A 59,645-nucleotide genomic window follows, 5' to 3' on the forward strand; every position below is an offset into this window, starting at 1 on the left:
TCCAGTTATAATTGAATTGGGTCCTTTTTTGTCCTTTTTGCAGAACCTGTGCCACCCGAAAAGATAAAGATAGATCATGTCAGCAGTGAATCAGTGTCTCTGAGTTGGGACAAACATGTTGGTGTTCCTGAGGCATGTCTCGTGACCTGTTCCTGTGATGGTAAGGAAGTCCAGAAGAAGACAACATTGTTCAACACCCTGACGTTCTCTAGTCTGAGTCCAGGTGTCAAGTACTCCTTCCACGTTTGTACGGTGCTGAAGAACGGGACCAAAAGCAAGTCGGCTGTGACATATGCCCTCACAAGTGAGTACTCAAAACATCTTTCACTTCTTTTAGATTATCTATGCCCAGGGTGCCAAAGGTTTTAACTTACTACTAGCACAACAACAGTAGGGATGATGCAGTATAATAGCATTTATTTATAACCTTTTCATGCCTGAAAAGAGAGTTGTTAAACTCTTCAATATGTATAGTCACTTCACTTGACCAATATTTTCAGGATTGTGAATGGCTGCTATAACTATTTTCCATTGCCCATAGACTCATAACTTTTTGCTTTCTTCCACAGAGCTGTCCTCCCCTGGAGAGATAACAGTTCACTATGTTGGCAGTGACTCTGTTTCTCTGAGCTGGCTTCCTTCTGACCCGGCATGGAGGTACGAGTTGACCTACTACTGCCACACCCAGAGAGAGATCCGGTCCATCCAAGTCTCCAACAGCGCAGATGTGAAAGGCTTGTACCCAGGGACGGAGTACACTTTCAGCGTCACATCAGTCACTGAAGATGGTAATCGGAGTGCGGCAGTCACAATGTCCATGTATACAAGTAAGTGCATTGATTCAAACATGTCCTCTTGCATTACAGGGAGAATGATGTTTCATTTGTGTTTTCATTATTCCAGTTATAATTGAATTGGGTCCTTTTTTGTCCTTTTTGCAGAACCTGTGCCACCCGAAAAGATAAAGATAGATCATGTCAGCAGTGAATCAGTGTCTCTGAGTTGGGACAAACGTGTTGGTGTTCCTGAGGCATGTCTCGTGATCTGTTCCTGTGATGGTAAGGAAGTCCAGAATAAGACAACAGTTTTCAATATGCTGACGTTCTCTAGTCTGAGTCCAGGTGTCAAGTACTCCTTCCACGTTTGTACGGTGCTGAAGAACGGGACCAAAAGCAAGTCGGCTGTGACATATGCCCGCACAAGTGAGTACTCAAAAAAATATCTAACTCTTGTCTATTTAAAAAAAAAAAATTACCAGGCAAGTCAGTTAAGAACAAATTCTTATTTTCATTGACGGCCTAGGAACAGTGGGAACTACCTTGTTCAGGGGTAGAACGACAGATTTGTACCGTGTCAGCTCAGGGATTTGATCTTGCAACCTTTCTGTTACTAGTCCAATGCTCTAACCATTAGGCTAACTGCCGCCCTGTCTATGCCCACAAAGCCTAGGGTTTTAACTCACTACTAACACAACAACAGTAGGGATGATGCAGTATAATAGCATTTATTTATAACCTTTTCATGCCTGAAAAGAGATGGCTGCTTTAACTATTTTCCTTGCACGGAGACTCATAACTTTTTGCTCTCTTCCACAGAGCTGTCCTCCCCTGGATATATAACAGTTCACTATGTTGGCAGTGACTCTGTTTCTCTGAGCTGGCTTCCTTCTGACCCGGCATGGAGGTACGAGTTGACCTACTCCTGCCACACCCAGAGAGAGATCCGGTCCATCCAAGTCTCCAACAGCGCAGATGTGAAAGGCTTGTACCCAGGGACGGAGTACACTTTCAGTGTCACATCAGTCACTGAAGATGGTAATTGGAGCGCGGTGGTCACAATGACCATGTACACAAGTAAGTGCATTGATTCAAACATGTCCACTTGCATTACAGGGAGAATGATGTTTCACTTGTGTTTTAATTTTTCCAGTTATAATTGAATTGGGTCCTTTTTTGTCCTTTTTGCAGAACCTGTGCCACCCGAAAAGATAAAGATAGATCATGTCAGCAGTGAATCAGTGTCTCTGAGTTGGGACAAACATGTTGGTGTTCCTGAGGCATGTCTCGTGATCTGTTCCTGTGATGGTAAGGAAGTCCAGAAGAAGACAACATTGTTCAACACCCTGACGTTCTCTAGTCTGAGTCCAGGTGTCAAGTACTCCTTCCACGTTTGTACGGTGCTGAAGAATGGGACCCAAAGCAAGTCGGCTGTGACATATGCCCTCACAAGTGAGTGTAATAAACATTTTCACTGTCTTAGTGTAACAGGAGGATGTTTTCCAATGGATTGATTGACAACCATGGAGGTCAGATCTTAAACCGTTTTTTTGTTTCGTCTACAGAAACCCACCTGGGGAGTTTGCTGCTGGACCTGGGTTTGGCGCAACACTATATTGAGAAGCTCACCCTGAGCACCGTGCTGCAGATTGATGAAAAGACCGTCACAGATGAACCAGCTCAGACTCACTCAGCCCTACCATGGACTTTCCTAAAGAGGTTAATGATGGTTAATGTAACTGCTAGAAGTGTGAAATGTACCTCACCAGGAGGTGAGGAAAGTTGTGATGCAGACCTAGATGTAGAGAGTCTGTTTAATAACCTGGACTCTAGTAATGTTGTAAACCCCTTAGACGTTGTTACTGCTCTCTTTCTGTGCTCTAATGGTTTTCTGCAGCAAGAGATGGTCTTGAAAATGTCAATGTGTCAGTTTTCTGTGCCCCTGCTTCTCCCCAATTGTGACACAGAAAAGTGCACGCTCATGCTTTGGGCAATGCGAGACATTGTCAAGAAGTTCAGACCTCATTCATTGGAAGACCCAAGAGGATTTGTTGAAGACAGGATTGTTCTGTCTGACCTCCCCATGGTCTCTTTCGTCAGATTGGGCAAATCCTCCTTGTCCAAGTCGCAGATTCTGAACAAGCTTCTGAGTAATCCCCAACAGTATCACGATACATTTGTCCACCACGATATGGAATGTGGTGATAGTCCAAGGAGGATATCCAATGGATTGGTTGAGATAAGCTGGTACCTCCCAAGTGGGAAAAAAAACATTGACATTTTTGGTGAAGCTGTTGCTGTAACCAATCTGAGAGGGGATATCAGTTCCTTTGAGACCCAGTACTCCTTTCTTTGTCAGACCTCTGCAGCAGTCTTTGTATTCTTTGACAACCTGGACAACAAGTACAAGCTACTGAACAGCCAACACACCAAGGCACAGCTGTTTCTGGTGGGTAACCCACAGAGCAAGAGCTTCAGCATTGATGCTTTGAAGAAAACAGCAGCAGAGTTGAACTTGAAGAAAAGCAACATCATCCTGAAAACCAAACAGATGAATGATGCAGACTTTGTGAAGAACCTGCGAGACTCAGTTGGTCAGGTGATCAAGAGTTCAAAGTCCAAGATGCCACTGGAGCAGATGTCTGAAGTGGCTCACGAGCTTGGGATTTTGGTTGATGAGGACTGCCAAGAATGTCAGAGTGCCAAGCAAAAAGCTGATGGAATTACCTCCAACATACATGACACCCCACAGTATAAGGAACGTCAGCTTCCCTTGCAAGGACAGATCTGGAAGGAGCTGGCACGTCTAGAGAAAGAGGAATGCAGACTGCGGAAAGCTGGGAACCAGAACCTAGAGATGTACAAAAGTGAACTGCAAACAGAGAAGAGACAACTTCGGGAACAGCAAAGATTGTATGACATGTCAGAGGCAATGACCTGCTTCATACATGGAATATCAAGCACAGGGCTAGAAAGGTCCTACTTCTTGAAATGGATGAGAATGAACCTGGACAATATGGCTCGTAAAAACCTTTCTGGCCTTAGGGACCTGTACAAAGAAAAGTCTCAGAATTGGTCTGAAAACCAAGATGAAATTGCATACCTTGATAGACAGATTTCAAACAGTTCTTTGGGAACTGAACATTTCATACGTGAAATGGGTCAACTGTACGAATCTGCAGTATTATTGGGAGAAACTGAAGAGTCATGGCACCAACTGCAGCACCTGCCCAGACTATGTGCTGAGTTGCTTCTGGATGGGTTTCCTCTGGAGCTGGTGGACGGAGACGCGTCCAACATACCTCTGAGATGGGTGAGTGATGTGCTGCATCAGCTCAATGTATTGGTGCAGCCGAAGAACAAGATCCTGGTGGTAACCGTTCTAGGTGTTCAGAGCACAGGAAAGTCCACTCTACTGAACACTATGTTTGGAGTGCAGTTCGCAGTCAGTAGCGGCAGATGCACAAGAGGTGCCTTCATGCTTCTCATCAAAGTTAAAGAGGACTTCAAGAAAGAGCTGAACTGCGATTTCCTTGTGATCATCGACACAGAAGGATTGAAGTCTCCAGAGTTGGCACAGCTGGATGACAGCTATGAGCATGATAACGAGCTAGCCACATTCGTTATTGGGCTAAGTGATGTCACAATAATCAATATTGCCATGGAGAACTCGATTGAGATGAAGGACATCCTTCAAATCGTCGTCCATGCTTTTCTCCGGATGAAAGAGGTGGGAAAGAAACCCAAGTGTCAGTTTGTCCACCAGAACGTGGCAGATGTCTCGGCACACGACAAGAACATGAGAGACCGGAAACTACTGTTGGAGCAATTGAATGAGATGACCCAGGCAGCAGCCAGCATGGAAAGCAAAGAAGAGAACAAGATCTTCACTGATGTAATGGAGTACAACCCAGAGACTGGTAACTGGTACATACCTGGACTTTGGCATGGAAACCCTCCAATGGCACCTGTCAATGCCGGGTACAGCGAGTCCGTCTACGAGTTCAAAAAGAACATGATCAAGGTCTTCCAGAACTGTAAAGGCTCTGGGAACAACATCATGGACTTTCTGGAGTGGACAAAAAGCCTTTGGAATGCTGTGAAGTATGAAAACTTCATCTTCAGCTTCAGAAACAGCCTGGTGGCTGATGCCTACATGAAGTTGTGCATTGAGTTCAACAAGTGGGAATGGTCTGTCAGAAAACACATGCACACATGGATGACAAGTGCTGAAACAAGGATTTCCAACTTTGGAACAGTAGCAATGAAATCTCAGACAGGAGATGTGAGGGATTTTCTCTGTCAATTGAAAAGTGCAGCCTCAACGGAACTTGTCAAATGGGAGAAGACCATTCTTGACAACCTGACCAAGTACTACGAACAGACAGAGGGCCATGTCTATCTTGTGGAGAGATACAGAGAGGATTTTGCAAACAGCACCAAAAGTATGAAAAGGGAGATGGAAAACTCTATAATGAGTAAACTGGAAGCTGCTGTTGAGATTCGACAAGGAATGAAAAAGCTTGACACAATCAAGAAAAACCACACAGCCGTGATGGAGGAGAAGGTGCTGAAGTTGCTTGAGGACTGCAGAAAGAGCCATTCTGAGCGGTCAGAGAAGGACCTTGATAGAGAATTTGAAAAGGTGTGGGAGGAAACCGTGCAGGAGCTCTCTTTTACAGGATTAAAGAAACGAGACATTGTGAGCGATGTTTTCAACCAGCTCCGGTCTAACATGAAACAGAAGGGAGGTTCAGTGAATGAAAAGCTGAACACAGAGAAACTTGAAGATCATGGAAAAGAACCCTTCATAGTCACTCCAGAGGGGTTTTTCAAGAGATTAGTAAAGGGGTTTTACATGGATGAGCACACAAGAAAAACCCAGGCCATGGCAGACAACCTTATAGAGATATGCAAACAATTTGTGAATGAGAAGATCCAAAATAAAACAGATTACAATGACACATACATTCAAGAGATCATACATATGATTGAAGAGAAGTTGAACGCCAACAGAAATCTTGGAACAAGCGATACATTTGAAGTCTCCATTAAATTGTACATTTGTGCGTTTGCATCCAGGGCTTTCCAATCAATGCATGAAAAGTTCATATGTGACAATAATCCTCGTTTGTGCCTTGAACAGTTCAAAGGTAAATACTTGGCGAACTTCAAAGACTTGTTCAATGGACAAGATCAGTGTCGGAAGAAATCTGTGGAGTTCACCAACCTGTGTCTTAAACCTGCAGTAGAAGCCTATGTTGCCAGTTCCCTGGGTCTGGAAATTGTTGACGAAATGCTGACAGGACAGAATGCCTTTCAATTCAGCTCTCGGACATTTTTCCAGTACTCTATCCTGAAGCAACTACTGTCAGAATTCAACTTTGCCAACTACGTGAGCTACACTTGTCACTATGAAGCCTTTGTCAAGAATTGGATTTTGGGTGAAATGTTGAAACGATTTTCACAAGGGGAAAAAATGTTTGAGTTGGAAGACTGTCAACTCAAAGGGATCATCAGAGTCATCACTGAGGCAATCACAAAAGTACAGACGAATAAGAATGGCAACATAAAGGAATTAATTCAGGACATATGCAGGGAACTTGGAGAGAAGCTGGTCATCCCCCAAGATGCATTGGAAGCCACCATGATCCTCAACAATTCCAACCAGGAACAGTTTTCCTACTGGCTCAAAACATCTGTGGTGGAGATGGAACAGTGTCTGAGAGAAGAATTCAGAAATGCAACAGATGTAAGTAAGAAATTGGAACAAATGAGGATTAAACCACAGAATATCCTGTTCACAAGAGTGTTTGGCTGCGGGAAGCAGTGTCCATTCTGCAAGTCACCGTGCGAGGCAGGAGGGGAGGCCCACAATGATCACTGTGCTTCAATACACCGACCACAGGGACTTGGTCGATACAGGTTTGATGGTTCAAAGGAACTCGTGACTGATATCTGCTCCTCCTCTGTGTTCAGTGAGAGTTCTTTCAGATGCTACGAGACAAATGGAAAATACCACCCTTTCAAAAAGTACAGAGACATTTTTCCCAATTGGCATATTCCAGCAGATCCCAGCATACAAGCCTCAGACTACTGGAAATATGTGATGGCAAAATTCAACAAGGAATTTTCCAAAGAGTATGATGCATGCCCAGGAGATATCCCCCCTGCCTGGAAATTGATCACAAAGGAACAGGCAGAAAAGAGCCTTAGAGAGTCCTTTAGCATTACTAATGCTTTGAGTCCCACGGTATCGCCAGCACATTTTAGTGCTTCTAACCCATTTTAAACATTGTGTGTTTTGGCTAGAGACGGGTGTTTCTTTTGCTTTAGATTAGTCTATATCTTCTGCATCTGCCAAAACCAACCATTCGCCTGCGCAAATTAACAGGTGCTGAACTAGAGCAGTGTTTGTGAGACAAGGGCAGATCCCGAAAACGGTTGTTCTCACAAAAAAACATCTGTAATGTCTGAACGGTTTGAGCTATAAAACTATTATGACCCCACTATGAAAAGCTGAGACTCTCACGAACACACACAAGTAATGTTTTTCTCTATGATATGCACAAGCCACACAAGAGCCATTAGAAGGTAAGGGTTCTTCTACATAGAAGATCATTGTACATCCCAGGACATAGTGGCTCAGCGGTCTAAGGCACTGCATCTCAGTGCAGAAGTCATTACCACAGTCCCTGGTTCAAATCCAGGTTGTATCACATCTGTCTGTGATTGGGAGGCCCATATGGCGGCGCACAATTGGCCCAGCGTCGTCCAGGTTTGGCATGGGTAGGCCGTCATTGTATATAATAATTTGTTCGTAACTGACTTGCCTAGTAAAATAAAACATTTGGTCTATAATACTGTAATAAGCTCACAAAATTGTTGTCACAAAATCCACATAGTTGTAACTGGAAATAATATGGGATAACACTTGAATGTGAGGCTAAATGAGGGCAGAGTAAGCAGATGAATTAAAGTAGTGAATTTCAGGTATTTTGTCCAGGTATTCCCTGCGTCTGAAAAAGTTTTTAATTGAGAGCCTATTCATCCTCTCGAAGAGGAATAGCATCTTGAAGAGTAGTGATGTGTCGGGCCATAGTAAAAAAAAAAGAAAGAAAGAAGCCGTTGCCGGTAAGAAAAATTGTCAGATTTAACACTAAACAAAGAAGATACATTTATAATAAAGATGCTTAAAGATGCTTAAATCTGATTATGTTTTAGTTTACAGAATCAAGACAAGGCATCTGCTTCATCACTTAGCAGAATAGTCTAATCGAAGAGCCACAAAATGGTGGCTGGAATGATAATCTGTTATACACTGTGCCTCAGCTTCTTTGCTTGAAAGCAATTCGCAAAAGATACATCAGTCCTTGAACTTGATGTATGACTATCAGTCTACTTTGGCAGGCACTGACAACAATCAACAAGGAATCTGTTTTCCGATGCAAACTGCAGAATATTGCCTCTTGAAGTCAACACTTTTTTTGTGAATCTTCTACATTTAAATAAATGGTAGTATTTACAGAGAATAATTTTCTAATTTTGTTTTGTATTTGTGCTAATATTCATTTACAGTTTGGGGTTTTTATGTGGTTTTATCTTTCATTTTTCTGTAATATTGGGTTTGGTAAAATCAAGCATGGTCTGACATTTAACTTAAACTTCTGTGATTCAGGAAAGTGTTGAGAAACCATTGAATTGGAAAATTGGGAGAATATAATACTTTTCTAAACTTTTTGCTTTTCTAAGAGACTTTGAGATGATATTGTTCCTGTGAAATATCAGTGCTTAGCTATTTGTAGTAGCTGAATAGTAAGATTAAATTGGGTACTTACAATACTATACCCTGAAGTACACACACAATCATCCTGATGCCTCCTACTGTCAGGGTTGGGTTCAATTCAATTTCAATTCCGGTCAATTCTAAAAGTGAACCAAACGCCAATTCAAATTCAAATTGTTCCTAATTGAAGTGATCTGGAATTGGAATTTTAGTGTACTGTACATCCTGATCTGACGGGAGCTGAAATGCAATTGACCCCAACCCAGCTTAATGTATTAGTATTTCCCACCAAATATATTCCATAATAAACAAATCACTTTCTTGTATAATATATCAATGGAAAATAATCTTAACAGTGAGTCCTTGAACTGGTCCAGTTGGTCAATGAGGAGGCGCAGTCAACACCAGCTATGATTGTCTTTGAACAAAGTAGGCTACACCAACTGTAGTAAATGTTCCTTTTTAAAAATGTTTTCAATGATTATATATTTAGAGAAAAATTACTTCCATTGAATACAACACAAAAGCAGCACATTGATTTTCAAGTGAGGGTCAATGAATTGATATACTGGACTTCCAGCTGAATGTATCAAATCAAGTAGCTTTTTATTGCAGTGGAGCACAAACAACATGGCACAGTCATGAGAGAATGAAAACATAAAAGTCAAGTTTAATGCAATACATTTCATGTTGTAATTGTACATGGCCTCTATCAAATAAACATACTAAAATTCAAATAAACCATTACCTTCAGAAATACATATACTTTGGATGTTTTTGTTGATGATTTCTTGTTCAGAACAATAGGTTAGAAATGGTATGCATTAAGGTTAGACAGGCCAGGCTAAGGTTTATAGTGTATAGCATAGCGGTTTTGAGAGCAGGGACATGTGATGTGAGATTCATGTGGTTTTTCCGTAAAGGTGACTATTAGCCTTCTGCTTAACCACGAAAGCCAAGGGGTCTCCTATGGGCTGGCCCATCCGGATGTGAGCCAGAAGATCCTGGGTCATGTTGAGGGCATTGCGGGAGGTGTAGAGGTCAGAGAGGTCAGAGTTCATCCCAGAGGGGACATACTCCCCACAGTTGGGGCCACCAAGTCCTGGGGCACAGTCGACCTTGTAGGAAAAGTACAGGGTTCCATGATTCATGGGACACATGCTGTCGTGAGGACCCACTAAGATGGGCCGGACGCTGCACTCCCCCAGGAGGTCGTTCCACCACTTGAACCAGTGTTTGTCTTCATCGTACACAGCAAACTTCAGCTCGCTCGCCAGGGAGAGCTTGACGTTTTCAAAGTATAAGGCTTTGTTCCAGGCAGGGTTGTCGTTGTTGTAGATCACATCAGTCTGCATAGCTTTGTCATCCACGAACACCTTGACGGATCAAACCAAATCAAACTTTATTTAAAGCTACTGTATGTGATTTGAAAAACGACAAAACGGGGCCCCCACCACTTGTTTTAGTACATACACTACGTGGCTAAAAGTATGTGGACACCTGCTCATTGAACATCTCATTCCAAAATCATAGCAATTAATATGGAGTTGGTCCTCCCTTTGCTGCTATAACAGCCTCTACTCTTCTGGCAAGACTTTCCACTAGTTTTTGGAAGATTGTTGCGGGGACTTGCTTCCATTCAATCACAAGAGCATTAGTGATGCCGGGCACGGTGTTCCAAATCATCCCAAAGGTGTTTGATGGGGTTGAGGTCAGGGCTCTGTGTAGGCCAGTCAAGTTCTTCCACACCGATCTCGACAAACAATTTCTGTATGGACCTCACTTTGTGCACGGTGCCATTCTACCTTGTTCATGGTGCCAATGTTTATCTATGGAGATCTCATGGCTCTGTGCTCAATTGTATACACCTGTCAGCAATGTGTGTGGCTGAAATAGCAGAATCCACTAATTTGAAGGTGTATCCACATACTTTTGTAGTGTAGCTGAGCGAAATGTAAATCACATCAAATTCTAGACTTTAGCATTAAAGTGCACTTAAAAACAAACGTCATAGTAAGTTAAAATAATAAAATAAAAGAGATAATACCTTGACAAAGCCGTCGGTCTTGGACGTGGTGTCCCCCCAGAGGCCCCTGGCGCTCTTCACAGTGACGGTAAGGTGGGCCAGGCCCTTCTCCTGCGGGCAGCACTGGCTGGTCATCTCCTTGCTGGCCTGGCACACACACTGGCAGGAGTCGTGGGCACTGGAGCTGGAGCCTCCCTTGCACTTCCCAGAGCAGTGCTTGACCAGAGCGTGTTCCAGGATGTAGTCCTCCACAGCCTTCTTCAGCCCAGCCCGCTTCCTGGCCTGCTTCACCAATAGGTGGAGGGGCTGGAGGGAGTAGTTGATGACGTCAGGGATGGTCTTCAGGCTGCTCGACCAATCAGCGAAGGCCTTGGAGTTTTTACCCGTTTCGGAGAAGAGCAGGTCGGGCGTCCCGTCCGTCTGTCCCCCCACCACCTCGGTAAACCTGTTTGTTTATCATTAGTCATGTTTTGTCTTAAACGAGGACCACAATGGAAATATGTGTTTTATAAGTCTTGTATAATGCCCATTAACACCCCAAAATCTATCAAATCCAAATCAATCGAACCTCTCTTTGAAGGTGCTGCTGAAGCGGTCCTTGGTGTCACGTTTCTGAAGGTCCTTCTTGCAGAACTTGGTCTCTGTGTTGAGTTCAGCTGATCCGGTACTGGTGGCGACGGAGGCCTCAGCCTCAAGACAGTCCTTGACCTGGATTATTATATTGTTTTTTTAACGTAATGTACATTTTCTTTAAATAAATAAATAAATAAAAATACATAGATAAATCCATTTACTGATATATTTTAATTAAAAAGTACTTGACCTCGTTCTCATTGTAGCCACTCAGGGCCGCCTGGCACACTCGCAGGGAGGTCACGCTCTTCACCCGCCCCCCCAGGAGAACCTTCTTGATGAAGTGGGTGCCAAAGTTGTCAAGAAAACGTCTGTAGTCAACCTTGGTCTGGTCAGTGTAGAGGGGGGGCAGGAGGCCCAGGGAGCGAGAGAACTCAGGGTGCAGGGGAGGGTCATCTAGCAGGCGGTAACTGAGAAAGAAACACACAAGATGGAGAGTTTATAGCCTGTAGAGAGCAGTGTTGGTTCTATAAAGTTAAACATCTACAATACAAGTGATGTTATATTTATAAGGTATATCACCTGTAATAAGAGCAGTGTATATCCTGTTTGATGAAGCTGTACTTGTCCTTCTTCGACTGGCTCATCACCGTTTTGGCAGCTCTGGAGTGGGTGCCCCCCACCATGACCGACCCCTTAGCCTGGGGGGTCATAACGTCCAGACCAATCTTCCAACTGACATCTACCTACACATGGTGGTGGATAAGGTGAGTTTACCCACATAAAGCACTTTGAGCATTGGGAAAAGCGCTATACATCAAGTCAAATTTTATTGGTCACATACACATGGTCAGCAGATGTTAACTCGAGTGTAGCGAAATGCTTGTGCTTCTAGTTCCAAGAGTGCAGTGATATCTAACAATTCCCAACAACTACGTAATACACACAAATCGAACAGGTAATCTAACAATTCACCACCAACTACGCACAAATCTAAAGGGGTGAATGACAATATGTACATATAAATATATGAGCAATGGCCGAGCGGCATAGGCAAGGTGCAGTAGATGGTATACATTTTTATTTAACTAGGCAAGTCCGTTAATAGCAAATTCTTATTTTCAATGATGGCCTAGGAACAGTGGGTTAACTGCCTTGTTCAGGGGCAGGACGACAGATTTTTACCTTGTCAGCTCAGGGATTTAAACTTGCAACCTTTCGGTTACAAGGCCAACACTCTAACCACTAGGCTACCTGCCACCCCAAATACACTACATACATGTGATATGAGTAGTGTAAGATATGTAAACATTATTAAAGTGGCATTATTTAAAGTGACTAGTGATCCCTTTATTAAACTGTCAAGTGATTGGGTCTCAATGTTGGCAGCAGCCTCTGAGTTAGTGATGGCTGTTTAACAGTCTGATGGCCTTGAGATAAAAGCTGTTTTTCAGTCTCTCGGTCCCGGCTTTGATGCACCTGTACTGACCTCGCCTTCTGGATGATAGGGGTGTGAACAGGCAGTGGCTCGGGTGGTTGTTGTCCTTGATGATCTTTTTGGCCTTCCTGTGACATCGGGTACTGTAGGTGTCCTGGAGGGCAGGTAGTTTGCCCCCGGTGATGCGTTGTGCAGACCGCACTAACCCTCTGGAGAGCCTTGCGGTTGAGGGTGGTGCAGTTGCCGTACCAGGCTGTGATACAGCCTGACAGGATGCTCTCGATTGTACATCTGTAAAAGTTTGTCAGGGTTTTGGGTGACAGGCCAAATTTCTTCAGCTGCCTTCTTCACCACACTGTCTGTGTGGGTGGACCATTTCAGTTTGTCTGTGATGTGTACACCCAGTAACTTAAAACGTTCCACCTTCTCCACTGCTGTCCCCCTTCGATGTGGATAGGAGGGTGCTCCCTCTGCTGTTTCCTTAAGTCCACGATCATTTCCTTTGTTTTGTTGACATTGAGTGAGAGGGTGTTTTCCTGACACCACACTCTGAGGGCCCTCACCTCCTCCCTGTAGGCTGTCTCGTCGTTGTTGATGATCAAGCCCACTACTGTTATGTCGTCTGCAAACTTGATGATTGAGTTGGAGGCGTGCATGGCCTCGCAGTCGTAGGTGAACAGGGAGTACAGGAGAGGTCTGAGCACACACCCCTTTGTGGGGACCCAGTGTTGAGGGTCAGCGAGGTGGAGATGTTGTTTCCTACCTTCACCACCTGGGGGCGGCCCGCCAGAAAGTCCAGGACCCAGTTGCACAGGGAGGGGTTGAGGCCCTGGGCCTCCAGCTTGATGATGAGCTTGGAGGGTATGGTGTTGAATGCTGAGCTGTAGTCAATGAACAGCATTCTTACATAGGTATTCCTCTTGTCCAAATGGGACAGGGCAGTGTGCAGTGTGATGGCGATTGTGTCGTCTGTGGACCTGTTGGGGTGGTATGCAAACTGAAGTGGGTCTAGGGTGGCCGGTAAGGTGGCGGTGATATGATCCTTGACTAACTTCTCAAAGCACTTCATGGTGACAGAAGTGGGTGCTACGGGGCTGTAGTCATTTCAGTTATCTTTGCCTTGAGTTTCTGCCTAAAAATCGGGACGAGCAAGATGGCGTCGTGGTTGGATTTGCCGAAGGGGGGGCGGAGGAGGGCCTTGTCTGCTTCACTAAAGTTAGAGTAGCAGGGGTCGAGAGTATTAGCCCTACGTGTCGTGCAATTAATATGCTTATCTAATTTAGGTAGCACTGTTCTCAAATGTACTTTGTTAAAATCCCCAGCTACATTAAGTGCAGCCTCCTACATATATATAGTTTCCAGTTTACATAAATCAAATGTTATTTGTCACATGCGCCGAATACAACAGGTACAGGAATGCAACCTTATAGTGAAATGCTTACTTATGAGCCCCTAACCAACAATGCAGTTAAAAAAAGTACGGATAAGAAAAAGAAATAAAAGTAACAAGTAATTAAAGAGCAGCAGTAAAATAACAATAGTGAGACAATATACAGGTGGGGGGTGCCGGTACAGAGTCAATGTGCATGGGCACTGGTTAGTTGAGGTAATATGTACATGTAAGTAGAGTTATTAAAGTGACTATGAATAGATGATAACAACAGAGAGTAGCAGCGGTGTAAAAGAGGGGAGGGGGGGAATGCAAATAGTCTGGGTAGCCATTTGATTAGATGTTCAGGAGTCTTACGGCTTGAGGGTAGAAGCTGTTTAGAAACCTCTTGGACCTAGACTTAGTGCAGTTGTAGAACCTTAATCCACAATCATCTCCTTCGTCTTGATTACTTTGAGGGAGAGGCTGCTGTCCTGGCAACACACGGCCAGGTCTCTGACCTCCTCCCTATAGGCTGTTTCGTCGTTGTCGGTGATAAAGCCTACCACTGTTGTGTCATTGGCAAATTTAATGATGGTGTTGGAGTTGTGCCTTGGCCGTGCAGTCATGAGTGAACAGGGAGTACAGTATATATTGAATCAATTATTATTATTTATATTATTATTTTTATACATGATTATGATGATTATTATAAAGCTCTCTCTCTATATATATTATATACTGAACAAATATATGAATGCAACATGAAACAATTTCAAAGCTGAGTTAGAGTTAATGTGAGGAAAACAGTCAATTTAAATAAAATCATCACTACTAGTTAGTAGTCAGCTAATTGACTGTTTTCCTCACATTAACTCAAACTCAGCTTTGAAAATGATGACATCAGCAAACCGCTCACCCACACGATGCCATACATGTGTTCTATGGTTGTGAGGCCGGTTGGACGTACTGACAAATTCTATAAAACGATGGAGGCGGCTTATGGTAGAGAAATTAACATTACATTCTCCAGCAACAGCTCTGGTGGACATTCCTGCAGTCAGCAAGCCAATTGCACGCTCACTCAAACCTTGAGACATCTGTGGCATTGTGTTTTGTGACAAAACTGCACATTTTAGAGTGGCCTTTTATTGTCCCTAGCACAAGGTGCACCTGTGTAATGATCATGCTGTTTAATCAGCTTCTTGGTATGCCACACCTGTCAAGCGGATGGATTATCTTGGCTAAAGAGAAATTATCACTAACAGGGATGTAAGCAAATTTGTTCACAACATTTCAGAGAAATAAGCTCTGAGTTTAGTAGTAGTAGTAGTAGTAGCAGCAGTAGCAGTGGTAGTAGTAGTATTACCTCTGTCTGGCTGCTGCTCACAAACGCCTCGCTGGAGTCGTAGACCATGCTGGCTAACTTCATGTTGCACTTCTGCGAGGGACGCCAGTCCACCACAGCCGCAGGCAGCCTCTGAGTCTGGCCATCCATGAAAGGGTTAACACAGAGGGTACAGGCCCCGTTATTGGTCTTCCTCCAGGTGTCCACGTCGATGACATAGGCCTGCTTACGTTCCATGGTGACGACGTCGAAACCCTCACCCGCCAGGTTGGTACCGGGAGCTGACAGCGCAGCCTTGCACTCTGCTGGCCGGCCCGTGGTGCACGAGGACAGGACAGGGGACAGCCACGCTCCCCACAGCCACAGCAGGGCAACCAGAGAAGTCTGTGTGCCTGGAGAGGAGGAGGAGAAGATGATATTACATTACACTTCATTCAAGGTCAATTCCAGTGCTAAACTTATTACAAATATCAATGTTTGTCAGATGTTTTCAGACCTCAAAATGTGTCGCTATTTGATTTGTCTAGCGGAAAAACACTTAATTCCAGGATACATATGTTCCCGTGGGAGACCGGGGTTCGATCCCTGAGTCAACTGCTCAACTTTCATCTTTCTCCTTACTCACTTCACCTCTGTAACTATCTCCATTAAACTATACATTGTGTAGGGTGAGCAGACTCCTGTTCCCCAACAAAAAGGGGAGATAAAAAAGAAAAGAGTTGCTCTCATTTTGGAGACATGCATAGAGAGTAAGTGTAGATATATATAGCCTCTTACCTGACATAATATCAATCACAATCTCTTGGTGATGATGATGGGTTTGATGAAGATGATCCTGGAACAATGGAGCATTCTGTGTCTCTGTCTGCTGACTGACTGACTGACTAACTGACTACTGGGAAACAAACAGCAAGATGTCTGTGGGTTCCATCCTGGAGGCGGTGTTTTTAGTTGTGGTCAAGGCTTTGTTTATATAGATGGTTCCTGCAGTTTCCTTTGGTTATGAACCACCACCTGCACCTGCTGTTGTGTGTTTTGGTGTGGGGGTGGGTGTTCACTTGTAAGAAAGCCTTTGCAGACATACAGATAATTAATATCTGTGCATGAGTGAATGTTTCATGGCAGCAGAAAAACAAGACTTGACCCAGCAGTTTCCTAACTCTAATTGCACACACTTTTACCTGTCTGCTACTGCTCTCCATAAATAGTCAACCAGGCACCCAATCAAACCGGTACCTGGCACTGCCACTTTACATACAGAGCCATTTGACTGCTTAGGCAGTCATTCTCCCTCAGATTTGTGGATAGGGCTGGGCGATATGGTCAAATCAAACTGAAGAAGAGATAATCACATTTTACTTGTCACATGAGCTGAATAAAAAAGGTGTAGACCTTACTGTGAAATGCTTACAAGCCCTTAATTAACCAACAATGCAGTTTTGAAGAAAGACAAGAGTTAAGAAAATATATTTACTAAATAAACAAAAGTAAAAATATATAATTTAAATAACAATAACGATGCTATATACAGGGGGACCGGTAACGAGTCAATGTGCGGGGGTAGAGGTTAGTCGTGGTAGTTGAGGTAATATGTACATGTAGGAAGGGGTAAAGTGACTATGCATAGATAATAAACAGCCAGTAGCAGCAGTGTAAAAAAAGGGGGGGTCAATGCAAATAGTCCAGGTAGCCATTTGATGAACTTTTCAGCAGTCTTATGGCTTTGGGGTAGAAGCTGATAAGGAGCCTTTTGGACCTGAATGATGAGTCATTCAAAGAATAGACCGTCTGCTACAGTGGTGAGAAGAGGGCTTTATGATGGCGCTGAGCACAGTTGAAACCCTTCCTCTGGTACTCTGGCTTGGTGGTTAGAAGTCTTGATAAGCACAGCATCACATGACACTTCTCTCACGATGAACAGGTTTCACTGTGAACAAAGTGCTGGTAAATGGTACACATTGTTACATAGTACTATTGATATTCCTGTTTGCAATTTGTATAATAACTCATTTGTATATGCATTCATCTGTTGCACTCTACTCCTCACTCTCTCTCTCTCCTCTCCAGCGGTGCCTATGCTGTGTAGCATCTATGTTCTGTCTGTGTAATCACATATTGCTCTACCCCTCTCCATCTACTCCAGCTGTCCAGTGGCTCTAGGACAGGAAACATGCAGCCGTTCCCCCGGTCTACATCCAGACTTCTAGCCATGGAGCAGAGCCAGGCATGGCCAGCTGAACCCCGACCAGCACCAGGCCCGGGGCCAAGGTCTCCACCTACAGCCTGACCAATGTGATGCCCCAGGCCAAGGAGTTCCTCCAACACAACTGGCTCCCCACCATGCCACAACAACTACTGCCATGGAACCGTCTATGTTATCACCGGCCTCACCACCGCCAGTAACACCATTCGGAGAGGTATCGTTAACCAGGTGGGGGTACAATTTTCATTCCCCATAATTTGTTGCTATGCCCAATACACACGTACAGAAACATAAACTGTTATGGTCTTGACAAGGAAATGGATCAACTGAATCACTCATGTCATTGAGGTACATGACACTTGTTTCCCCTTTAAAGGAAGATAAGGGTTTGCTGGAAGGGCTTTCTTGGATTTCCCATCAAGTCATGCCTGAGTACACATGACACCAACACAACCTTACATGGTCAATGCAGCAAAACCATATACAAGACCATCTACAGTGGCTTGTGAAAAAATTCACCCCCCTTGGCATTTTTCTTTTTTTTGGCCTTACAACTTGGAATTCAAATTGATATTTGGTGGGTTTGTATCATTTGATTTACACAACGTGCCTACCACTTTGAAGATGCACAAAAAAAATGTGTGAAACAAATAAGAAATAAGACCAAAAAAACTGAAATCTTGAGCGTGCATAACTATTCACCCCCCCAAAGTCAATACTTTGTAGAGCCACCTTTTGCAGCAATTACAGCTGCAAGTCTCTTGGGGTATGTCTCTATAAGCTTGGTACATATAGCCATTGGGATTTTTTGCCCATTCTTCAAGGCAAAACTGCTCCCTCTCCTTCAAGTTGGATGGGTTCCGCTGGTGTACAGCAATCTTTAAGTCACACCACGGATTCTCAATTGGATTGAGATCTGTGCTTTGACTATGCCATTTCAAGACATTTAAAACCACTCAAGTGTTGCTTTAGCAGTATGCTTAGGGTCATTGTCCTGCTGGAAGGTGAACCTCCATCCCAGTCTCAAATCTCTGGAAGCCTGAAACAGGTTTCCCTCAAGAATTTCCCTGTATTTAGCTGCATCCATCATTCCTTCAATTCTGACCAGTATCCGAGTCCCTGCCAATGAAAAACATCCCACAGCATGATGCTGCCACCACCATGCTTCACTGTGGGGATGATGTTCTCGGTGTGATGAGAGGTGTTGGGTTTGCACCATACATAGCGTTTTCCTTGATGGCTAAAAAGCTACATTTTTGTGTCATCTGACCAGAGTACCTTCTTCCATATGTTTGGGGAGTCTCCCACATGCCTTTTGCCGAACACCAATTGTGTTTGCTTATTTATTTATTTATTTATTTATCTTAAAGCCCAGCTCTGTGGAGTGTATGGCTTAAAGTGGTCCTATGGACAGATACTCCAATCTCCGCTGTGGAGCTTTGCAGCTTCTTCAGGGTTACCTTTGGTCTCTTTGTTGCCTCTCTGATTAATGCCCTCCTTGCCTGGCCGGAGAGTTTTGCTGGGCGGCCCTCTCATGGCAGGTTTGTTGTGGTGCCATATTCTTTCCATTTTCTAATAATGGAATTAATGGTGTTCCATGGGATGTTCAAAGTTTCTGATATTTTTTTATAACCCAACCCTGATCAGTAGTTCTCCACAACTTTGTTCCTGATCTGTTTGGAGAGCTCCTTGGTCTTCATGGTTCCCCTTGTTTAGTGGTGATGCAGACTCCGGGGCCTTTCAGAACAGGTGTATATATACTGAGATCATGGGATAGATCATGTGACACTTAGATTGCACACAGGTGGACTTTATTTAACTAATTATGTGACTTCTGAAGGTAATTGGTTGCACCATATATTATTTAGGGGCTTCATAGCAAAGGGGGTGAATACATATGCACACACCACGTGTTGCTGTGCGTTTTGTTGCCAACCTTACTTTGCTAGCTGACAACTTTATGTTTTTTTTTCTTTTTACTTTTTAATTACCGTTTATATTTTTTGTTTTTCCATCACAACTTTTTTCCCTCATTCAACTTTTTCACTCCGGACGCTTTATCTGGACATGGTTCGTCAGCACTTTCAACAGCCGAAGCTAAGTAGTAACATTAACATGATGTCTTCTAATTGCAGTCGCTGTACTCATAATATACAGGAGAACGATCGCCTTACGGCGAGGATAGCTGTGCTGCAAGCCCAGCTTCAGACGCAATCGTTAGGCAAGGGTAATTTCAGTGTAGGAAAGGATGAAACAGCGTCTGTGCCACCAGTAAGTACAGATAGTAGTATAAACCCCCCCGCACAGTCCCCACAGCCGGACAACTTTCTCATGGCTTCTGGAGGGAAATGCTGTAGGAATGCTCAACTGGTGTCGCTCATTCAGCCGACAGAAACTTTCAACCGGTTTTCCCCATTAAGTAGCGAGTCGGAGTCTGAGGCCGAGTCTTCTCTTGTCTCTACTCCTCCCGTTACGGGTTCTGAGACGCCGAAGGCTCCCACCATTAGCTCTGACAAATTGAAAACCCTAGTCATTGGCGACTCCATTACCCGCAGTATTAGACTTAAAACGAATCACCCAGCGATTATACACTGTTTACCAGGGGGCAGGGCTACCGACGTTAAGGCTAATCTGAAGATGGTGCTGGCTAAAGCTAAAACTGGCGAGTGTAGAGAGTATAGAGATATTGTTATCCACGTCGGCACCAACGATGTTAGGATGAAACAGTCAGAGGTCACCAAGCACAACATAGCTTCAGCGTGTAAATCAGCTAGAAAGATGTGTTGGCATTGAGTAATTGTCTCTGGCCCCCTCCCAGTTAGGGGGAGTGACGAGCTCTACAGCAGAGTCTCACAACTCAATCGCTGGTTGAAAACTGTTTTCTGCCCCTCCCAAAAGATAGAATTTGTAGATAATTGGCCCTCTTTCTGGGACTCACCCACAAACAGGACCAAGCCTGACCTGCTGAGGAGTGACGGACTCCATCCTAGCTGGAGGGGTGCTCTCATCTTATCTACCAACATAGACAGGGCTCTAACTCCTCTAGCTCCACAATGAAATAGGGTGCAGGCCAGGCAGCAGGCTGTTAGCCAACCTGCCAGCTTAGTGGAGTCTGCCACTAGCATAGTCAGTGTAGTCAGCTCAGCCATCCCCATTGAGACTGTGTCTGTGCCTCGACCTAGGTTGGGCAAAACTAAACATGGCGGTGTTCGCCTTAGCAATCTCATTAGGATAAAGACCTCCTCCATTCCTGCCATTATTGAAAGAGATCGTGATACCTCACATCTCAAAATAGGGTTACTTAATGTTAGATCCCTCACTTCAAAGGCAGTTATAGTCAATGAACTAATCACTGATCATAATCTTGATGTGATTGGCCTGACTGAAACATGGCTTAAGCCTGATGAATTTACTGTGTTAAATGAGGCCTCACCTCCTGGTTACACTAGTGACCATATCCCCCGTGCATCCCGCAAAGGCGGAGGTGTTGCTAACATTTACGATAGCAAATTTCAATTTACACAAAAAAAAATGACGTTTTCGTCTTTTGAGCTTCTAGTCATGAAATCTATGCAGCCTACTCAATCACTTTTTATAGCTACTGTTTACAGGCCTCCTGGGCCATATACAGCGTTCCTCTCTGAGTTCCCTGAATTCCTATCGGACCTTGTAGTCATAGCAGATAATATTCTCATTTTTGGTGATTTTAATATTCATATGGAAAAGTCCACAAACCCACTCCAAAAGTCTTTCGGAGCCATCATCGACTCAGTGGGTTTTGTCCAACATGTCTCTGGACCTACTCACTGCCACAGTCATACTCTGGACCTAGTTTTGTCCCATGGAATAAATGTTGTAGATCTTAATGTTTTTCCTCATAATCCTGGACTATCGGACCACCATTTTATTACGTTTGCAATCGCAACAAATAATCTGCTCAGACCCCAACCAAGGAGCATCAAAAGTCGTGCTATAAATTCTCAGACAACACAAAAAATCCTTGATGCCCTTCCAGACTCCTTCTGCCTACCCAAGGACGTCAGAGGACAAAAATCAGTTAACCACCTAACTGAGGAACTCAATTTAACCTTGCGCAATACCCTAGATGCAGAAACTAGCTCCCTGGTATACAGAAAATACCCGAGCTCTGAAGCAAGCTTCCAGAAAATTGGAACGGAAATGGCGCCACACCAAACTGGAAGTCTTCCGACTAGCTTGGAAAGACAGTACCGTGCAGTATCGAAGAGCCCTCACTGCTGCTCGATCATCCTACTTTTCCAACTTAATTGAGGAAAATAAGAACAATCCAAAATTTCTTTTTGATACTGTTGCAAAGCTAACTAAAAAGCAGCATTCCCCAAGAGAGGATGGCTTTCACTTCTGCAGTAATAAATTCATGAACTTCTTTGAGGAAAAGATCATGATCATTAGAAAGCAAATTACGGACTCCTCTTTTTAAATCTGCGTATTCCTCCAGGGCTTAGCTGTCCTGGATCTGCACAGCTCTGCCAGGGCCTGGGATCGGGAGAGACACTTAAGTGTTTTAGTACTATATCTCTTGACACAATGATGAAAATAATCATGGCCTCTAAACCTTCAAGCTGCATACTGGATCCTATTCCAACTAAACTAATGAAAGAGCTGCTTCATGTGCTTGGCCCTCCTATGTTGAACATAATAAACGGCTCTCTATCCACCAGATGTGTACCAAACTCACTAAAAGTGGCAGTAATAAAGCCTCTCTTGAAAAAGCCAAACCTTGACCCGGAAAATATAAAAAACTATCGGTCTATATCGAATCTTCCATTCCCCTCAAACATTTTAGAAAAAGCTGTTGCGCAACAACTCACTGCCTTCCTGAAGACAAACAATGTATACGAAATGCTTCAGTCTGGTTTTAGACCCCATCATAGCACTGAGACTGCACTTGTGAAGGTGGTAAATGACCTTTTAATGGCGTCACACCGAGGCTCTGCATCTGTCCTCGTGCTACTAGACCTTAGTGCTGCCTTTGACACCATCGATCACCACATTCTTTTGGAGAGACTGGAAACCCAAATTGGTCTACACGGACAAGTTCTGGCCTGGTTTAGATCTTATCTGTCGGAAAGATATCAGTTTGTCTCTGTGAATGGTTTGTCCTCTGACAAATCAACTGTACATTTCGGTGTTCCTCAAGGTTCTGTTTTAGGACCACTATTGTTTTCACTATATATTTTACCTCTTGGGGATGTTATTCGAAAACATAATGTTAACTTTCACTGCTATGCGGATGACAAACAGCTGTACATTTCAATGAAACATGGTGAAGCCCCAAAATTGCCCTCGCTAGAAGCCTGTGTTTCAGATATAAGGAAGTGGATGGCTGAAAACTTTCTACTTTTAAACTCGGACAAAACAGAGATGCTTGTTCTAGGTCCCAAGAAACAAAGAGATCTTCTGTTAAATCTGACAATTAATCTTGATGGTTGTAAAGTCGTCTCAAATAAAACTGTGAAGGACCTCGGCGTTACTCTTGACCCTGATCTCTCTTTTGACGAACATATCAAGACTGTTTCAAGGACAGCTTTTTTCCATCTACGTAACATTGCAAAAATCAGACATTTTCTGTCTAAAAATGATGCAGAAAAATTAATCCATGCATTTGTTACTTCTAGGTTAGACTACTGCAATGCTCTACTTTCCGGCTACCCGGATAAAGCACTAAATAAACTTCAGTTAGTGCTAAATACGGCTGCTAGAATCCTGACTAGAACCAAGAAATTTGATCATATTACTCCAGTGCTAGCTTCCCTACACTGGCTTCTTGTTAAGGCAAGGGCTGATTTCAAGGTTTTACTGTTAACCTATAAAGCGTTACATGGGCTTGCTCCTACCTATCTTTCCGAGTTGGTCCTGCCGTACATACCTACACGTACGCTACGGTCACAAGACGCAGGCCTCCTAATTGTCCCTAGAATTTCTAAGCAAACAGCTGGAGGCAGGGGTTTCTCCTATAGAACTCCATTTTTATGGAATGGTCTGCCTACCCATGGGAGAGACGCAGACTCGGTCTCAACCTTTAAGTCTTTACTGAAGACTTATCTCTTCAGTAGGTCATATGATTGAGTGTAGTCTGGCCCAGGAGTGTGAAGGTGAACGGAAAGGCTCTGGAGCAACGAACCGCCCTTGCTGTCTCTGCCTGGCCGGTTCCCCTCTCTCCACTGGGATTCTCTACCTCTAACCCTATTACCGGGGCTGAGTCACTGGCTTACTGGTGCTCTTTCATGCCGTCCCTAGGAGGGGTGCGTCACTTGAGTGGGTTGAGTTACTGATGTGATCTTCCTGTCTGGGTTGGCGCCCCCCCTTGGTTTGTGCTGTGGTGGAGATCTTTGTGGGCTATACTCGGCCTTGTCTCAGGATTGTAAGTTGGTGGTTGAAGATATCCCTCTAGTGGTGCGGGGGCTGTGCTTTGGCAAAGTGGGTGGGGTTATATCCTTCCTGTTTGGCCCTGTCTGGGGGTATCATCGGATGGGGCCACAGTGTCTCCTGACCCCTCCTGTCTCAGCCTCCAGTATTTATGCTGCAGTAGTTTGTGTCGGGGGGCTAGGGTCAGTTGGTTATATCTGGAGTACTTCTCCTGTCTTATCCAGTGTCCTGTGTGAATTTAAGTATGCTCTCTCTAATTCTCTCCTTCTCTCTTTCTTTCTCTCTCTCGGAGGACCTGAGCCCTAGGACCATACGTCAGGACTACCGGGCATGATGACTCCGTGCTGTCCCCAGTCCACCTGGCCTTGCTGCTTTTCCAGTTTCAACTGTTCTGCCTGCGGTTATGGAACCCCTACCTGTCCCAGACCTGCTGTTTTCAACTCTTAATGATCGGCTATGAAAAGCCAACTGACATTTATTCCTGATTTATTATTTGACCATGTTTGTCATTTTGAACATCTTGGCCATGTTCTGTTATAATCTCCACCCGGCACAGCCAGAAGAGGACTGGCCACCCCTCATAGCCTGGTTCCTCTCTAGGTTTCTTCCTAGGTTTTGGCCTTTCTAGGGAGTTTTTCCTAGCCACTGTGCTTCTACACCTGCATTGCTTGCTGTTTGGGGTTTTAGGCTGGGTTTCTGTACAGCACTTCGAGTGATTAGCTGATGTACGAAGGGCTATTGTAACGATCGTTCTCCTCCTCTTCGTCCGAAGAGGAGGAGTAGGGATTGGACGAAAGCGCAGCGTTGTTATATGACATGATGAATATTTATTAAGGAAAAATTGAATACGGAAAACACAAAACAACAAAACGAATGTAGACAGACCTGAATTAGAGAACTTACATATACACGAAGAACTCATGAACAGGAACAGACTACACGAACGAACAAACAAACGAAACAGTCCCGTGTGGTGCACAGACACAAACACGGAAGACAACCACCCACAACAAACAATGTGAAACAACCTACCTATATATGGTTCTCAATCAGAGGAAAACGTAAAACACCTGCCTCTGATTGAGAGCCATACAAGGTCAATTAAACCTGACACTTAACATAGAACAAACAACACAGACTGCCCACCCAGCTCACGTCCTGACCCGCTAAACACAACTATACAAAAGGAAAACAAGGTCAGGAACGTGACATTAACCCCCCCCCAAGATGCGGACTCCGGCCGCAAAACTCAACCTCAAGGGGAGGGTTTGGGTGGGCATCTGTCCACGGTGGCGGCTCCGGCTCCGGACGCTGTCCCCACACCACCATAGTCACTCCCTGCTTCCGTATCCCCCTCTCAATGACCACCCTCCAAATAAACCCACCTAAATTAAGGGGCATCACCGGGATAAGGGGCAGCACCGGGATAAGGGGCAGCTCCGGACTGAGGGACGGCAGCTCCGGACTGAGGGACGGCAGCTCCGGACTGAGGGACGGCAGCTCCGGACTGAGGGACGGCAGCTCCGGACTGAGGGACGGCAGCTCCGGACTGACTGACAGCTCTGGCAGGTCATGGCTGGCTGACGGCTCTGGTTGGTCACGGCTGGCTGACGGCTCTGGCTGGTCACGGCTGGCTGACGGCTCTGGCTGGTCACGGCTGGCTGACGGCTCTGGCTGGTCACGGCTGGCTGACGGCTCTGGCTGGTCACGGCTGGCTGACGGCTCTGGCTGGTCACGGCTGGCTGACGGCTCTGGCTGGTCACGGCTGGCTGACGGCTCTGGCTGGTCACGGCTGGCTGACGGCTCTGGCTGGTCACGGCTGGCTGACGGCTGTGGCTGGTCACGGCTGGCAGAAGGCTCTGGCTGATCCTGTCTGGCGGAAGGCTTTGGCTGCTCCTGTCTGGCGGAAGGCTCTAGCGGCTCCTGTCTGGCGGAAGGCTCTAGCGGCTCCTGTCTGGCGGACGGCTCTGAAGGCTCATGGCAGACGGGCGGCTTTGCAGGCTCAGTACAGACGGGCGGCTTTGAAGGCTCAGTACAGACGGGCAGTTCATGCGGCGCTTGGCAGACGGACAGTTCAGACGGCGTTGGGCAGACGGGCAGTTCAGGCGCCGTTGGGCAGACGGGCAGTTCAGGCGCCGCTGGGCAGACGGGCAGTTCAGGCGCCGCTGGGCAGACGGGCAGTTCAGGCGCCGCTGGGCAGACGGCAGACTCTGGCCGGCTGAGACGCACAGTAGGCCTGGTGCGTGGTATCGGAACTGGAGGTACCGGGCTAAGGACACGCACCATCAGGCTAGTGCGGGGAACAACAACAGGGCACACTGGACTCTCAAGGCGTACTATAGGCCTGGTGCGTGGTACCGGCACTGGTGGTACCGGGCTGAGGGCACGCACATCAGGGCGAGTACGGGGAGAAGGAACAGTGCATACAGGGCTCTGGAGACGCACAGGAGGCTTGATGCGTGGTGCCGGAACTGGAGGCACTGGGCTGGAGACACGCACCACAGGGAGAGTGCGTGGAGGAGGAACAGGACTCTGGAGACGCACTGGAAGCCTGGTGCGTGGTGTAGGCACTGGTGGTACTGGGCTGGAGCGGGGAGGTGGCGCCGGAAATACCGGACCGTGCAGGCGTACTGGCTCCCTTGAGCACTGAGCCTGCCCAACCTTACCTGGTTGTATGCTCCCCGTCGCCCGACCAGTGCGGGGAGGTGGAATAACCCGCACCGGGCTATGTAGGCGAACCGGGGACACCATGCGTAAGGCTGGTGCCATGTAAGCCGGCCCGAGGAGACACACTGGAGACCAGACGCGTTGAGCCGGCTTCATGGCACCTGGCTCAATACTCAATCTAGCCCGGCCGATACGAGGAGCTGGTATGTACCGCACCGGGCTATGCACACGTACAGGAGACACCATGCGCTCTACTGCGTAACACGGTGTCTGCCCGTACTCTCGCTCTCCACGGTAAGTACAGGGAGTAGGCGCAGGTCTCCTACCACACTCCCTTTTAGCCTCCCCCCCAAGAAATTTTTGGGGTTTCTTTTCGGGTTTCCAGCCACGTCTCCTTGCTGCCTCCTCATACCACCGCTCCTGGGCTTTAGCTGCCTCCCTCTCTTCAAAAGAGCGGCGATATTCCCCTGTCTGAGCCCAGGGTCCTTTTCCAGCCAATATTTCCTCCCAAGTCCACGAGTCCTTGTTTTTTGGCCGCTGCTGCTGGTTCCTCTCACGCTGCTTGATCCTTGTTTGGTGGGTGGTTCTGTAACGATCGTTCTCCTCCTCTTTGTCCGAAGAGGAGGAGTAGGGATTGGACGAAAGCGCAGCGTTGTTATATGACATGATGAATATTTATTAAGGAAAAATTGAATACGGAAAACACTCGGAAAATACAAAACAACAAAACGAACGTAGACAGACCTGAACTAGAGAACTTACATATACACGAAGAACGCATGAACAGGAACAGACTACACAAACGAACGAACAAACAAACGAAACAGTCCCGTGTGGTGCACAGACACAAACACGGAAGACAACCACCCACAACAAACAATATGAAACAACCTACCTATATATGGTTCTCAATCAGAGGAAAACGTAAAACACCTGCCTCTGATTGAGAGCCATACAAGGTCAATTAAACCTGACACTTAACATAGAACAAACAACACAGACTGCCCACCCAGCTCACGTCCTGACCCACTAAACACAACTATACAAAAGGAAAACAAGGTCAGGAACGTGACAGCTATATAAAATAAACTTGATTGATTATTTATTTTTTTTGAAACAAGGGATTTTTTCATTTCACTTCACCAATTTGGACTATTTTGTGTATGTCCATTTCAAGAAATCCAAATAAAAATATATTTCAATTACAGGTTGTAATCCAACAAAATAGAAAAACGCCAAGGGGGATGAATACTTTTGCAAGGCACTGTATGAGTCTAGCCATCACAGCCTTCCAGGAAGAGACTGAAACCTATCACATATGATATGACATATGAACCACCAACACAAAAAAAGTGACAGGAACTGGTCCCTCAGAGCGATCTGAGTTTCGTTTTCCATGCACTATGGTCCAACCTCAAGTACTCAGGGAAAAAAGCTCCTGACAAGTGACAGGAACCGCTTGTTCTAAAGTGACCAAACAGTCACTTGTCAATCAGTCTGTTTTTAGTCTTTAGAGGTTTCAGTCCAGCCGAGTTAATTCACTTCCTCCAACCACCAATGGAACCAATGGAAAAACCCATCAGGGTTTGGGAATAGCCTACCCTGGTTCCAGATCTTGTGCTGTATTGCCAACTTCTATAGTTGTTGTCATGACAAAGTCCATAGCCATTGGCTATATAGCACAAATACATCTGGGACCAGGCTAGCAATGACAATTGGGCTAAAAGGTGCATGGCTTTGCATACTGAGCCCAGATTAGGGAGAGCTAACGCTGAGACACAGGTGTACCTCTCCTTCAGAGCTGCCGACACAAAGAGCTCAGGGACACAGATAGGTACTAAGACGGACGGACAGACAGACAGACAGTGAGTAACAGAGAGAGAGACATGCACAGGAACGCAAAGGACATATCACCTCATTGAAGCTCCTCAGACTCACACACAGACTTCTCCTTTCCTTCCATTGGGACAGCTTAACTCCATTTCTACATCCTGACCTTGTAGCTGAAGTCATCATGGCCCTACTCTGGGCACAGGCCTTACTACTGGTCACCATGGCAATGACGGATGGTGTTCAGGGGACGGTGGAGAAGGAGTTGCTGTACATGGAGACGCCCTCCGTGGGCCTAGAGGACCACTTGCTCCAGAAGATCTGCCAACACTACAACAACAAGCCACACTACGTCACACTGTACAACACGTCCGACAACGTCCCCATTTACTCAGCCTACACCTTCAAGCGCCCTGACTGGGAGAAGAGGATGGACATGCCCTGGATGTACGAGCCACAGATTCCCTGGTGACATTTCAAGTCATTGGTTACATCCCAAATGCACCTTATTCCCTATTTAGTGCACTACTTTTGACCAGGGCCCATCAGTCCAATGTTTTTTTCCATACTGATTGGCTTTCACTGCTAGACTGTTTATTTATTTGTTAATGTATCTTTTTTTCTATAGCTCTTGAAAATTGAAAGTATGTGGTGCTAACTTGACTCTTTAAATCGATAAAATTACATGTCATTTCATGGGCAAATGCACCTAATTTCATGGGCTTATATTTGACTGATCATAAACTGCATGCCATAAAGTCTCCTTTTCACAGCAAACATGTGTTTGAAGAAGTAGCATATTCATTCATCTCCATATCAATATCCATAACAATCACACTTTATATCCAACATTCATTATCTCATATTGCCTCTGTTTGTTTCCCACCCAGCTGTTCACTGTCTCTGACACTGGCGAGATGCAGGCGTTCCCGCATGGCTACATGCACAGGAACTTTGAGGATGACCAGGCCGTGCTGGAAAACTACACCAATGCCAAACTTTACAAACATGACCACCTCAACCCTGACGACCACCAGGCTGACCCAGACGACAAGGCCTCCACCTAAACACTGACCAACGTGGTGCCTCAGGTCTGCCATTTTGTTTTACTTGAAGACAACGTCACATTTGTATTGAACAAAATTCTCAAAAGTGGGATAATGTACTGAGATACTTTACTAATATTTTTTTTTTAAAGCAATAAAATACAACGTCCAGTCATAAAGCATTTTATACCAAATAAATAAAATAGCAACACCAGTGGTTAGAATGACGTCCTAAACCCTAACAACCAATAAACATGCACACGTATGATGTGGCACTGTCTTTCAGGTCTGAGAATTCAACACCGGCACCTGGAGGGAACAGGAACAGTCATCCGCAAGCGCCTCAACAACTACTGCCGTGGCACCGCCTACGATATCACTGGAATTACCACCCCGGGGAACATGATCTGGCGCCATAACATAACAAAAGGGACGATAAACTGGGGGGAAGGTTTGCAGGACTCCACCCGGAGTGGACAGCCATACCCTCTGCCTGAGACGATACCGGGGAGCAGGGGTCCGGTGGCGGTTCGCTTGTCGTCGATACCTGGAGGTGGTCTTGAGAAGAGACGACCGGGCTCTCTTCCAGGTACGACGACAGCGGCGGACAAACATCTGGGCCGAAGGTATGCCGACCTCTTCCTCTTGCTCAGGGAAGAGCGGCGGCTGATAACCCAGAGAACACTCAAAGGCCGAGAGCCCCGTGGCAGAGCAAGGAAGGGTGCTGCAGGCGTATTTGACCAACACTAGTTGCTGGCTCCAGGTGGTGGGGTTGGTGGAGACTGGCCGTTGGACTGGGGGTGGGACTCGGAGGACAGTCTGGCCAACGAACCAATGAGTGTGTAGAACCGGGATGAGAACTGAGGACCCCGGTCGGAGACCATGTCCACTGGGAGTCCATGGATTCGGAAGATGTGTCGCACTATGAGCTGGGCCGTCTCTTTGGCAGAGGGTAGCTTGGGGAGAGGAATGAAGTGGTCGGCTTTGGGAAACCGGTTCGGATCTGCGCACAGATCGTGCATGCGGCGACGAATGCGGAGATGTCAGGAACCATGGTAGACTCCAAAAGCGTTGTCGCACAAAGGCCAGGGTCTGACGGGAGCCCGGGTGGCAGGCAAGCCTGGAGGAGTGGGCCCACTCCAGGACCGAGGAGCGGGCCACGTCAGAAACAAACATCCGTTTTTTTGGGCCCCCCCCCCCCGGGGTTAAGCTGGGAACGCTGCACCTCACAAACCTGCTTCCCTATTCCCCAGCTGAGTGCCGTTGCCAAGCACGAGGTGGGAAGGATGGTCTCGGGATCCGGAGCGACGTGACAGTGCATCCGGCTTGACATTATTGGATCCCGGTCGGTGTGAGAGGGAGAAGTTGAACTGGGTGAAAAGCAGAGCCCATCTAGCTTGCCTGGAATTGAGACGCTTGGCGGTGTGGAGACATTCCAGGTTCGACAGGTGAATGTGAACGTCTTTAAACAAAGTAGGCTACACCATCTGTTGTAAATATTAATATTTAATGTATTTAATGATTATATACTTAGAGAAAAATGGCTTCCATTGAATACAACACAAAAGCAGCACATTGATTTTCAAGTGAGGGTCAATGAATTGATATACTGGACTTCCAGCTGAATGTATCAAATCAAGTAGCTTTTTATTGCAGTGGAGCACAAACAACATGGCACAGTCATGAGAGAATGAAAACATAAAAGTCAAGTTTAATGCAATACATTTCATGTTGTAATTGTACATGGCCTCTATCAAATAAACATACTAAAATTCAAATAAACCATTACCTTCAGAAATACATATACTTTGGATGCTTTTGTTGATGATTTCTTGTTCAGAACAATAGGTTAGAAATGGTATGCATTAAGGTTAAACAGGCCAGGCTAAGGTTTATAGTGCATAGCATAGCGGTTTGAGAGCAGGAACATGTGATGTGACAACAAACAACATGGCACAGTTAATGCATGATATTTAATGTTGTAATTGTACATGGCCCCTGTCAAATAAACATAAAAACATGTATATAAACCATTACCTTCAGAAATACACAGTACTTTGGATGTTTTTGTTGATGATTAACATTTTTTTTACCAAAGTAAAATGATTTATGGTTCAGAACAATAGGTTAGAAATGGTATGGCTTAAAGTTAGATAGGCCAGAATAAGGTTTATAATGCATAGCATAGCGGTTTTGATCACAGCTCACTGAGAGCAAGGATACAAGGGTAACCATTATCCCTCACATGCGATGTGAGATTCATGTGGTTTTTTCGTGACCATTAGCCTTCTGCTTAACCATAAAAGCCAGGGGGTCTCCTAGGGGCCGGCCCGTCCGGATGTGAGCCAGCAGATCCTGGGTCATGTTGAGGGAGTTGCGGGAGGTGTAGAGGTCAGAGAGGTCAGAGTTCATCCCAGAGGGGACATACTCCCCACAGGTGGAGCCCCCAAGTCCTGGGGCACAGTCAACATTGTAGGCGTAGTACAGGTTGCCATGATTCATGGGACACATGCTGTTGTGATGACCCGCTACGATTGGCTGGAAACTGCACTTCCCTAGGAGGTCGTTCCAAGACTTGTACCAGTTTTTGTCTTCATCGTACACTTCAAACTTCAGCTCGCTGGCCAGGGAGAGCTTGATGAATCCGAAGTCGAAAAATGACTTCCAGGCAGGGTTGTTGTTGTTGTGGATCACCTTAGTCTGCATAGCTTTGTCATCCACGAACACCTTGACGGATCAAACCAAATCAAACTTTATTTAAAGCTACTGTATGTTATTAGAAAAAACAACAAAACGGGACCCCCGCCACTTGTTTTGGTATACACACTACATGGTCAAAAGTATGTGGACACCTGCTCATTGAACATCTCATTCCAAAATCATGGACATTAATATGCTGCTATAACAGCCTCCAGTCTTCTGGGGAGGCTTTCCACTATATGTTATAGCATTGCTGTTCCTGGCTCGCAGTTGGCGATCCCATTCATCCCAAAGGTGTTCGATGTGGTTGAGGTCAGGGCTCTGTGTAGGCCAGTCAAGTTCTTCCACACCGATCTCGACAAACCCTTTCTGTGTGGACCTCGCTCTACTGCCAATGTTTGTCTATGGAGATTGCATGGCTCTGCGCTCTATTTTATACACCTGTCAGCAAGGGGTGTGGATGAAATAGCCAGATCCATTCATTTGAAATGGTGTCCACATACTTTTGTGTAGCTGAGGGATGGGGCTACGGAAATGTAAAATCCGAGACTTTAACATTAAAGTCCACTGAAGAACAAACTTCATAGTAAGTTAAAATAGTAAAATAAAATAGGTAATACCTTGACGAAGCCGTCGGTCTCGGACGTGGTGTCCCCCCAGAGGCCCCTGGCATTCTTCACAGTGACGGTAATGTGGGCCAGGCCCTTCTCCTGCGGGCAGCACTGGCTGGTCATCTCCTTGCTGGCCTGGCACACACACTGGCAGGAGTCGTGGGCACTGGAGCTGGAGCCTCCCTTGCACTTCCCAGAGCAGCGCTTGACCAGAGCGTGTTCCAGGATGTAGTCCTCCACAGCCTTCTTCAGCCCAGCCCGCTTCCTGGCCTGCTTCTCCAATAGGTGGAGGGGGTGGAGGGAGTAGTTGATGATGTCAGGGATGGTCTTCAGGCTGCTCGACCAATCAGCGAAGGCCTTGGAGTTTTTACCCGTTTCGGAGAAGAGCAGGTCGGGCGTCCCGTCCGTCTGTCCCCCCACCACCTCGGTAAACCTGTTTGTTTATCATTAGTCATGTTTTGTCTTAAACGAGGACCACAATGGAAATATGTGTTTTATAAGTCTTGTATAATGCCCATTAACACCCCAAAATCTATCAAATCCAAAATCAATCTAACCTCTCTTTGAAGGTGCTGCTGAAGCGGTCCTTGGTGTCACGTTTCTGAAGGTCCTTCTTGCAGAACTTGGTCTCTGTGTTGAGTTCAGCTGATCCTGTACTGGTGGCGACGGAGGCCTCAGCCTCAAGACAGTCCTTGACCTGGAGTATTATATTGTTTTTTTTACGTAATGTACATTTTCTTTAAATAAATAAATAAAAATACATAGATAAATACATTTACTAATATATTTTGATTAAAAAGTACTTGACCTCGTTCTCATTGTAGCCACTCAGGGCTGCCTGGCACACTCGCAGGGAGGTCACGCTCTTCACCCGCCCCCCCAGGAGAACCTTCTTGATGAAGTGGGTGCCAAAGTTGTCAAGAAAACGTCTGTAGTCAACCTTGGTCTGGTCAGTGTAGAGGGGGGGCAGGAGGCCCAGGGAGCGAGAGAACTCAGGGTGCAGGGGAGGGTCATCTAGCAGGCGGTAACTGAAAAAGAAACACACAAGATGGAGAGTTTATAGCCTGTAGAGAGCAGTGTTGGTTCTATCAAGTTAAACGTCTACAATACAAGTGATGTTATATTTATAAGGTATATCACCTGTAATAAGAGCAGTGTATATCCTGTTTGATGAAGCTGTACTTGTCCTTCTTCGACTGGCTCATCACCGTTTTGGCAGCTCTGGAGTGGGTGCCCCCCACCATGACCGACCCCTTAGCCTGGGGGGTCATAACGTCCAGACCAATCTTCCAACTGACATCTACCTACACATGGTGGTGGATAAGGTGAGTTTACCCACATAAAGCACTTTGAGTATTGGGAAAAGCGCTATATTTAAATATATATTGAATCAGTTATTCTTATTTATATTACTATTATACTTATGATTATTATTATTATAAAGCTCTATATATATATATATATATATATATATATATATTATACTGAACAAAAATATGAATGCAACATGTAACACTTTCAAAGATTTTACTCAGTTACAGTTCATGTGAGGAAATCTGTCAATGTAAATAAATTCATTAGGCCCTAATCTATGGATTTCACATGACTGGGAATACAGATATGCATCTCTTGGTCACAGAAACATTTTTTTTAAATGGGCTTCACAATGGGCTTCATTGTGAATTTTTCAGTACATATGTGGTAATAATTTATTTCAGAAGGAGCCAGCAAAACTAGTGCACTTTGTGTCCTCCGGGTCATTAGACACCATTAAACATGCACCTCTCTGGGGTGTGGACATGACTGGCTTTTCCTGTAACTGTGTTATGGCCAACTATGTACTGTTGCTATGGTTAAACCTCGTGGGTCTTTTCCAGAACAGGGATGTCCCTTTCAGAGGAGTTAGCAAGTTAGCAGCATGACATGCATTGTTATTCCTGTAAAGTGCCAAGGATTGTTACTATGGTCCTACATGCATGAACCTGGCTTAAGGCGAGTGCAGGTCTATTTGTGTCTATTTCTGTGGCTCTACGGTTTCCATGCCCTAATTTTAAACCAATAAGATAACGGTGGCTAAATGCCTGAGGGGATGAGCCATTAAGAGGAGTTACTGTGAGTGTGACGAAAGGAGGACAAATATATAAAATGTGTGCGCCAAGACTGGAAGGCAGTTGTATTCATGAACCAGCTTGGCTTTTTTTAAGTGGTAATGAAAGTCTGTTTGAACTCACATGCTCTGGTATTTGTGAAATATGACTGACCAAATTTTTCCACGACAGCTTCAGGATCTCTGCACGGTATTTCTGTGTATTCAAATTTCCATCGATAAAATGCAATTGTGTTCGTTGTCTGTAGTTTATGCCTGCCCATACCATAACCCCACCACCACCATGGGGCACTCTGTTCACAAAGTTGACATTAGCAAACCGCTCGCCCACATATTTGTTCTGTGTTTGGAAGGCTGGTTGGACGTACTGACAAATTCTCTAAAACGACAGAGGCCGCTTATGGTAGAGAAATGAACATTAAATTCTCTGGCAACAGCTCTGGTGGACATTCCTTCAGTCAGCATGCCAATTCCACGCTCTCTCAAATCTTGAGACATCTGCGGCATTGTGTTGTGTGACAAAACTGCACATTTAGAGTGGCCTTTTACTGTCCCCAGCACAATCAGCTCATTGATATGACACACCTGTCAAGTGGATGGATTATTTTGGCAAATGAGAAATGGTCACTAACAGGGATGTAAACAAATTTGTTTGCAAAATGTTTGAGAAATACGCGTTTTATGCGTATGGAACATGTCTGGTATCTTTTATTTCAGCTCATGAAACCAACACCTGACATGTTGAGTTTAGTAGTATTACCTCTGTCTGGCTGTTGCTCACAAACTCCTCGCTAGAGTCGTAGACCATGCTGGCTAACTTCATGTTGCACTTATGCGAGGGACGCCAGTCCACCACAGCTGCAGGCAGCCTCTGAGTCTGGCCATCCATGAAAGGGTTAACACAGAGGGTACAGGTCCCGTTATTGGTCTTCCTCCAGGTGTCCACGTCGATGACATAGGCCTGCTTACGTTCCATGGTGACGACGTCGAAACCCTCACCCGCCAGGTTGGTACCGGGAGCTGACAGCGCAGCCTTGCACTCTGCTGGCCGGCCCGTGGTGCACGAGGACAGGACAGGGGACAGCCACGCTCCCCACAGCCACAGCAGGGCAACCAGAGAAGTCTGTGTGCCTGGAGAGGAGGAGGAGAAGATGATATTACATTACATTTCATTCAAGGTCAATTCAAATGGTAAACTTAACGGGATATTACATTCCAATATCAACGTTTGTCAGATGTTTTCAGAACTCAAAATGTGTCTAATGTTATTAAGATATTGTGGCGTAATTTGATTTGTCTAGCGGAAAAACACTTAATTCCAGGATACATATGCACGCGTGGGAGACAGGGGTTCGATCCCTGAGTCAACTGCACAACTCTCCTCTTTCTCCTTACTCACTTCACCTCTGTAACTATCTCCATTAAACTATACAATGTGTAGGGTGAGCAGACTCCTGTTCCCCAACAAGAAGAAAGGGGAGGAAAAAATAAGTGTTGCTTTCATTTTGGAGACATACATAGAGAGTAAGTGTAGATACATATAGCCTCTTACCTGACATAATATCAATCACAATCTCTTGGTGATGATGATGGGTTTGATGAAGATGATCATGGAACAATGGAGCATTCTGTGTGTGACTGACTAACTGACTACAGGGAAACAAACAGCAAGATGTCTGTGGGTTCCATCCTGGAGGCGGCGTTGTTAGTTGTGGTCAAGGCTTTGTTTATATAGATGGTTCCTGCAGTTTCCTTTGGTTATGAACCACCACATGCTGTTGCTATGTTTGTTTTGGTGTGGGGGTGGGTGTTCACTTGTAAGAAAGCCTTTACAGACATACAGATAATTAATATCTGTGCATGAGTGAATGTTTCATGGCAGCAGAAAAACAAGACTTGACCCAGCAGTTTCCTAACTCTTTTACCTGTCTGCTACTGCTCTCCATAAATAGTCAACCAGGCACCCAATCAAACTGATCCCTGGCACTGCCACTTTACATACAGAGCCATTTGACTGCTTAGGCAGTCATTCTCCCTCAGATTTGTGGATAGGGCTGGGCGATATGGTCAAATCAAACTGAAGAAGAGATAATCAAATCACATTTTAGTTGTCACATGCGCCGAATACAAAAGGTGTAGACCTTACCGTGAAATGCTTACAAGCCCTTAACCTACAACGCAGTTTTAAGAAAGATAAGAGTTAAGAAAATATTTACTAAATAAACTAAAGTAAAAAAATACATAAACAAAATAACAATAACGAGGCTATATACAGGGGTACCAGTACCGAGTCAATGTGCGGGTAGGTTGGGGTAAAGTGACTATGCATAGATAATAAACAGCCAGTAGCAACACCATGAAAAGATGGGGGTCAATGCAAATAGTCCAGGTAGCCATTTGATGAACTGTTCAGCAGTCTTATGGCTTGGGGTAGTAGCTGATAAGGAACCTTTTGGACCTGAATGATGAGTCATTCAAAGAATAGACCGTCTGCTACAGTGGTGAGAAGAGGGCTTTATGGTGGCGCTGAGCACAGTTGAAACCCTTCCTCTGGTACTCTGTCATGGTGGTTAGAAGTCTTGATAAGCACAGCATCACATGACACTTCTCTCACGATGAACAGGTTTCACTGTGAACAAAGTGCTGGTAAATGGTACACATTGTTACATAGTACTATTGATATTCCTGTTTGCAATTTGTATAATAACTCATTTGTATATGCATTCATCTGTTGCACTCTACTCCTCACTCTCTCTCTCTCCTCTCCAGCGGTGCCTATGCTGTGTAGCATCTATGTTCTGTCTGTGTAATCACACATTGCTCTACCCCTCTCCATCTACTCCAGCTGTCCAGTGGCTCTAGGACAGGAAACATGCAGCCGTTCCCCCGGTCTACATCCAGACTTCTAGCCATGGAGCAGAGCCAGGCATGGCCAGCTGAACCCCGACCAGCACCAGGCCCGGGGCCAAGGTCTCCACCTACAGCCTGACCAATGTGATGCCCCAGGCCAAGGAGTTCCTCCAACACAACTGGCTCCCCACCATGCCACAACAACTACTGCCATGGAACCGTCTATGTTATCACCGGCCTCACCACCGCCAGTAACACCATTCGGAGAGGTATCGTTAACCAGGTGGGGGTACAATTTTCATTCCCCATAATTTGTTGCTATGCCCAATACACACGTACAGAAACATAAACTGTTATGGTCTTGACAAGGAAATGGATCAACTGAATCACTCATGTCATTGAGGTACATGACACTTGTTTCCCCTTTAAAGGAAGATAAGGGTTTGCTGGAAGGGCTTTCTTGGATTTCCCATCAAGTCATGCCTGAGTACACATGACACCAACACAACCTTACATGGTCATGCAGCAAAACCATATACAAGACCATCTATGAGTCTAGCCACCACAGCCTTCCAGGAAGAGACTGAAACCTATCACATATGATATGACATATGAACCACCAACACAAAAAAAGTGACAGGAACTGGTCCCTCAGAGCGATCTGAGTTTCGTTTTCCATGCACTATGGTCCAACCTCAAGTACTCAGGGAAAAAAGCTCCTGACAAGTGACAGGAACCGCTTGTTCTAAAGTGACCAAACAGTCACTTGTCAATCAGTCTGTTTTTAGTCTTTAGAGGTTTCAGTCCAGCCGAGTTAATTCACTTCCTCCAACCACCAATGGAACCAATGGAAAAACCCATCAGGGTTTGGGAATAGCCTACCCTGGTTCCAGATCTTGTGCTGTATTGCCAACTTCTATAGTTGTTGTCATGAAAAAGTCCATAGCCATTGCCTGTACAGCACAAATACATCTGGGACCCGGCTAGCAGTGACCTCTTTATTCCTCTTTATAGCCAATGATGGGCAAGTCCATTGGGCTAAAAGGTGCATGGCTTTGCATACTGAGCCCAGATTAGGGAGAGCTAACGCTGAGACACAGGTGTACCTCTCCTTCAGAGCTGCCGACACAAAGAGCTCAGGGACACATATAGGTACTAAGAGGGACGGAAAGACAGACAGACAGTGAGTAACAGAGAGAGAGACATGCACAGGAACGCAAAGGACATATCACCTCATTGAAGCTCCTCAGACTCACACACAGACTTCTCCTTTCCTTCCATTGGGACAGCTTAACTCCATTTCTACATCCTGACCTTGTAGCTGAAGTCATCATGGCCCTACTCTGGGCACAGGCCTTACTACTGGTCACCATGGCAATGACGGATGGTGTTCAGGGGACGGTGGAGAAGGAGTTGTTGTACATGGAGACGCCCTCCGTGGGCCTAGAGGACCACTTGCTCCAGAAGATCTGCCAACACTACAACAACAAGCCACACTACGTCACACTGTACAACACGTCCGACAACGTCCCCATTTACTCAGCCTACACCTTCAAGCGCCCTGACTGGGAGAAGAGGGTGGACATGCCCTGGATGTACGAGCCACAGGTTACCTGGTGACATTTCAAGTCATTGGTTACATCCCAAATGCACCTTATTCCCTATTTAGTGCACTACTTTTGACCAGGGCCCATCAGTCCAATGTTTTTTTCCATACTGATTGGCTTTCACTGCTAGACTGTTTATTTATTTGTTAATGTATCTTTTTTTCTATAGCTCTTGAAAATTGAAAGTATGTGGTGCTAACTTGACTCTTTAAATCGATAAAATTACATGTCATTTCATGGGCAAATGCACCTAATTTCATGGGCTTATATTTGACTGATCATAAACTGCATGCCATAAAGTCTCCTTTTCACAGCAAACATGTGTTTGAAGAAGTAGCATATTCATTCATCTCAATATCCATAACAATCACACTTTATATCCAACATTCATTATCTCATATTGCCACTGTTTGTTTCCCACCCAGCTGTTCACTGTCTCTGACACTGGCGAAATGCAGGCGGTCCCGCATGGCTACATGCACAGGAACTTTGAGGATGACCAGGCCGTGCTGGAAAACTACACCAATGCCAAACTTTACAAACATGACCACCTCAACCCTGATGACCACCAGGCTGACCCAGACGACAAGGCCTCCACCTAAACACTGACCAACGTGGTGCCTCAGGTCCGCCATTTTGTTTTCAAATTATTTACTTAACATTATACTTGAAGACAATGTCACATTTGTATCGAACAAAATAGAATTTCTCAACAGTGGGATAATGTACTGAGATACTTTACTAATTAAACCATTTTTTTTAACAAAAAACAACAACATCCGGTCATAAAACATTTTATATCAAATAAATAAAATAGCAACACCAGTGGTTAGAATGACATCCTAAACCCTAACAACCAATAAACATGCACACGTATGATGTGGCACTGTCTTTCAGGTCTGAGAATTCAACACCGGCACCTGGAGGGAACAGGAACAGTCATCCGCAAGCGCCTCAACAACTACTGCCGTGGCACCGCCTACGTTATCACCGGAATTACCACCTCGGAGAACATGATCCGGCATCACAACATCAACCGTACAGCCATCTAGGCCAGATTGTTCTTCAAGACGTTTACATTTTAGTCATATAGCAGACGCTGTTATCCAGAGGAATTAGGGTTAAGTGCTTTGCTCAATTGCACATCGACAGATTTTTAATCTAGTCGGCTCGGGGATTCAAACCAGCAACCTTTCAGTTACTGGCCCGATGCTCTTAACCGCCAGGCTATCTGCCATCCATGAACTATTGCTTGCTCACTCTAGTTGTTACATTCAACAGCTCAGGGAACCTGGTCACCTGGAAAAGGCTAATACTAACGTCAACACTTGCTGCAGTGGTCCCTAACAGTAAGCCAGGCCTGGAGTGCAACCAGTATGCCCCCTCTCTGGCCAGGCAGAGCCCGGCCGTTGTGTCTGAAGGGCTGCGTGGGTCTGCCTTCGGGTCTGAAGCCACAGTGAGGACGTGGAGGGCCGTTATATCCTTTACCAGACCGTTTAAATGTTAGATGATAGATGATCAACCTGGAACTGAGTGAGTAATGTTTGATCTGATGCTATTTGAAAGCCAAGAAAAAAATTAAACATTTTAAAAATGTAAAGTACATTACAATGATATATTTTACTTTATGGGGACTGAATGCTGAGTTAAGGCTCCCAGGCTTGCTAGGACAGACCAGATAAAACTTAAATTAGCACTGAGGTGTGAAGTGAAAGGTGTCAAGGCCTTTGGGTCCAACAAGTGGCAGGAGTCTTTGAAGCCCCCTTTGAAGTCACCTCCTGCTGTTCAAAGACCATCCACTAGCATTTCTACAAGAAATCTGCCTCCAGAAGTAAAAGCTTCTCCCAAGTGGGTGTGACACCTGCTCCCGTTGCCTGCTGCACTGCTGCTTGGATTCCATCTGGCGATCTGTTCCCCGTCTGCCCTGGCCTGTCTCCCCCCGAGCTTTCGCTCGCCTCCAGCACACACAAACTGTTGGGGCGAGTGACTCTGAGCTTACAATGGCTAGCCCCAAGTCGTTATATATTTTACTTTTTTCTTGCGCATTTTGCTGTTTTGCTATTTGTCTCATGACTCCTGCATGCTTTGTTGATTATTAACTTTCTTTGGTGTTTGTTTAGGGACAGTGTTTGTTCCCACACTCGGGACTCTGACTCTCTATTGGTTACACAGACTTTTGGCCATCCTATTCTAACCACCTCTCGCTGGCCTTGTATTCATGTTACCTGATGAAATTGCTGTACAATATGATCTTGTTGCTAGCTGATATACGTTCAGATGTCATGAATCAGCACTGCAGGCTCTCTGTGTACTATGCCGTGTCTTGATTGTATTTCTGTTGATGATATCTAGAAATGTGCATGTACACCCTGGCCCATCTACAGTTGCTAGCCCCAATTCTGACTTGTGCTCTGATATCTTCTTCACTGATTTCTGCTCTCGTAAAAGCTTGGGTTTTCTGCACGTTAACACTAGAAGCTTATTACCTAAAATGGATCAATTGAAATGATGGGTTCACAGCTCCAATCCAGATGTGTTGGTCATTACTGAGACATGGTTAAGGAAGAGTGTTTTGAATACTGATGTTAACCTTTCTGGTTATAACCTTTTTTAGCAAGACAGATCTTCCAAAGGTGGGGGAGTAGCAATCACCTTCAGTGCTCGGTTGTCTCCACCAAGTCTGTCCCCCAAAAATTTGATTTGCTAGTTTCAAGCATTAAACTTTCAAATTGCTCTTTGTTGACTGTTGCTGGGTGCTATCGTCCTCCATCAGCACCGGCCTGTGCCCTACCTGCCTTAAGCTCTCTCCTGGCCCCTTACACTAAGTCTGAATTTGTCCTGCTAGTTGACATAAACTGGGACATGCTTCAACTACCTGACCAAGTCCTAAAGCAATGGGACTCCCTAAATCTTTTTCAGATTATTACCAATCCCACAACGAATGACTCCAAACACCCAGAAAAGGCTACTCTCCTTGATGTTATCCTCACAAATAATCCTGATATGTATCAGTGTGGTGTTTTCTGTAATGACCTTAGTGGTCGTAATGGCTGCTCAGAGAAACGACCTGTCCTGATTTGTTATAGACGCTTGCTAAAAAAACTTTAAAACTTGTTAGGGATGGGGTTTCCTGAATTTCCGCCTGACTGATGTGCCCAAAGTAAACTGCCTGTTACTCAGGCCCAGAAGCCAGGAAATGCGTATAATTGGTAGCATTGGATAGAAAACACTTTGAAGTATCTAAAACTGTTCATATAAGACTTGAATTGATATGGCAGGCGAAAATCCGAAGAAAAAAGTAACAACCAGGAAAAAAAAATTCAGGTCCCAGGCTCTTACAATGGAAAGCTACGCATCCTATGTAATTCCGTCTCCCAGATTGCAATTCCTATGGCTTCCACTAGATGTCAACAAACGTAAATCAAGGTTTCATGCTTGTTTTTTGAAAAACAAGCAAGAATTTGGAGTTTTGGTGAAGAGAGCACCGGAACAATATCAGTCTTTTGGCACGCGAGGGAGAGGGTGCGCGTAGTAATTCTGCTTTCCTATTGAACATACTACTTTCCGTATTAAATATTATAGTTTATTTACATTTTAGAGTACCTGAGGATTAAATATAAACGTTGTTTGACTTGTTAGGACGAAGTTTAGCGGTAGCTTTTTGGACTCCTTTGTCTGCAAGTTGAAGGAGTGGATTACTGAAATTAATGGCACCAACTAAACAGACTTTTTGGGATATAAAAACAAGGATTTTATCTAACAAAACGACCATTCATGTTGTAGCTGGGACCCTTGGGATTGCAAACAGAGGACGGTTGCTGTCGCCCCGAGGTTGCTGTCGCCCCCAGGTTGCTGCCGCCCCGAGGTTGCTTCCGCCCCGAGGTTGCTGCCGCCCCGAGGTTGCTGCCCCTATCATCACTAAGCCTATCTCCGACCTTTTTAACCTGTCTTTCCTGTCCTGGGGAGGTTCCCATTGCTTGGATGGCAGCCATGGTTCGTCCATTTTTTAAAGGGGAGATTAAGCTCATCTTAACTGTTTATAGGTCTATTTCTTTTTTGCCCTGTTTATCAAAAGTGTTGGAAAAACTTGTCAATAATCAACTAACTGGCTTACTTGATGTCTATAGTATTCTCTCTGGTATGCAATCTGGTTTCCGATCAGGTTATGGATGTGTCACTGCAACCTTAAAGGTCCTCAATGATGTCACCATTGCCCTTGATTCTAAGAAATGTTGTGCTGCTATTTTTATTGACTTGGCTTAAGCTTTTGATACGGTAGACCATTCCATTCTTGTGGGCTGGCTAAGGAGTGTTGGTGTCTGAGGGGTCTTTGGCCTGGTTTGCTAACTACCTCTATCAAAGAGTGCAGTGTAAAAAGTCAGAAAATCTGGGGTTTCAGCAACTGCCTGACACCAAGGGAGTACCCCAAGGCTCAATCCTAGGCCCCACGCTCTTCTCAATTTACATCAACAACATAGCTCATGCAGTAAGAGGCTCTCATCCATATATTTGCAGATGATACAGTCTTATACTCAGCTGGCCCCTCCCTGGATTTTGTGTTAAATGCTCTACAACAAAGCGTTTTTAGTGTCCAGCTTTCTCTACCCTTAACCTTGTTCTAAACACCTCCAAAACAAAGGTCATGTGGTTTGGTAAGAAGAATGCCCCTCTCCCCACAGGTGTGATTACTACCTCTGAGGGTTTAGAGCTTGACGTAGTCACCGCATACAAGTACTTGGGAGTATGGCTACATGGTACACTGTCCTTCTCTCAGCACATATCAAAGCTGCAGGCTAACGTTAAATATAGACTTGGTTTCCTCTAACCTTCCTGCCATGCTAGATTACGGAGACATAATTTATAGATCGGCAGGTAAGGGTGCTCTCGAGCGGCTAGATGTTCTTTACCATTCGGCCATCAGATTTGCCACCAATGCTCCTTATAGGACACATCACTGCCCTCTATACTCCTCTGTAAACTGGTCATCTCTGTATACCCGTCGCAAGACGGCCTCACTCCCCCCTATCTGAGATATCTATTGCAGCCCTCATCCTCTACATACAACACCCGTTCTGCCAGTCACATTCTGATAAATGTCACCAAAGCAAACACATCAGTTCGCTGCAGCTAGCGACTGGGACGAACTTCAACAAACACTCAAACTGGACAGTTTTATTTCAATCTCTTCATTCAAAGACTCAATCATTGACACTCTTACTAACAGATTGTCTGCTTTGTATGATGTATTGTTGTCTCTCCCTTCTTGACCTTTGTGCTGCTGTCTGTGCCCAATAACGTTTGTACCATGCTTTGTGCTGCTACCATGTTGTGTTGCTACCATGCTGTGTTGTCATGTGTTGCTGCCTTGCTATATTGTTGTCTTAGGTCTCTCTTTGTGTAGTGTTGTCTCTTGTCGTGATGTGTGTTTTACATATATATATATACTGTATATATATAAACTCATCAAAACTTGTCCCTTTTTCAGGACCCTGTCTTTCAAAGATGATTCGTAAAAATCCAAATAACTTCACAAATCTTGATTGTAAAGGGTTAAACACTGTTTCCCATGCGTGTTCAATGAACCATAAACAATTAATGACCATGCACCTGTGGAACGGTCGTTAAGACACTAACCGCTTACAGATGGTAGGCAATTAAAGTCACAGTTATGAAAACTGAGGATACTAAAAAGATGCCTTTCTACTGACTCTGAAAAAGACAAAAAAAGAAAGATGCCCAGGGTCCCTGCTCATCTGCGTGAACATGCCTTAGGCATGAGGACTGCAGATGTGGCCAGGGCAATAAATTGCAATGTCCGTACTGTGAAACGCCTAAGACAGCACTACAGGGAGACAGGACGGACAGCTGGTCATCCTCGCAGTGGCAGACCACGTGTAACAACAACTGCACAGGATCGGTACATCCGAACATCTCACCTAAGTGACAGGTACAGGATGGCAACAGCAACTGCCCGAGTTACACCAGGAACGCACAATCCCTCCATTGGTGCTCAGACTGTCCGCAATAGGCTGAGAGAGGCTGGACTGAGGGCTTGTAGGCCTGTTGTAAGGCAGGTCCTCAACAGACATCACCGGCAACAACGTCGCCTATGGGTACAAACCCACCATCGCTGGACCAGCTTGGACTGGCAAAAAGTGCTCTTCACTGACAATTTGCGATTTTGTATCACCAGGGGTGATTGTTCGGATTTACGTTTATTGTCGAAGGAATGAGCGTTACACCGAGGCCTGTACTCTGGAGCGGGATCGATTTGGAGGTGGAGCGTCCATCATGGTCTGGGGCGGTGTGTCACAGCATCATCGGACTGAGCTTGTTGTCATTGCAGGCAATCTCAATGCTGTGCGTTACAGGGAAGACATCCTCCTCCCTCATGTGGTACCCTTCCTGCAGGTTCATCCTGATATGACCCTCCAGCATGACAATGCCACCAGCCATAGTGCTCGTTCTGTGCGTGATTTCCTGCAAGACAGGAATGTCAGTGTTCTGCCATGGCCAGTGAAGAGCCCGGATCTCAATCCCACTGAACAGGTCTGGGACCTGTTGGATTGGAGGGTGAGGGCTAGGGCTATTCCCCCCCAGAAATGTCCAGGAACTTGCAGGTGCCTTGGTGGAAGAGTGGGGTAACATCTCACAGCAATAACTGGCAAATCTGGTGCAGTCCATGAGGAGGAGATGCACTGCAGTACTTAATGCAGCTGGTGGCCACACCAGATACTGACAGTAAATTTTGATTTTGACCCACTCTTTTCCCAGGGACATATTACTCAATTTCTGTTAGTCACATGTCTGTGGAACTTGTTCAGTTTATGTCTCAGTTGTTGAATCTTGTTATGTTCATACACATATTTACACGTTAAGTTTGCTGAAAATAAACGGAGTTGACAGTGCGAGGACATTTATTTTTTGCTGAGTTTATATACAGTTGAAGTCAGAAGTTTACATACACCTTAGCCAAATACATTTAAACTCAGTTTTTCACAATTCCTGAAATTTAATCCTAGTAACAATTCCTTGTCTTAGGTAAGTTAGGATCACCACTTTATTTTAAGAATGTGAAATGTCAGAATAATAGTAGAGAGAATGATGTATTTCTGCTTTTATTTCTTTCATCACATTCCCAGTGGGTCAGAAGTTTACATACACTAAATTAGTATTTGGTAGCATTGCCTTGAAATTGTTTAACTTGGGTCAAATGTTTAGGGTATTCTTCCACAAGCTTCCCACAATAAGTTGGGTGAATTTTGGCCCATTTCTCCTGACAGAGCCGGTGTAACTGAGTCAGGTTTGTAGGCCTCCTTGCTCACACACGCTTTTTCAGTTCTGCCCACAAATTTTCTATAGGATTGAGGTTAGGGCTTTGTGATGGCCACTCCAATACCTTGACTTTGTTGTCCTTAAGCCATTTTGCCACAGCTTTGAAAGTATGTTTGGGGTCATTTTCCATTTGGAAGACCTATTTGCAACCAAGCTTTAACTTCCTGGCTGATGTCTTGAGATGTTGCATCAATTTATCCACATAAATTTCCTTCCTCATGATGGTATCTATTTTGTGAAGTACATCAGTTCTTCCTGCAGCAAAGCACCCCCACAACATCATGCTGCCACCCCTGTGCTTCGCGGTTGGGATGGTGTTCTTCAGCTTGCAAGCATCCCCCTCTTTCCTCCAAACATAACGATGGTCATTATGGCCAAACAGTTCTATTATTGTTTCATCAGACCAGAGGACTTTTCTCCAAAAAGTACATTCTTTGTCCCCATGTGCAGTTGCAAACCGTAGTCTGGCTTTTTATGGTGATTTTGGAGCAGTGGCTTCTTCCTTGCTGAGCGGCCTTTCAGGTTATGTCAATACAGGACTCGTTTTACTGTGGATATAGATACTTTTGTACCTGTTTCCTCCAGCATCTTCACAAGGTCCTTTGCTGCTGTTCTGGGATTGATTTGCACTTTTCACACCAAAGTACGTTCATCTCTAGGAGACAGAACGCATCTCCTTCCTGAGCGGTATGATGACTGCGTGGTCCCATGGTGTTTATACTTGCGTACTATTGTTTGTACAAACGAACGTGGTACCTTCGGGCGTTTGGAAATTGCTCCCAAGAATGAACCAGACTTGTGGATGTCTACATTTTTTTTTCTGAGGTCTTGGCTGATTTCTTTTGATTTTCCCATGATGTCAAGCAAATTGGCACTGAGTTTGAAGGTAGGCCTTGAAATACATCCACAGGTACACCTTCAATTGACTCAAATTACGTCAATTAGCCTATCAGAAGCTTCTAAAGTCATGACATCATTTTCTGGAATGGTCCAAGCTGTTTAAAGGCACAGTGTAACGGCTTTCGTCGGTGGAAGAAGGAGAGGACCAAAGCGCAGCGTGATTAGTGTTCATCTTAATTTAATGATAATCAAAAACTGAACACTACAAATTACAAAACAACCAAAAGTGAAAACCGAAACAGTTCTATCTGGTGCAGACACACAAAGACTGAAAACAACCACCCACAAAACCCAACACAAAACAGGCTACCTAAATATGGTTCCCAATCAGAGACAAAACAAAACACCTGCCTCTGAGAGGCAGCTCATGACTGAGAGGTAGCTCAGTCATGAGCGGCTCCTGACTGGCGGGCGGCTCTGGCGGCTCCTGACTGGCTGGCTGCTCAGGCGGCTCCTGACTGGCGGGCGGCTCTGGCGGCTCCTGACCGGCGGACGGCTCTGGCGGCTCCTGACCGGCGGGCGGCTCTGGCGGCTCCTGACAGGCGGGCGGCTCTGGCGGCTTCTGACAGGCGGGCGGCTCTGGCGGCTCCTGACTGGCGGGCGGCTCTGGCGGCTCCTGACTGGCGGGCGGCTCTGGCGGCTCTTGACTGGCGGGCGGCTCTGGAGGCTCCTGACTGGCGGGCGGCTCTGGCGGCTCCTGACTGGCGGGCGGCTCTGGCGGCTCCTGACTGGCGGGCGGCTCTGGCGGCCCCTGACTGGCGGGCGGCTCTGGCGCCTCAGGACAGACGGGCGGCTCTGGCGGCTCAGGACAGACGGGCGGCTCTAGCGGCTCAGGACAGACGGGCGGCTCTGGCGGCTCAGGACAGACGGGCGGCTCAGATGGCGCTGGGCATACGGGCGGCTCAGGCGGCGCTGGGCAGACGGGCGGCTCAGGCGGCGCTGGGCAGACGGGCAGCTCAGGCGGCGCTGGGCAGACGGGCAGCTCAGGCGGCGCTGGGCAGACAGGCAGCTCAGGCGGCGCTGGGCAGACGGGCAGCTCAGGCGGCGCTGGGCAGACGGAAGACTCTGGCCTGCTGAGGCGCACAGTAGGCCTGGTGCGTGGTGCCGGAACTGGTGGTACCGGGCTGGGAACACGCACCTCTGGGCGAGTGCGGGGAGCAGGAACAGGGCATACTGGACCCTGGAGACGCACAGTAGGCTTGGTGCGTGGTGCCGGCACTGGTGGTACCGGGCTGAAGACACGCACCTCAGGGCGAGTGCGGGGAGCAGGATCAGGGCGTACAGGGCTCTGGAGACGCACAGGAAGCCTGGTGCGTGGTGTTGGCACTGGTGGTAGTGGGCTGAGGACACGCACCTCAAGGCGAGTGCGGGGTGCTGGAACTGGAGGCCTGGTACGTGGCGCCGGCACCGAGGGCTGGTGCGTGGGGCTGCCACAAGAGAGCTAGTACGTGGGGCTGCCACAGGAGAGCTGGTGCGGTGAGCTGGCACAGGACGTGCAGGTCTAGGGAGGCGCACAGGAGGCCTGGTACGTGGGGCTGGCACAGTCTTCACCAGACGGCTAGCACCTCAGGACGAGTATGGAGAGCTGACTCAGGTGACATCAAATCCCCGACATGCTCCGTCGGGCGGATGTCGTGCCTCATGCACCAAACCAGCACCTCCCTCATAACTCTCTCCTCCAATCTCCCCATTAACTCCTTTACTGTCTCTGCTTCGCTCACCTCCAATACCGCCCTGACCGGCTCTGGTTCCATCCTTGGCTCCTTACGGTAAGCAGGGGGAGTTGGCTCAGGTCTGACTCCTGACTCTGCCATACTCCCCGTGTGCCCCCCCCAAGACATTTTTGGGGCTGCCTCTCGGGCTTCCAGCCGCTCTGCCGTGCTAGCTCCTCATAATGCCGCCTCTCTGCTTTTGCTGCCTCCAGCTCTGCTTTGGGGCGGCGATATTCCCCTGGCTCTGCCCAGGGTCCTTTGCCGTCCAACTCGTCCTCCCATGTCCATTCCTCCTTCTCGCGCTGCTCCTGCTGCCGCTGCCTGTTACCACGCTGCTTGGTCCTTTTTTGGTGGGTGGTTCTGTAACGGCTTTCGTCGGTGGAAGAAGGAGAGGACCAAAGCGCAGCGTGATTAGTGTTCATCTTAATTTAATGATAATCAAAAACTGAACACTACAAATTACAAAACAACCAAAAGTGAAAACCGAAACAGTTCTATCTGGTGCAGACACACAAAGACTGAAAACAACCACCCACAAAACCCAACACAAAACAGGCTACCTAAATATGGTTCCCAATCAGAGACAACACAAAACACCTGCCTGATTGAGAACCATATCAGGCCAAACACAGAAATAGGAAAACATAGAAATAAAAACATAGACTGCCCACCCCAATTCACGCTCTGACCATACTAAATAAAGACAAAACAAAGGAAATAAAGGTCAGAACGTGACACACAGTCAACTTAGTGTATGTAAACTTCTGACCCACTGGAATTGGGATACAGTGAATTATAAGTGAAATAATCTGTCTGTAAACAATTGTTGGAAAAATGACTTGTGTCATGCACAAAGTAGATGTCGTAACTGACTTGCCAAAACTATAGTTTGTTAACAAGAAATTTGTGGAGTGGTTGAAAAACAAGTTTTAATGACTCCAACCTAAGTGTATGTAAACTTCTGACTTCAACTGTATATATATATGAAAACATGAAAACACACATTCTCTCCTCTCTCACATATCTAGGCCTACAACTGGAGAGTGCAGTTAAAAAAGGTGATGATTCAAATAAAATTGTATTGGTCACATTCACATGGTTAGCAGATGTTAATGTGAGTGTAGTGAAATGCTTGTGCTTCTAGTTCCAAGAGTCAGCAATATCTAACATGTAATCTAACAATTTCACAACAACCTAATACATACATCTAAGTAAAGGAATGGATGAGCAATTATTTCTACTCATTGTTATTTGTACCAATAACAGTTGTTTTACAAATTTTCTGTTTCCACACCACATGAGGGGAGCAAGATTTTTCATTTCCCCCTGAGGGCTTGTAAACCACAATTATCATATCTTCTGTGTGTGGGTACAGCAACAGTACTAGACTATATCCTCTATTTCTTGTAATGCTTCCTGTAACCTCTATTTCCATTATTACAATCATTAATAACTGACACAATTCTATAATGAATACATATTAGAATTATAATACATAGTAGTGACCAATAGTTACTGTATTGTGATTGTTTAGTGTTTTATTTACTCAACAAGTAGTGCCCCAAGGTGGGGTCGAACCGTGTCTCAAAGCAGCAGATACTTATGCCAAGCCTCCATCCCCGTCCACAACAATAAAACTTGCTTGAAGGTAACAGCGCTCACTGATGCCCGTAGTGGCCGGTTTCCACGTCATTAGACATGGATGGACGTTGAATACTGACTTGTACCGCAGGGGACCTGCCTGGTTATTCAGAGCAACATTCAGCTGGTGTGTGGGAGGGGGTGTCATGCAACTTGTGAACAGCTCACCAGCTAAAACATACAATAGGAAATAGAGGTTATAGTCTAGTCCTGTTGCTATACATACACACAGAAGATATGAGAACGTGGTTTACAAGCCCTCAGGGGGAAATTAAAAACCTTCCTCTCCCCTCATGTGGTTTGGAAACAGAAAATATGTCAAACAACAACAGTTATTGGTACAAATAACAATAATGAGTAGAAATAAAAATTCAAAGTCATTGCTACTGATTTAACTGACGATCCTGGATGGAATGTTGTTTTTCTGTACATCTACAAGCGTATTCACTAGAAGCCCATCATACTAATTCCAGTGACAATCAATGAATCCACAACATGTCTGTGATTTGAAATAATCATAGCACAGCTAGTTCTCCATTTTGTTTCAGAGCCTTCCTCAAGTCTCCCTCCCAATCTACCACTGCACAAAGCCTTGTTCTGCTCACACCACAGTCTTTACATGAAAGAGCTGCGAAGGCTAGCCACAGATCAACACACACACGCACACACACACTTTGCATATCTCCACTTCAGGGAATGAGAGGCAGCGTGGAAGAATGACCGTCAGCTCAAACCACGTTCTGCATCGATGGACCCCAACACACAAAGGACCTTGAGTTCCTCTCTACTGTGCAGAAAGCATGAGATTGATAACAAAAACACAGCCTTTCAGGGCCTAACAGAGGCTGCAGAGCATGAAAGAGAGGATACAATAGTGTCAGCCAGTAAAATACGTCTATCTGATGATGATGCTCTATCTGGGAAATTTAGAAAGGCGGGAGGGAGAGAGACGACTCAAACACAGAATACTGTGTGAAGGCCATAAGGAGAGAGGGGAACACATGCTGAGAGAGTGTTAACTGAAAGAAGCAGACAAGACCACTAAAGAAGATAGGTGCAATGACAATGAGAGAGAGAGAGAGAGAGTAAGAGAGTAAGAGAGAGAGAGCGAAAGAGAGAGAAAAGAGAGAGCGACATGGTCATCATGAGACACCTACAGTGGGGCAAAAAAGTATTTAGTCCGCCACCAATTGTGCAAGTTCTCCCACTTAAAAAGATGAGAGAGGCCTGTAATTTTCATCATAGGTACACTTCAACTATGACAGACAAAATAAAATAAAAAATCCAGAAAATCACATTGTAGGATTTTTAATGAATTTATTTGCAAATTATGGTGGAAAATAAGTATTTGGTCAATAACAAAAGTTTATCTCAATACTTTGTTATATACCCTTTGTTGGCAATGACAGAGGTCAAACGTTTTCTGTAAGTCTTCACAAGGTTTTCACACACTGTTGCTGGTATTTTGGCCCATTCCTCCATGCAGATCTCCTCTAGAGCAGTGATGTTTTGGGGCTGTTGCTGGGCAACACGGACTTTCAACTCCCTCCAAAGATTTTCTATGGGGATGAGATCTGGAGACTGGCTAGGCCACTCCAGGACCTTGAAATGCTTCTTACGAAGCCACTCCTTCGTTGCCCGGGCGGTGTGTTTGGGATCATTGTCATGCTGAAAGACCCAGCCACGTTTCATCTTCAATGCCCTTGCTGATGGAAGGAGGTTTTCACTCAAAATCTCACGATACATGGCCCCATTCATTCTTTCCTTTACACGGATCAGTCGTCCTGGTCCCTTTGCAGATAAACAGCCCCAAAGCATGATGTTTCCACCCCCATGCTTCACAGTAGGTATGGTGTTCTTTGGATGCAACTCAGCATTCTTTGTCCTCCAAACACGACGAGTTGAGTTTTTACCAAAAAGTTCTATTTTGGTTTCATCTGACCATATGACATTCTCCCAATCTTCTTCTGGATCATCCAAATGCTCTCTAGCAAACTTCAGACGGGCCTGGACATGTACTGGCTTAAGCAGGGGGACACGTCTGGCACTGCAGGATTTGAGTCCCTGGCGGCGTAGTGTGTTACTGATGGTAGGCTTTGTTACTTTGGTCCCAGCTCTCTGCAGGTCATTCACTAGGTCCCCCCGTGTGGTTCTGGGATTTTTGCTCACCGTTCTTGTGATCATTTTGACCCCACGGTGTCAGGTTTTGGCCAGGACTGTTCTGGTTTTGTCACTAGATGTCCCCATTGCACCTTTTTTGAACCTTTTGTTTTTTCCTTGCTCTTTTATTGTTTGCACCTGTAGGTCGTTCCCTTGTTTGTATTTAAACCCTGTGTGTTCCTCAGTTCTTTGCTCAGTGTTTGTAAGTTAGCACCCAGCCCCAGCCCAAGCCTTGTTCTGTTTATATATTTCTCTTATTTTCCAGAGGTTCTCTGGTTTAGTTCTTGTGTGTATTTTTTGAGTAGTTTTTGGAGGTTTGTTTTTCTCTGCTGTTTTTACCACTTTGTGGAGTTTCTTTTGCATTTTTGAGGATTTCCATTTTGTGCCTCTTGGCTTTATTTTTGGACATTGTGGATTTAGATTCTTTGCCTGAAGTTTTTGTTCTTTTATTAAACCACCATCTCTAGAACTACTGTGTCTGCCTCATCTTCTGGGTTCTGCTGATTATTAGTGACTGTTTCTCGCACCGGGTCCTGACACACGGGGTCAGATCTTGCGTGGAGCCCCAGATCGAGGGAGATTATCAGTGGTCTTGTATGTCTTCCATTTCCTAATAATTGCTCCCACAGTTGATTTCTTCAAACCAAGCTGCCTACCTATTGCAGATTCAGTCTTCCCAGCCTGGTGCAGGTCTACAATTTTGTTTCTGGTGTCCTTTGACAGCTCTTTGGTCTTGGCCATAGTGGAGTTTGGAGTGTGACTGTTTGAGGTTGTGGACAGGTGTCTTTTATACTGATAACAAGTTCAAACAGGTGCCATTAATACAGGTAACGAGTGGAGGACAGAGGAGCCTCTTAAAGAAGAAGTTACAGGTCTGTGAGAGCCAGAAATCTTGCTTGTTTGTAGGTGACCAAATACTTATTTTCTACCATAATTTGCAAATAAATTCATAAAAAATCCTACAATGTGATTTTCTGGATTTTTTCTCTCATTTTGTCTGTCATAGTTCAAGTGTACCTATGATGAAAATTACAGGCCTCTCTCATCTTTTTAAGTGGGAGAACTTGCACAATTGGTGGCTGACTAAATACTTTTTTGCCCCACTGTATCCATCTACTCTTCTCTGTCCCTGGCTGTGGTGCTGATCATGCTGGGCTGTATGCGGGAGACCCAGGCAGGGGTGGTGGAGGACTTTAAGCACATGGAGCGCTGTAAGGACTCCCTGTACATGAGAACCCCACCGCAGGGCTACCTCCTCAGTAACTCCCTGAAGAAGCTCTGCCAGCGCTACGAGGACAAGCCGCGCTTCGTCACCCTCTGCGACCCCCACAAACACATCCCCATCTACTCGGCCTATACCTTCAAGAAGTCTGACGGTTGGAAGAGGGTGGACTTTCCCTGGATGTTCGAGCCACAGGTGTGTGTGTGTGTGTTTTGTATTTTGAATGAACATAGGCCAAGATGGTTGCATGCTCTAGATAGCGAGTTAGAAACCCTATGTCATTTCAAACATGTTCTCTCATGGATGCAGATGACTAACACCCATACACGAGTTGGAAAGGCTTGCTGAGCTGTGGGGACAATTCTGCTGCTCTACGCAAATGAAACACTGGAGATAAGCAGCTTTATAGGTTGTGTGAATGGGTGTTACAATAGGATATTGTTGTGATAGCCGTTCATGTAGGAAGCAGGTGTTGTGCATATGCAAAATGAATTGATCCTCCCCTCATTTTCCATCTTCAACTCTCCATTAAAATCCCCTCTTTTTCTTCCTCTGTCTCGATCTCTCCCCACCTCTCCACCTCCCTCTTTCTATCTGTATCTGTCTCTACCCCCTCTCTCCCTCCATCCCTCCCTCTCTCGCCCTCCATCCCTTCCACTCGCCCTCCTTCCCTTCCACTCTCTCTCCATCCCTTCCTCTCTCTCCCTCTGTAGTTGGCGTCAGAGAACGGCAGCAGCAACATGGAGCCGTTCCCCCAGTCCTCCCACATGTACATGAACTTCGAGGACAGCCTTGCTGGAAGACTATGCTGACGTGGCCCAGTACGAGAGAGGCCTCCTCAACCCTGATGAGCACCAGTCCGACCCCCTGGACAAGGCCTTCACCTACACAATGATCAACGTGGTGCCCCAGGTACGTTGGTTCAGTCTGCACATTTTAAAGAAGGTTTGGTGTGTCTACCTTAAACCGTTTCAGTGCTGGAGAGGGTGGAAGATGAATAATAATCAGAAGACGTATGGGGAATATAAGTCATGTTCTTGCCTCTTGCCGCAGATCCGCAAGTTCAAGATCGGGGCCTGGGCCGAGCAGGAGGACCTCATCCGCAAACGTCTCAACAAACGTCTTTGCCTACTGCCGTGGCAAAGCCTTCGTGGTCACCGGGGTCACGACCTCCGGGAACATGATCCGCTGGGACCGTGTGGCCGTCCCCAAGTACATGTGGTTGGCATACTGCTGCACCGACTACGACCAGAACGAGCCCTACATCGCACTGTACAAGTTCCCGGTGTTCGGGGCCTACGGGCTGAACGACCGTGTCAACAACCACCTGGTGGAGGTTCCAGTGAAGATCCTGGAGAATTTACTCAGAGGAAGGATAGATGTGGACAAGAACTTTCAGATCATAAGAATTACTGTTGGAGAATTACTGTATTCACATGTGGTATTCACCAGGCTTGTAGACGGTCATCTTTAAAAGGCCCAATGCAGCCATTTTTATATCAATATCTAGAATAGTGTTCCATTAAAATAGTAAAAAAGAAACAAAAATTGCTTTTTTATTACAAAAACCTATTTCTCAAGCAATAATTTAGCTAGGACTGTCTGGGAGTGGTCTGAGTGGGGAGGGGGAAACGGAAAAGTAGCTGTTATTGGCTGAGAGATTTGGAACACACTCTCACTTTGTTATTGGTCTATTATACCTATTACATATATTGATCATGTCACCAGGAAAGCTGAATCAACACCCATGCAAAACCTACTGATTAGAAGGTCCTGTGTAGATTGTATTTTCAACAAGCAACTATCAGGAAATAGCACTGAACATTTTTTTTACCACTTTTAAAGTGTTAGTTTCATCAGGTGTTGTACAATATAATACAAAACACAGGGACTGCAATTGGCCTTTAAAGGTTTAGTTATTGCCTCACACTGTATGAAGAGTCTGCAACTGCAGTCATCCACAAGAGGGCAATAGTGTCCTACTCATGCATTACTCCCTACTGCTGCACAGGACAATACAAGTAGGCTATATTTAACAGATATTTGCGAATATGTTTACAACAGTCATTTAATGAATTGATTATCCAATTAAGACCTTACAAGAATTCTCTCTCTGTCAAAGAGTTCACAACACAATGAGTCTTCATTTCCGGGCTGATCTGTCCTTCTTCCTTTCATTTCCCAGGAGTCTGAGGCAGACAAGTAAAAGAATAAGCTATCATCCAGTGACCCCACTTTTTCCACGACACCCACCCTGCACTGATGCCCTCTCCAGTGGAGGCCTCACCCTAACCTTAACCACACTGATAACCGTACGCCTAACCCTAAACCTTACGCCTAACCCTAAACCTTACGCCTAACCCTAAACTTAAATTAAGTTCATTATTAAGTTCATTATTTTTTCAAGGATTTTTACAAAATAGCCCAAAAATATATAGACAACCGTAAAATTGCAACTCAGTTCATCACTGAAATGGTTCCCCTTATCAGCAAAAGCTGATGATTGTGTTCCTATCTGGGCTTGCTTTAGCGGGAGCAACATGCGTGTGCGCAATTTCATAAAGAGGGCGCTTGGCTTGTCATTGGAAAATGGGAAACCTTTAAAGCATTACAGATTCTCTATATTATTATATTATATATTAAGTTTCCTTCTTCTCTAACACCCTCCCCCTCATTTTGCATCAAGCGCACACCTGTAGCCTAAATTATTGATTGACACCTGGCTGTCAGTGATGATCAGTCTGCATGTATGCATTCTATTAATAACCTATCAGTCTTACTGTTTTAATAGTCGAGTAGATCTGTTTTTCTTACTAAATTGGATATTGTTCTCAGATGATCTCCCTCAGTGCTTGACTTGGACTGAAATAGGTGCTGGTACTCATTTTGGGTGCTGGCACAGTTTATATTGAGGTGCAGGAGCTCCACAATAGTTTTGAGTTCATATTCTATAACAGGAACAGGAGCTCAAGAAGTAGAAGGGTGAGCTCCTGCCCAAGTCAAGCACTGCCCATAGCCGTGGGAAGTATGTTGGGGGGGGGGGGGCTGGAAAACAGCTATATCAGGGCTATTAAAAGGCTCAGCGCAATACTTTTATTTTATTTTTATTATCTATATATTTTATTAACATTTTATTTTTATTCAGATTCTTCAGGGGATGCTGTAGCTCCTTCAGCACCCCTGCTGAAGGAGCACCCCTGCTATGGCACTGCCAACAATCCTATGTTTTACCATTTAAAAAGTGTTTTCTCCCTTTAATTGTAAACATGGTAGCTAGGACCATTTACTTACTCTGGACTCACTCCCATAGTAGTGTAATCCTGAATATAGGACCATTTCAGATGTAGCCTAGAGACACCATGTTCTGAAAAAGGTGTGCAGGAATTTAGTGGCCGTTGGATCGTCACCAAGACGAAAATGTGATGGTGAGAAAAGGATGCCTCTGCTTTCGAATAATTACCTCCATTGCAATTCCCACATTTATTTCTTCACATTTGACCTGTAGTTCGTCTTTATCCCAATGTTGTTCTGATTTTAGGGTACTTGGAGACACAATTGAGACAGGTTTTTGGCTTGAATGAGAACCGGTGGATCAAACCGGCAGAGTTGGAGGCATCTCGAGATGACCGTTGGAATTCAAAAATCTGTAGGGAGAGTTATAGGATAATTACTTTAGGCCTATTGAGGGTTCTTCTCCTCACCCTTGCAGCTGAATGGATAATGGCTGATCTATTCCAACAAGCTGCTGTTATCTCCTGGAATATTCCCCACCCTCAGTGGCAGCCTGATAGTCAGAGGGGTTCTTACCTGTTGAAGAGGCGAAATGACACAACTGTTGTTACCCCTTGGGGCGGCAGGTAGCCTAGTGGTTAGAGTATTGGGCCGTTTCAGTTCCCTGGTTAGCCGTCATTGTAAAAAATAATTTGTTCATAACTGACTTGCCTAGTTAAATAAAATAAACTGGGCCAAAAATGTATTCTCCAGCAGGTGGTGGTGTTTTGCTTCTTTCGCTCACCAAGCGAGGAGTTTTGGTATGGAGGTCAATGAGACGAGTGTACTGATATAAGTAGGACACGGGACATCTCGGACAACTTTGAGAAAAAACACTTTATATCGGAGTTGTCTCGAGATAGCTATGCCTATTCATGATATGAGACTAGTAGCATAGCATATCTGTCCATTGAATACAAGCGGTTGACATCAACGCCCCTCATCCAATATTCAAAAAAGTATTAAAATAATGAGATGTATACACCAATCCAAAGAGAGGAATAGGCGGGAGCTTGTTACTATGCCCCCAGCCTCTGGAATAGCCTGCCAGAGAACCTGAGGGCCGAAACTGTGGACATATTTAAAAGAGATCTTAAAACACACCTTTTTACCTTTGCTTTTCCTTGAGGTGCTTTTTAGTCATTCAGTTTTTATTATTCTTTAGTTTTGTATCTCCTTATGTTTGTTGTGTAGTAAACTTCAGTATTTATTTTCATTGTTTTAAATTAGTTTCTTTCCCCGTGATGCACATTGCATTGCATTCCATGTCTGAAATGTGCTGTATAAATAAAGCTTGATTTTATATGATAGTGGAGGTCATAGGTAGCCATGTTGGGGTCAATGGCTCCTCACTCTTTTTCTCCTACAAATCAAACAAGTTCAGAGATATAGTATCCCTCCAACTGGGATCAAGATGTAACATAGTGGGTTAAATATAGCCTACATCAGGATGGGAATGCATGTGGTTTTTGTGATATGTACCATTTTCTCTAAATAGACCAAATATTATGTACCTACCCCCATCATGGCACTCACGACTGACCTCTTATAGTGGCACCAGAGATTATATAACGACAAGGTACCTATGTCTCCACCCTAACATTGGGATTCATTGTCCACAGAGCAGAATGTCCGGCTTTGGGATAGTTAAAAGGCCAATGCCAGAGCACCTGAGGGACCTACTGGGTATGTAACTTAAAAGCATGTCTGACATGTATTGGGTTGCACAATCATGGGTTGATTTAAAAACCATAGAAGAATCTAGAATAGATTCTTAGAAGAGTCTTAAAATGAATTCTAAAACTCCCAGGCAGCCAGTGCAGAGACCTTAAAACCGGTGTAATGCTCTCCGTCTGGTCTTGGTCAGTACCAGTGCTGCAGCATCCTGTATGTTTTGCAGTTGACCAATGGCTTTCTTGAGTAGACCAGACAGTCAATCACATTAATTTATCAAGCCCTTTTTACATCAGCAGATGTCACAAAAAGCTTATACAGAAACCCAGCCTAAAACCCCAAACAGCAACCAACGCAGAAGCACAGCAGCTAGGACAAACTCCCTA

The 59,645-nt window shown here is 45.3% G+C and overlaps 2 protein-coding genes and 3 pseudogenes across 2 annotated transcripts; 3 read left to right on the forward strand and 2 right to left on the reverse strand.

Moving 5' to 3' along the window:
* Positions 1-9,079: 9,079 nt before the first annotated feature.
* Positions 9,080-16,181, reverse strand: LOC120030625 (perforin-1-like). Its single transcript, XM_038976054.1, has 7 exons — positions 16,094-16,181; positions 15,338-15,708; positions 11,744-11,907; positions 11,412-11,631; positions 11,157-11,296; positions 10,610-11,033; positions 9,080-9,938 (listed from the first exon to the last, which is right to left on the reverse strand). The coding sequence occupies exons 1-7, from the start codon at positions 16,098-16,100 to the stop codon at positions 9,465-9,467; spliced, it is 1,800 nt and encodes a 599-aa protein (XP_038831982.1). The 5' UTR covers positions 16,101-16,181; the 3' UTR covers positions 9,080-9,464.
* Positions 16,182-28,608: 12,427 nt separating this feature from the next.
* Positions 28,609-30,783, forward strand: LOC120030272 (annotated as a pseudogene).
* A 245-nt stretch (positions 30,784-31,028) lies between these two features.
* LOC120030422 (perforin-1-like) lies at positions 31,029-37,016 on the reverse strand. Its single transcript, XM_038975820.1, has 7 exons — positions 36,441-37,016; positions 35,649-36,019; positions 33,922-34,085; positions 33,590-33,809; positions 33,339-33,478; positions 32,791-33,214; positions 31,029-32,197 (listed from the first exon to the last, which is right to left on the reverse strand). Exons 1-7 carry the CDS (start codon positions 36,445-36,447, stop codon positions 31,730-31,732), a joined length of 1,794 nt encoding a protein of 597 aa, XP_038831748.1. The 5' UTR covers positions 36,448-37,016; the 3' UTR covers positions 31,029-31,729.
* A 2,054-nt stretch (positions 37,017-39,070) lies between these two features.
* On the forward strand, positions 39,071-40,397 carry LOC120030273 (annotated as a pseudogene).
* A 13,843-nt stretch (positions 40,398-54,240) lies between these two features.
* LOC120030274 lies at positions 54,241-55,789 on the forward strand (annotated as a pseudogene).
* The last annotated feature ends 3,856 nt before the right edge of the window (positions 55,790-59,645 follow it).

This window comes from Salvelinus namaycush, chromosome 36 (assembly GCF_016432855.1).
Source record: "Salvelinus namaycush isolate Seneca chromosome 36, SaNama_1.0, whole genome shotgun sequence".
Classification (NCBI taxonomy): domain Eukaryota; kingdom Metazoa; phylum Chordata; class Actinopteri; order Salmoniformes; family Salmonidae; genus Salvelinus; species Salvelinus namaycush.

What these genes read in the sequence shown, in the direction of transcription:
- LOC120030625 (XM_038976054.1), bottom strand. An exon ending in TGAGCAGCAGCCAGACAGAG is followed by an intron (nt 11,908 to 15,337) that starts GTAATACTACTA and finishes CACCATGTGTAG; the next exon opens with GTAGATGTCAGTTGGAAGAT. An exon ending in ATACACTGCTCTTATTACAG is followed by an intron (nt 11,632 to 11,743) that starts GTGATATACCTT and finishes TTTCTTTCTCAG; the next exon opens with TTACCGCCTGCTAGATGACC.
- LOC120030422 (XM_038975820.1), bottom strand. An exon ending in GTGGCTACAATGAGAACGAG is followed by an intron (nt 33,479 to 33,589) that starts GTCAAGTACTTT and finishes ATAATACTCCAG; the next exon opens with GTCAAGGACTGTCTTGAGGC. An exon ending in AGCAGCACCTTCAAAGAGAG is followed by an intron (nt 33,215 to 33,338) that starts GTTAGATTGATT and finishes ATAAACAAACAG; the next exon opens with GTTTACCGAGGTGGTGGGGG.